Source organism: Zootoca vivipara, chromosome 15 (assembly GCF_963506605.1).
Source record: "Zootoca vivipara chromosome 15, rZooViv1.1, whole genome shotgun sequence".
NCBI lineage: Eukaryota > Metazoa > Chordata > Lepidosauria > Squamata > Lacertidae > Zootoca > Zootoca vivipara.
This window is the reverse complement of record NC_083290.1, coordinates 36,444,442-36,514,575: the sequence shown is the minus strand read 5'-3', so window position 1 is coordinate 36,514,575 and position 70,134 is coordinate 36,444,442. Positions and strand designations below refer to the sequence as shown.

The 70,134-nt window shown below is 46.1% G+C and overlaps 3 protein-coding genes and 1 non-coding gene across 7 annotated transcripts; 2 read left to right on the top strand and 2 right to left on the bottom strand.

Annotated features, from left to right (window-relative positions):
• The first annotated feature begins 13,273 nt into the window (after positions 1–13,273).
• On the top strand, positions 13,274–43,903 carry RNF122 (ring finger protein 122). Of its 2 annotated transcripts, none has more exons than XM_035139859.2 (6): positions 13,274–14,221; positions 31,069–31,225; positions 35,276–35,321; positions 37,112–37,153; positions 39,143–39,222; positions 42,860–43,903. In XM_035139859.2, the coding sequence occupies exons 1-6, from the start codon at positions 14,197–14,199 to the stop codon at positions 42,972–42,974; spliced, it is 465 nt and encodes a 154-aa protein (XP_034995750.2). In that variant the 5' UTR covers positions 13,274–14,196; the 3' UTR covers positions 42,975–43,903. The 2 variants fall into 2 exon arrangements, with proteins under 2 accessions (XP_034995750.2, XP_034995749.2); XM_035139858.2 differs by having other exon boundaries at positions 13,276–14,221; positions 39,140–39,222.
• Positions 43,904–46,364: 2,461 nt separating this feature from the next.
• On the bottom strand, positions 46,365–46,462 carry LOC118097445 (small nucleolar RNA U13). The gene has a single exon (XR_004694051.2). It is a non-coding gene; the product is annotated as a small nucleolar RNA U13 (small nucleolar RNA).
• Positions 46,463–47,007: 545 nt separating this feature from the next.
• Positions 47,008–56,665, top strand: TTI2 (TELO2 interacting protein 2). Of its 3 annotated transcripts, XM_060268531.1 has the most exons (8): positions 47,008–47,069; positions 47,147–48,156; positions 52,271–52,457; positions 53,718–53,810; positions 54,580–54,767; positions 54,852–54,995; positions 55,806–55,968; positions 56,528–56,665. In XM_060268531.1, exons 2-8 carry the CDS (start codon positions 47,495–47,497, stop codon positions 56,624–56,626), a joined length of 1,536 nt encoding a protein of 511 aa, XP_060124514.1. In that variant the 5' UTR covers positions 47,008–47,069; positions 47,147–47,494; the 3' UTR covers positions 56,627–56,665. The 3 variants fall into 3 exon arrangements, with proteins under 3 accessions (XP_060124514.1, XP_060124513.1, XP_060124515.1); XM_060268530.1 differs by having other exon boundaries at positions 47,008–48,156; XM_060268532.1 differs by lacking the exon at positions 54,852–54,995 and having other exon boundaries at positions 47,008–48,156.
• On the bottom strand, positions 53,223–67,554 carry MAK16 (MAK16 homolog). The gene is made up of 10 exons (XM_035139716.2): positions 67,436–67,554; positions 66,089–66,138; positions 64,480–64,589; positions 63,702–63,766; positions 62,096–62,247; positions 61,281–61,335; positions 60,560–60,634; positions 59,254–59,361; positions 58,309–58,365; positions 53,223–57,284 (listed from the first exon to the last, which is right to left on the bottom strand). The coding sequence occupies exons 1-10, from the start codon at positions 67,448–67,450 to the stop codon at positions 57,090–57,092; spliced, it is 882 nt and encodes a 293-aa protein (XP_034995607.1). The 5' UTR covers positions 67,451–67,554; the 3' UTR covers positions 53,223–57,089.
• Positions 67,555–70,134: the final 2,580 nt, after the last annotated feature.

The window sequence follows — 70,134 nt, the reverse complement described above, 5'->3', positions numbered from 1 at the left end:
CTATGCCCCATTGAATGCAATGGAACTTATTTCTGAATGGACTTGCATAGGGTTTAAGATGGTGAGATGAAAAGGGGAACAGGTCTGTTGCATTTTTAATGGATATGTAGTGGTGGCTTGACAAGCTACACCCGCTGAAATTCCTTCATCTAAGCATGTGGCCAACCTACGTAACAGGACTGTGCTGTCTACACCACACAGTAGGAACCAACAGATATTGGGACGATTCAGAGAGGTCATTCAAGAGGTAGTGAACAGATGGTAGCTCACTAACACTTGAATACACATGTATACATACAAGCAATATAAATATGCGCACACACAAGCCATGCTAAAGAGAAAGCAATGAATAGGTGCAACCAACGCATAGGAAGTGTTTAATTAAAGGAACAGAAGTCCCTCCAAGCCTTAATAGTGCTTTATGTATCTGCAATGGACAGAGGTGAGGTGCGACTGGGGTTCTCCTACCCTCAAATGGCCACAAATTAGGTTAAAAAATAGTTGTAATGGCAGGACAATGAAGAAGACACTGATTTGTAACAAACTGATGATGATGTCATCTGGGTGTTCCCTAAAAAGTGAACAAACAAAGGGAAGCCATTTGGGGGGAAAGCGTGAAAACAAGCAGTTCCGCGCTAAACGAGTATGTTTTGCTCAGTGGATCACAAGTGGTACAGGCCTGGTATTCTGCTGTTGGTATCCGTCTGTCTCAAGAGGCAATGGAGTGTGCCTCCAGGGGTGAAGTCAAACCAAAGCGACCACCCAAGGGCACAAGTCTGGTCAGTGTCCAGTTCACACGTAAAGTAATTTCTGTGAATTCCAATAGACACAAGAGGGCAGTGTAGTTCCTAGGTAGTGTGGCTGGGGGTGGGGATCACCAAGAGTTTACCCAAACCAGTAATGGCGCTGTGGTTAAACCACTGAGCCTAGGGCTTGCTGATCAGAAGGTCGGCGGTTCGAATCCCTGTGACGGGGTGAGCTCCCATTGCTTGGTCCCAGCTCCTGCCAACCTAGCAGTTCGAAAGCACGTCAAAATGCAAGTAGATAAATAGGAACCGCTACAGCGGGAAGGTAAACGGCGTTTCCATGCGCTGCTCTGGTTCGCCAGAAGCGGCTTTGTCATGCTGGCCACATGACCTGGAAGCTATACGCCGGCTCCCTCGGCCAATAATGCGAGATGAGCGCGCAACCCCAGAGTCGGTCACGACTGGACCTAATGGTCAGGGGTCCCTTTACCTTTTACCCCTTATATGCATGCAAGTAAAGGTCCAGAGGAGGTCCTTTCCCAACCTGGTTCTCTGTCCTGATGTTTTGGACTACAAAGCCCATCAGCCCAAGCCAGTATGGCCATTAGTTCAGCGACTTCTTTTCCTGCCAGTCTCTCCTCAATTGTTCTGAAGCTGCTACACCTATGTCCTCCAGGTGTTTCTGGACTCCACTTCCCATAATCCCAGACTTTTGGCCGGAGCTATAGTTTGTTAAAGGTGTTGGGAACCGTAGGTCTGTGAGGTCAGCAACCTTAACAAATGATTCTTTGGTGGAAGCCATGACTTCTGCTGGAGAAGACTCTTGAGAGTCCCATGGACTGCAAGAAGATCAAACCTATCCATTCTTAAGGAAATCAGCCCAGAGTGCTCACTGGAAGGACAGATCCTGAAGCTGAGGCTCCAATACTTTGGCCACCTCATGAGAAGAGAAGACTCCCTGGAAAAGACACTGGTGTTGGGAAAGATTGAGGGCACTAGGAGAAGGGGACGACAGAGGACGAGATGGTTGGACAGTGTTCTCAAAGCTACAAACATGAGTTTGACCAAACTGCGGGAGGCAGTGCAAGACAGGAGTGCCTGGCGTGCTCTGGTCCATGGGGTCACGAAGAGTTGGACACGACTAAACGACTAAACAACAACAACGTGACTTGTAAAGTGGAAGAAGAGGGCTTTAAATATATGGTGGGGGTGTGACTCTAGGAATGACCCTACAGTTCACTAAGTTCATCTGGGCAAAATATAGAGGTGCTGGGAGCCAGCAGGGCTGTAACAATCTCTTCTGGCTTTCTTTTCTTCTTTTTTGTCTGCCTCCTAAAGAAGGAGAAATTAACTGGCACCTCAAGACAGAAAAAGAGAGAGCGCAAACTCAAAATACATCCATTCAGTCCCATTAAAACCATACAGATGCTCTTTCATATGAGAGTCTTAAAACCCTGTACAATTTTCATAATCTAGGCAAAGGTCTTCCAACACATTGGGAGCAGAACAGTTAGGTCCTTTTAGACTTGATGGTCTTACCAAATGCAACCATGTGCCTTACTTCACTCGCTTCAAAATCTGGGAAGCTACTGCTTGGGGGGGGGGGGGGCTTCCTGCTTGCTCAACTGTGCGGTGGCCCTGGACCTCTGCCCCAAAGTCCAGCCCTGACAATACTGCTGTGCCCTGGGCCCACTTCAGAAAATACTTTGCTCTGTTTACAGATACACACCTTGCTCTGTTTGCTCACACATACGCACACATTCTTATCTTCTGGAGAGAGGAAAGCTCATGAGTAAATCCTGCCCCTCAACTTCCATCACTTCATGGAATCATAGAATTGTAGAGTTTGAAGAGATCCCAAGGGTCACCTCATCCAGCCCTCTGCAATGCAGGAATCCTGCCCATAGCTGTCCCTGGGTGGCTCGAACCACCAACCTTCTGGTTAACAGCCAAGCCAGGTGCACAGACCCATTGCAGCATTGGAAGTTTCCATCATTAGTTTTTGAGCCCAGCAGTTGAATAAAACCTCCAGGTTCGGAGAAAGCAAACCCTGGAATAGCAGTTCAGGGGGGAATATGCCACTGCATTTGTGGCCTCCTTGTAGGATTCTTGCAGCATCTGTGAGAAACAAATTCTAGACTACAACTGTTAATATCCTTGTCGTAGTACAGTAATACCTCGGGTTACAAACACGATCCGTTCCGGATCGCAGTTCGTAACCCGAATTGTTCGCAAACCGAGCGCTATGGGCGCCGCCATTTTGCACATGCGCAAAGCGCGTTTTTCGTGATTTTCGCGCTTTGCGCATGCGCAAATCGCGCGATTGCGCGCGCGCGGCCTATGCACGCGTGCGTGCGGCGAAAACACTTCCGGGTTTGCGCAGTTCGTAACCCGAACTGTTCGCAAACCGAGGTGGTCGTAACCCGAGGTACGACTGTACAAATCTATGATGTGACTGTTGGGATCCACAGAATGCTGTGTGAGATAGTAAGTCTGCAGGCCTGAGTGTACTAGTAAAGTGAAACTGGCTGATGCAATGCTTTCTGTAGAAGTGCTGGGTCAGAATGACTCAGCAGTAATGTGCTGTTAGTTGATTGGCTGTCAGTGGTTTAAAAGGGAAACCTATCCAGCAATGTTTGTGGTGGTGTTGTAGAAGGGTGTGGTCAGTGAGAGGTTTAGAGAGTGTATGAACTGCTTGTATACGAACTGCCTGTAGATATTTGTATATAGCTCACAGTAAATATACTGCACTAAAGAAACTGGAACTCTTAACATCTCTGCTAAAGCACTGTGAAGGAATTCGCGACAGTGACCACACTGGGAATACTGCATGTAGTCCTGGTCACCACACCTCTATAGGGATGTGTGTAGATGCTAGGAGATAATATATTTATTAGATATTATCCTTCCTTCCTCATGTTTGTAAATTCAGCAGAGTGGTATCCCTTTACATCTTAAAAAGAAACATAGATAGGCTAATTTAAGTTTTAGTTTAAGTAATCCAGGATGCTTTAAGGCAGACAGGATTCTTCTGTTATTCCCTCCTTTTCTTCCCCTTAAAACAATAATTACACAAACAGTCTTGTAAAAGGTAAAAACAACACTTACTCAGAATACTTGTTGAAGACTAACAGACACAACAGCTTTGTTCAGACAATCTTAAAATGGTTATTCAGTTACAAAGACATTCTGTACTTAAGTAGCTTAAAATGGTGTCTGAGCATTGGAGCTCAGACATGCAGAGGTTCTTCGCATTTTTTGGCTTGATAATGACGGTGATGAAAAAGAGCATGTGCCAGACAGACAGAGGCGGAGCAAAGCATGTATTGTTGGTTTTGACCGCGTTGTAAATATCCCACAATCTCAATAAGGGAGTTCTAGATCTGGAGAAGGTGCAGGAAATGGCAACCAAAATGATCCACTCCTCTATGGGAAAAGGCTGCAACATTTGAGGGTTCTTTTGTGGATCGCCCCACCACCACCACCTCTCTCTCTCACACACACACAACATTAGAACTTGTGATCATCCACTGAAGCTGAATATTGGAAGAGTTGGGACATGAAAAAAAGAAGTACTTCTTCACTCCAAACATATTTAGACTACTGTATAGAATTTGGTACCACAAGATGCAGTTGTGCCCACCAACTTGGACAGCTGCCAAGGGAAAGTATAGCAGAGAAAAGTATAAAATAGCTCTTACTGACAACAAACTCCAAAAGTACATTCCTTTTTTTTTCTAGCCATGCCTCTGTGTTGGTATGCAAAGTTTAGCAACACTCAGTCATGCAGTGTGAGGAGGAGTCAAGCATTTTCTGCTACTGAGTTTCACTGAAAACCATACATTAAGACAGTGTTTCCCAACCTTGTGCCTCCAGCTGTTTTCGGACTACAATTCCCATCATTCCTGACCACTGGTCTTGCTAGCTAGGGATGATGGGAGTTGTAGTCCCAAAACATCTGGAGGCACAAGGTTGGGAAACACTGCATTAAGATTCAAACCGTACCTACAAATGGGCATTTTCCCTTCACAGACGGCTTCCCAGCAAACTTACAAATCCAAGCTCGCTGCCCAAGTGAACCAGTGAATCGACAGTTGCAGAAAACTATGAAGCCTGGGGTTCTCTTGGATCCACTTTATCTCTGGAGGCCTCAGTGGCATGGAGAGCCTCTTACCAGTTTGGGCTGGTTTCTTGGCTGTGGCTTCTCCAGGAGAAGCTTGCTTGCTGTGGTTCTGCCTGGGGTTGCTTCTGAAGATCATTTGGAAACTCAGTTGGCACAGAATACAGCTTTTAGGGTTTGGACTGGCCCTGCCTATTTAGATCACGTCTCATTGGCATTAAAAGAGCTCCTCTGGCTGGCTGTATTCTTCCGAGCCAAATCTAGAGTGCTCGTATTGATTTTTATTGCTTTTTAATGGCTTGGGACGCAAGTACATAAAGGATCGCTTCCCATACGGTCCATCCTGCCCACGTTCTCAGATTATCAACTGAGTTCCTTCTCTCTGCTCCTTCCTTGTTAGAGGAGACGCAGGTGTCACCCAGAGAAAAGGCTTCTCTGTCTCTTGTCTATGGTGCCCAGAGCTAGGGATCACCCCCCCCCCTCCAGGGAGACTGGCTCACTTAGAGGCAAAATTGTACTCTCTTAAACCCCAGACAAAACCCTACTTACTCTCATAAGCTTTGAAAGTATATTTCAAGCATTTTATAATCTTGCCAATGGCTCTGCTCATCTGCTGGTTGACTAACAGGATGATGTGTAAATGCCTCACGAGTAAATCAGGATGCATGCTCATTGTCATGTAACTGCCCTGTAAACAAATCAGAAACAAATCAACAACCTCAGATATGCAGATGACACAACCTTGATGGCAGAAAGTGAGGAGGAATTAAATAACTTTTTAATGAGGGTGAAAGAGGAGAGCGCACAATATGGTCTGAAGCTCAACATTAAAAAAACTAAGATCATGTCCACTGGTCCCATCACCTCCTGGCAAATAGAAGGGGAAGAAATAGAGGCAGTGAGAGATTTTACTTTCTTGGGTTCCATGATCACTGCAGATGGTGACAGCAGTCATGAAATTAAAAGACGCCTGTTTCTTGGGAGAAAAGCAATGACAGACCTAGATGTCTCTTCTTTTTGAGACATCACCTTGCTGACAAAGGTCTGTATAGTTAAAGCTATGGTTTTCCCAGTAGTGATGTATGGAAGTGAGAGCTGGACCATAAAAAAAGGCTGATCTCCGAAGAATTGATGCTTTTGAATTATGGTGCTGGAGGAGACTCTTGAGAGTCCCATGGACTGCAAGAAGATCAAACCTATCCATTCTGAAGGAAATCAGCCCTGAGTGTTCACTGGAAGGACAGATCGTGAAGCTGAGGCTCCAATACTTTGGCCACCTCATGAGAAGAGAAGACTCCCTGGAAAAGACCCTGATGTTGGGAAAGATTGAGGGCACTAGGAGAAGGGGACGACAGAGGATGAGATGGTTGGACAGTGTTCTTGAAGCTATGAACATGAGTCTGACCAAACTGCGGGAGGCGGTGCAAGACAGGAGTGCCTGGTGTGCTATGGTCCATGGGGTCACGAAGAGTCGGACACAACTAAACAACTAAACAACAACAACAAACAAATCAGAAAGGATGCTCAATAAAAAACCTGGACATCATCTTACAACAGTAGATATTTTGTACAAGCAAATCAGTTTGATAAACTGGTTGCCCGTGGTGTGTGCATGGAAGATCCCTACTCAGGCATGAAGCTCATAGGATGACTTCAGACTAGTCACTGTCTCTCAGCCTAACCTAGTACATTGGGTTGTTGTGAGGGTAAAATGGGGAGGCAGAGAATAGTGTGCATCAGCTTGAGCTTCTTGGAGGACTCCTTGAAAGGGACGTGGGTGGTGCTGTGGTCTAAACCACTGAGCCTCTTGGACTTGCCAATCAGAAGGTCAGTGGTTTGAATACCTACGACAGGGTGAGCTCCCATTGCTCTGTCCTAGCTCCTGCCAACCTAGCAGTTTGAAAGCATACCAGCGCAAGTAGATCAATAGGTACCGCTGTGGTGGGAAGGTAAACGGCGTTTCCGTGTGCTCTGGTTTCTGTCACAAGGTCCCGTTGCACCAGAAGCAATTTGGTCATGCTGGCCACATGACCTGGAAAGCTGTCTGCGGACAAACGCCAGCTCCCTTGGCCTGAAAGTGAGATGAGCGCCACAACCCCATAATCGCCTTTGACTGGACTTACAGTAAACGTCCAGGGGTCCTTTAACTTTTTTTTACCTTGGAGGACAGGCAAGATATAGAATCAAAGGGTTCTGTATCATAGGAGGGGTCATCTACTCCACACACACCCCTGCAATGCAGGAATCTCAGCATGTGTTTTCTCCATCCAAATTGAAACCATACCTGACCCAGCTTAGCTTTGCATATGTGCTAGCAGTTTCATTGCTGCGCCACAAGGAGGTGTAATAAAAGTAAGAATGAATGCATGAAAAAAAACAATGTGTTGTTTGACATTTTATATTTGTAAACCAAATCGTGTGAAGGGTGATGTATGCGCATTTTAAATAAATAATGTTCTCAGCCGTGCTCTAAACAGATGCCAAACCAGGCTATTAGGAGGCCTGGTTATGCTTCTGTGTTCTGTGAGTACAGGCAAGCACACACACACACTTCTTGAAATTTAAGCAGACCCTTCATTACATGGTTGGGCAGCTGTCTGTCTGGATCCCACAAATATGCAAACAATAGAGGATCATCTGACAGCCACGAAGGGTGCCGTGTTCCGCCTGCAAGTCAGATGGGATGCTAACAAGCACCTGCCCTGTGTCTAGAATGGATTATAATCCCAGACAAGCTCTGTGGTTGGCTTGGTGCCTGCCAGACTACTAGAGAATCCTTGTAAGAAGCAGATCCGTTCCTTTGTCTTTCTGGATTGGTTTGGTTTTTACTATATGAAAGGGGTCTAGATAGCAGGTGGCACTTGAGGAGCAAAATACCTCATTCTAAGCCAGTAGCCCATGGCTCTAAGGTGAAAGAGGGAGATAGCAACTGTCCAATGGGCCTTAGGGTTGTGTCTCTTTTTTTAAAAAAAATATTTTTATTAATTTTCCAATTAAAACCAATTATATCACATTCAATATTTCAAATTATACACATATATATATCAATCAGACCGAATGTTATGCCAAATCATCTAAAGAATTTTTTATTTGGGTTCCCATGCTTCAAGAAATTGGGAATTCCTCGCAACTGTCCACTGCCGTCTTTTTTCTAAAGTTCAAATCGTCCTTCAAGTTCATAATAAACCAGATCTTCCCCTTACAGTCACATAGATGTTTTCCACTTTCACGATTGTTTCCCAGCTGCTGATATAAATATCAAACAAAGTCTCACAGATGTTCTTTCTCCTGTGTGAGTTAATCAGTCCAGCCTCCCCATAAATCTTCTTAATGGAGCTCCTGTTGCGTTGAAGCAATTCGAAGTAGCGCCATCTTAAAAAGCTCAAATCACTTTCGCTTTCCTCTCATGGCCATGAAAATTTACGATCATTATAGAATTTACAGCTTTTCCAGGCAGGAGACCCAAACATCAAACCATAGACTCTTGGTAAATTAATGGATCTCCTTGCCCTATAGCTGAACTTAGCTTCAGGTCGCTGCTCCAATTTAAAGTGCGTCACAGCTCATAAATCCTCCGAACGCATTCAGAACTCCTTCCGTCCGACTAGGGGGGGGCTTTTCTCATCGGCAACTCCACATCTTTAAAAAAAATATGCTCAGTAACAACAGTTATAAGGTTCAACTCACACAGTCTTTTGCTTCTCTTTCACTCCAAACAAGCCAGGACATCGCGTCCGGGAAGGTACGAGGCAACAATATGAAGAAAAAAAATAAAATAAAAACTCACTCCCCTTATCGCTCCGTCCCCATCAATCCTTCTTCCAGATGCAGTACAATCTTTGACTCCTCTCACTCGGCAGCATAAATTTCTCAGCAGTAAACAGCGCTTCTTTCCCTCCTTCTGAAGTATGTCCATAGATTTAAGCCTAATTATCTTCTTTAACCATGGAAATCCCCGCCATGCAGATTAGCGTCCGGGAGTCCTGGCCCTTGTAAGTGCTCAGCCCAAGCTCCCCCCACTCCAAAAACAGTCGGAGTGGGTCTGGGGGCATCGCGGGCCAGCGGCCCCTCTCCGTAACCCCCGGAGAGGGTAGGGGGTTGCCATTTACTCCCCTAGCAACCGCCAAATTCCTTACAAAGGTCAGAGAGATGGAAAACAGGTCCGCCATTCCTGCAGGCGGAAACCGGAACCGGGCCTTAGGGTTGTGTCTCAGTGATAGAGCACATGCTTTGCATGCAAACATCAGAGGCTCAGCTCTCTGTCTGAAACTCTGGAGAGCCACTGCCAGGCAGGGTAAACAAGAGTGAGCGAGCTGGGCCAACAGTCTGACTCCATGTTTCTAAGGCGTGCTGGGCAGGCAGCTGTAGAATAAATTAATGCAATGTTCAAGAGAAAGGGTAAGAAGTTTCAGGGGATCCTGTGTGCACCCTGAGTTGGTTTTCTTTGGAAAGTGGTCACAAGAGACCTATGGTATATTGTGATATATGATTTATGGACACAACTGTACAGGCTGCACATTAAAGCATCTGCCTTGCAGGGAAAAGGGCCTTGGTAAAAGAACCAGAACGTCCTGGTAAATGTCCTCCCTCTGAAACCCCAGAGAGCCACTGCCAGTAGGAATGGGGAGAAATCTGCCTCAGTTTGCATTTAAAGGCAAACCTACCTAATCCAACCGAAACTCAGTCATCCTATGAAATGTGCACTTCTCACTTCTCTGAATTTTGCAACCAATTCACACGTACAAAAATGTATGTGCCGGGGCAAAGTGTGCATAAAGATACATGAAAACAATACAAAATGCATTGCACTGGGGACAATTGCTTTGCAAAAATGTGTATACAGTATTAGGCAAGACTGCATCCAAGCATACGACTGCATCATACGAAAATGCTGATAACTTATCATGAGGAATATCTATATATCTATATCTATATATCTATACACTGCAAGCCAATATGGAAATGCAGAGAACAGAATTTAAGATTCGGAAAATGAGAAACAGCAAGAGCCTGAATCTGAAATATTCACCCAACTAGAGTCGAGTCCCCAAGATGCTTGGATGGCTCCTTGCATGTTTCCTTGCAGCAATTCCTTCAGCCCAGCTGGTGCCAAACGTATTGTCTGCTTTCTTCACCCCTGGAGGCATACTCCATTGTCTCTTGAGACAGACGGATGCCAACAACCACTGTCAGTCATACTCGACAAGTGCTGAGCTAGAGGGGCCGATGATTTCCCTGGTCTCCTTGCTTCCAACCCACAGTAGCAGGATAGCGAGAGTGAGTTATCTCTCAGTTAACAGCCACACTGGATAATGGGAATGCTGACTGATAGTAACCCACTGCATCATCTTTATAGGCAACTTTTTCATACATTTTTAATCTTATGTCCTGTTGCTAGCTCCAAGGCAGTTTCAGAATGCTGACTGGGGAAGTGGCGGGGAGGGGGAGAGATTGATCTGCCACAAAACAGTAAGGATTCCCTGCCACTTCAAACATGCATTTTCTTTTGCCTCTTCAAAAGGAACACTGTTTTAGAGGTAGTGCACATGGCTTGTCAATAAGAAAATGGGGTGGGGGGAGGTAGGAAACCATTGTGACAAGGAAAAAGTGCAATCTGTTTGTCCAGCTTTCGTCTGTGATGGGGATATTACTCATAAATGCAGAGTCCCTGGAGTAAGATAAACCAAGGAAGATGGGAGATGCAGTGTATTCTGCATATGGTTGTTCGTTACATTTCCATTTTTCCTCCAAGGAACTCAAGATGGCATCCACAGTCTTCCCCTCCCCATTTTATCCTGCCAACAACCCTGTGAGGTAATTTTGCCTGAGAGACTGTGACTGACAAGTAAGCAACTACAATGATATATCTCGAGGATATAATGACATCCACACTGAGCTTTCAAATGCCATACTTCTTAGAATACCGGTACTTGAAAACTTGAAAACTGTATTGTATACTACATTTAGCACCAAAGTTAGAAAGTTAGTAATAATTTTTAATTTAAATTTTTAGAGACCCAAACAATACTTTGCAACACATTATAAAAGAAGGCCACCATGCAACTTTGCAAAATAGTTATTTATTTATTTATTTATTTATTTATTTATTTATTTATTTATTTATTTAGAATTTGTATACTGCCCTATACCCGGAGGTCTCAGGACAGTTCACAGAACAAAATCAAAATAACAACAACAACCCAATAACACACACACCATTTATCAGTTATCCCCCGTTATCCATTCACACAGTAGTATTTTCCAAATTATAAATCACACCAGTTTATAATGTGATGTACAGTATACTGTAAACCACTAGCAATTGGAGATTTCACATACTGTAGACTGCAATATTGCACTTACATAATCCATTTTTTTATTGTTGGAATATTTTCACCTTTCCAAAGTTTAGCCAGGCAAACCTTTGCAATCAGCAGCATAATTTGAATTAATATCAAGATGCTCACAGATCAAAGTCTTTGGTATGTATTTCTCCTGATATAACTATGAAAGATATCTGAAACATTTTCTCAAAAGGGGGCAGCCCCAATACAGACAGAAATAAATTCATTCATTCCCACACCTCTTCATGCTTGTAATATCTACCCCTGCAACCTTTATTTATTGTCAATGGAGCTAGGTAGCATCTTGCTGTAGCTTGATCTATTTCCAAAACGTAGGCAAGGCTGTCAAAGGTCGTATTCTTCTGAACACCAATTGCTGAAAACATCACTAGGGGAGACTGCTGCTGTGCTTTGCTCAAGTCATGCTTCCCAGCTTCCCACGGGCATCTGGCTGGTCACTGGGAGAACAGGATGCTGGAGTAGTTGGGCCATTGGACTGATCCTGCAGATTTTGCTTATGTTCTTATGAGGATGTGGGATGTCAGTTTCTGTCTCCTGCCTTTACTCCCACCAGTTTTTCCTCAGCTTGGAGCTTTGGGAGGTGGCGGTGAGAGTGGCTGCCAGCCAGCCTGATCGGCACCTTCAAAGCCTGCTTTGAAGGTGAGGAAGCAGCCCAGAGTGGGGGAAAGCCTTTCCACCTGAAAAGGGGCAGCTGGGGATTTGCAAAAGAGCAGGTCAAGCACTGGCTTTGCTTGGCTTCTGTTCTTTAAGAACATAAGAGTCTTGCTGCATTGTCCATTTCTCACTGGCCTATGGGAAGCTCAAAAGCAGAACAACAGCACAAGAGCATCACACAAAGTGCTGTATGCACAGTTGTTTCCTTTTGAAGAAAGATGATGCACTTCTGCAAATGTTGAGCTTCCCCCAAATTTCTTTGATTATGACCTGCTTCCATGTGGGAGGTGCTGTTTTGGCTACAGAAGCATTGCTACTCACCCTTGAATTGGGGAAATAGAAAGGATTGTTTGAGACATAGCAACTGGCACTACCCAGTGTGACAAAACATGTGCTGCACAGTTAGAAGGTACGATGAAGAGTGGAAGGATTTGGTAACAACCGGAGAACGATGGATGAGGCTGGACAGGGTATCAGGTTATATCTCTGAGGGGCCTCGCCTTGTTTTATAACCTCTTTGCATGGCCTTCCAAGTGCGTTATTCTACTGCTTATCAGATGCAATTCCATTGTTTGCTAAAGCTGGGATCAAGAAGGTGCAGAGCACGAGGGTGAATTTATGTGACTAGGATTAGCCATTCAGTCCAGATGAAAGTGCAAGGCCAGAACAGTCCCGACATTTTCAGTGAGTGCTTGGTCACAAGTGGTCCCTGCAACAAAAAGGTTGCAGCGTGGAATGCTCCTGTTCAGAGGGCCGGCCAGCCATCTCCTTTTCCCAGGACAGTCCATTCCATGCCCTCCATTTGTTCAGTGTTCAAATACATTTTTCTTTTTAAATTGGATTGGTAGCCCACTTCATGACATTAAGGCCCAATTGTCATAAATCTGTACTCCTTCAGGCCATCTAAACTATTTGTACTAACTACAGTATGTGTTTCACCTGTTGAGTGAAAAGTTGCCCAGCTAGACAATGAAAGCCACATAGGGTAATGTGGCTAGGGTGCCAGATTAGTCCTGGAGAGATCTGGGTTCAAATCCTCACTCAGGCTTACAGCTGGTGGGATGGGTAGTCTTCTAAAAGCTGCGGCTCAGCCCCCTGAAATTTGAGCACTGAGCATCATCCACCTGTCCTGTATAATAAAGGATTGTCCTGTATTTTGATGTAAAATGCTATGTCCTGTATTGATGCATTTTTGTCCTGTATCTCTCTCTCTCTCTGTGTGTGTGTGTGTGTGTGCGCGCGCGCACATGTGTGCCAGGTTAAGGATCTTCTCCAAATGCATGTGTTTGAAAGGGTCTGTGAAAGGTCATGTATTTAAGCTCTGGGTAGCCAAGCACAGACAGATTTAGAAATTTATGTGTATGTGCATGTGTGACAAATTCCAGAGGGGCCATCCTGTTAGGCTGCAATAGATTGTAATGGGTTGCTTAAATTCACTTCGGATGGGGGCGAAAAAATGTCCACCAACCGCCCTGCCCCACCCTGTCCTGTATTTTTTTCAGATCAAAACTACCCAAAACCACCCAAAACTAAACACCACCCATCCCATAAAGCAGCAGTCAGGAGCCGGTGGCCCTCCAAATGAACTCCCAACTGCCATGAGACAAAGTTAGCATGGCTAGGGCTCAGGGATGGTGGGAGTTGTAGTCTAGCAACTCCATTGCTGCCCATCCCGTCCCATTTAAACTTCACGCTTGGAATCCTTCAGCGGAATAAGAGGATCGATCTCTCTCTCTCTCTCTCTCTCTCTCTTGAAGCCCGCAGCGCCATAGGTTGGAACCGCGTTCCAAAGCCAGCCCATCCGGCGCATCTTCCCGGTTCACATCAAAAGAAAGCATGCTAATAAGCTCCGCTCGCTGGCGGCGTCGATTTGCTGCTTCTTCGAGGGGGCGGAGTTTCAGGGGGCGGTGTCTCCGTGCCCGGGGGTCAGGTCCCAAAACCTCGTTGAACGGATCCGCGAGAAACAATCTTTCCCCCAGGAAACCGCTGCTGACGAGCTTCGCGAAGGGGCCCGCGGTTGCGTGCGCGCTGCACGTCGGAATCAGCCCAGTCCCTTGGCCCCTTTGTGCAGGTTTTTTCCCCCTCCCCTGCCCTCTTGGCTTGCAATTGATGCTGCTGATCCAGGAAGAGAAGACTGTCTCCTTGAACTGTTGAGCCCCAATCGAACTGAGCATTGGGGGCGGAGAGAGGGGGCTTCTTTTTTGGGGGGGTGGCGGCTTTGTTTTATCTATTTATTTATTTATTTATTTATGTATTTATTTTCCCTCCGCACCTCGGGTTTTTTTTGCAAGCAGCTGAGCTGGGGACTCTGATGCACCCGTTCCAGTGGTGTAACGGTAAGCTTGTCCGACCCAGGGTGGCGGTGGTGATGATGATGATGATGATGATGGAGGAGAAACGGACTGGCCAAAAACCAACCCCTCACCTCCCCGCTCCTTTAAAACGAACAAATCACAGGCATTGCGGGCGGCCAAGTTCATTATCCGGTCTTCGGGTGGAGATGCAGATCCTGTTTATTTTATTTTATTTTAAAAAAAAACTGCCTCTGTAAACAAAACTTCCCAGATTGTTTTAAAGAGATCAAAAGGAACCTGTCGGGATGATTCGCAGGGGAGGGAGGAGAAATTGAGGGTATTCTTTCGCTCCGAGGTAAGGCTCCCTTCTTTGTTGTTACTTTGGAAACAGCGTCTTCTTGAGGGCACCAAGTCAGCTCCAGCCCCTCCCTAAAGCATCGGGGACTCGAAAAACCCAAAGACCGTCTCTTTTCCCCACCGTACATTTATTTATTTATTTATTTTTATTTTTAAAAAAAACCCACACGAGAATACTGGGAGCTATAGCGTGTTAAGAGCTCCGTGAAGGGTAAACTACAGTTCCCATGATGCTTTGTGTGTGGAGGGTTGCTGCGCTTTAAATCCATGGTATGTGCTCAAGTCAGAAGAGCTGCCAGTATGGTTGGGTCCTTGCTTAACCCCTTTGTGACACTTTAGAATGATGGTCTTCATAAAGAGGTTCCCCTGCTGTTAATTTTTGGATATTTCTCCCCCTAATGGGACAACAGGGCTGCCTGTAATTTACTTTCAAATTCCTTTATAGCTATGCATTGCTTTGACATATACACAATTCTATATGTGCCTGCGCAGGAGTGAGCCCCATTGAATTGAGCGGAAATTGTGTAGAATCGGAGCCTAAGGCTCTAGTTCCTACCCCACACAGCCACAAACCATTGTCTTTTCCCCCAGTTCATAAAATCATAGAATTGTAGAGTCGGAAAGGACCCAAGGATCATCTAGTCCAAACCCCTTCATTCTTCTTGGCTATTGGTTGTTGTGTTGCTTTCCTGCAAATATCCATGCCCAAAGCAGCTTACACCATTTTAAAAAAGATAATCTAAAGCAACACAGCAAAGCAAACCCACAATATCAGGATGGCAATTGAAACACTAAAGCACTGAGTCAAGGGCATAATTAAAAACAGCTATATTCCAAGACTGCCAAGTGTACCTATTGCTAAACAGTTGCTAAGTTATCCCCTCTCCTACTGGCATCTGTTTAAGCTACCAAAGCGTTTGCCCTAAGAATGACTGGCTGGCATTGTTTTCCTTCTGCTAAAAACGGTTCCCAAAATAAACAGTGCATTTGCTCTGAGACTTTTGTTAGCCCCCTCCCCTCCACACACATGCCTTATGGAGAGGGCAGACATGAGATGAATGAATGAAGGAGGGAGGGAGGTAGATGGAGCCACCCTTGTCTGTCATGAAATTGCCCAGCTGGAGAGAGGGGCACCATTTGCACAGTGCTTTAAAACCTCATTACAGTGTTTTAGTTTTGGGGGTGTGGGGAGGGCTTCATTCAGAAGGCCTAGCAGATGGTGACTGCTTTTCTTAAAGGGCTGATGGTTAATTAAAAGGAGCAGAGCCCTGCTTGGGATGAGCCTGGATTAATTATTTCAAGTAGCTTTTGTTCTCTGACTTTCTTCTTCCTTCCTCCCCCCCCCCAATCTCCCTTTATAGTTCCATGAAATTTAACTAGCATGCAGCCTCTAGGCCATGTGCTTCAAAGACAATGGAAGGGAAGGGGAAGAGGAGGAGGAGAGAGCTGGCTGGTTTATTTAGAGTACACACAGACACTGAGGCATCAAAGTCCGAGGCTCAATTAACCTCTTATGTCTCACTTTGCTGCTGCTTTTCCTAGGCGGTCCACCCTCCCACCATTCTTTTTTAAAGTGTAATTGAAACAAATCTGTAAACTGAAAGGCAGACCGAGTCCCCAGACTCAGGACCCAGACTGCTAAATACAGAACAGGAACATGAGAGCCAATGTGGTGTACCGTAGTGGTTAGAGCGCTCGACTAGGACCTGGAAGATCAAGGTTCAAATCCCCACTCAGCCACAAAACTTGCTGGGCCAGCCACTTGCTTTCAGCCTGACCTGCTTCACAGGTTTGTTGTGAGGATAAGATGGGGGGGGGAGGACTCTGCATGTGCCACCTTCAGCTTGGAGGAAAAGGTGGTATATAAATGAAGTAAGTAAATAAATAGGAAGCTGTCTTAAGCCCTGTGGACAGCTCAGTCAGTAGCACATGAGACTCTTAATCTCTTGGTCATGGGTTCGAGCCCCAAGTTGGGCATTGCAGGGGGCTGGTCCCTTCCAATTCTACAGTTCTGTGATTACATGGAGTCAAACCACTGGCCTGTTGAGCTGTGTAATGTCTCCACTGACTGGCAGCCATTCTTCAGGTGGGGAGATGTTCTCAGCCCAATATCAGGGATTGAACCTGGGATCTTTGGTGTGCAAACAAAGCAGATGCTGTACCACTGGGCTATAGCCCTTCCCCTGTCAATTTTAAACCTCTCCCTAGGAGACTGGGAGATGCTCACGGCTAAGTAAACCACGGTCAGTTGCTTTTGGTTTCTAGAAGGCTTGCAGTGTTGATAGCCAAACCACATCGCAGCTGCCTGTGGCCTGTGTCGCAATCATAATCCTTGTCCAATGTTAACCATGAATGTACTTTAATAACATTTGATCTTTGCATGTCCTTCTCAATTGCTCAAAGCTTTTTGAATGCATCAGCTAGTTGTAATCCTCACAGCAAACTTTTAAGACGGGGGGGGGGGGGGTAGAACAACCTCAGGCCCAGGGAACGGATGCAGCCTCCCCACCACCCCCAAGCATTTTTTTTGTGACCCTCAGGACTCTTGCCAGGCCATGCCCTCCCCCTTCTTTGCACACTACTTAAGTATTTTTGCTTGGCTGGAATCTGCCCTTGAATTTGTTTGTTTGTTTGTTTGTTTGTTTGTCTCTTCAATTTATATCCCACCCTTCCTCCCAAAGAAGCCCAGGGCAGCAAACAAGACGTGATAAAGCATCTTTAAAATGTTTCCAGGTGCAAACTGGAAAAGATTTCAGTTCAAAAGGCTTGTTGGAAGAGGAAGGAATCCAGTGGGGGCCAACAAGGCAAGAGAGAGGGTGCCTGCCTAATATTCAGGTGGGGGGGGGGATTCCAAAGGATAGGTGCCACCACACAAAAGGTTCAATTCCTACTTTGTGTGGAACAGAACAGAAGATTCTGGAGTTAGCATTCTGATTCCCCATATTGCAGATGTTGGGGTGGACCGAGGCTGAGCTCGCATCCATGCATTTAAAATACTCTCATGCCACAGTCCTGGCTTCCCCCAAAGATCCTGTCAACCGGGCAGCCCCTGGTACCAACAACAAGGCCTCACCTGCTGATTGTTGGACCCATAAGTATGATGTAGTGGGCCCATGTTCAAATCTTCTCATTCTCCCAAGCACCTCAGGGGTAGCAAGCATAATTCCTTTCCTCGTTTTATCTTCACATCATCCTTGTGAGGCAGGTAAACCTGAGAGAATGTGACTAACCTGACATCAGACCTGTGAGCTTCATGCCTGAGTAGGGATTTGAACCCAGATCCCCCTAGTCTTAGAACAGCGCTCTGACCACTACACCACATAGCCTAACTAACTACTTGCTCAATGCTACTTGAGCAGAGCTTTGGCAACACTGGCAGGGGGTGTTTAACCCTATTCCCCCACCCCACCCATTTCCCTGATCTAAATCACACACACATCCACTGAAAGTGTTATTAGGTCAGCTGGGCTTGCAGTTATCTGGAGCACGTCTGTGTGTATCTTTTGTTTCTTTCAAGCAAAACAAACTGCATCTTTGGAGGAACTGTCCGAGTTAAGAAAATTGCACAGTGATGAAAGTTTAAAGCAGTGATTGGGGAGCCTGTGTTCCTCCAGATTTTGTTGCTGTTATTTTAATTTGTTACCTGCCCCTAACTCTAAGGCAGGCATCCCCAAACTTCAGCCCTCCAGATGTTTTGGACTACAATTCCCATCTTCCCCGACTACTGCTCCTGTTAGCTAGGGATCATGGGAGTTGTAGGCCAAAACATCTGGAGGGCCACAGTTTGGGGGTGCCTGCTCTAAGGTCTCGGGGTGGGTTACAGAAATTTAAAATACTGTTTAAAGCAGTTTTAAAACAGTGTCACCAAAACAAAAAGAAAAACAACAGTTTGGGGAGTGGTTGGAGTATAATCATCATTCCCTCCCCCTGTACTGATTTGGTCTGAACCAAATCAAAGTTTCCCCTGGCCGCTTTAAAGTTGTTTTAGTTTAGTTTTTAAAAGCAGATTTTATTAAGGATCACCCACATCACTTCTCATGTGGTTCTTGGGAACGGGGCAGTGCATTTTATAAGCACGCCCAACATGCGCTATTAATAATTAAGAATCCTAGTCTATAAATCCTAAACTCTAGGGAGCAAATGGACTCAGCCTAGTTGTAAATCATGTGTCTTGAACGCATAAGGCCCCAGGTTTTCTCCCACGCCTCTCCATTAGGAAGTGGTGGAGAGGCCTTCTCTCTGCCTGAGACCCTGGATGTCTGCAGCCTGTCAGAGGATATCAGTGCCTTCCCCGATCCAGTGCCTTCCAGATGCTTTTGGACCACAGCTCCCATCACCCGTGAGCTTTAGCCAAGCTGGCTGCAGCTGTTAGGGGTTGTAGTCCACAACACCTGGAGTGCCAGAGGTGATGCTGATAGGCTTTCAGTGTTCCTATTAAGATGGTTCTGGGACCATCCTCTAAGCCAGGGGTGGGGAACTGGTGGCCCTCCAGATGTTGCCAGACTCCAGCTCCCATCAGCAAGGCTAATTGCCAGACATGATGGAAGCTGCAGTCCAGAAACATCTGGAGGGCCAGAGGTCAGGTGTCTTCCAAGGCAATGGGAGGGAATTCTAGACCTGGGAACCAAATGTGGCCTTTCTCTGACTGGCCCTTGGGGCTCTCCCCAGGCCACACAACCTCTGCCAGCCATAGCCCCCTCCCCCAGCCCTGCCTCATGCTTTCCTTGAGTGTTTCTGCCTGGCTGGAATGTGCCTTTGAACTCAGATGATGCCTTTTCCTTGTCTGGCTGGAGCATATAGGAGAGGTGTGTGTAGAAAGGAGTCTGGCTGTACAAAGGTACCTTTTTTATCAGTTGCTCCACTCACTTTCGCCTCTGGCCCCTGGGCAGGTTCAGCCCCCTCTCTAAGCAGATGCAATCTACACAGCTAAAGAGTCCCTCTCTCTCCTCCCGCTGTTGCTTTTGTGTTCCTTTGCATGCAAGCTTTTCCCAGCCATATTTTTTCCAAAGGCAAACAAAATCTTGGGTTGGATTCAGTGCTGAGCTTTGACAGGGGCAGAGGTGCATGGGTTGGGGCCACCCAAAGCTTAATTTGCAGCACAATCCTGTGTGCATCTACTCTCAAGTAAGTCCATGGGGCTTAATCCCAAGCAAGGTTGGCAAAGCACTGTAACCTCAGGATGCAGGCATTTAAAAAATCCAGTGATTTATTCAGACTGCAATCTACAACTCCAGATTATTTATATATTTCATTCATTACATTTATGCCTCACCTTTTCCTCCAAGGAGCTCAAGAACATGGTCTCCTCACCATTTTTTAAATCCTCACAACAACCTTGTGAGGTAGGTTAGGCTGAGAGATGGTAACTGGCTCAAAGTCACCCAGTGGGCTTTATGCCTGAGTGGGAATTTGTACCCTGGTCTTCCAGCTCCTAGTCCAGTACTCTAACCATTATACCACACTGGCTCTCCCAAGATTAAATCGTGAACTAGAACCTGCAGGGGAAGGGATAGCTCATTCGTAGGGCAGGTGCTTTGCATGCAGAAGGTCCCAGCTTTGATCCTTAGCACCTTCATTTTGGGGGATGGGGGAAAGCAAGCCAGCAATTAATGGGAAAGATCTCTGCCTGAAACCCCAGAGAGCTGCTGCCAGTCAGAATAGGAACATAGGAGGCTGCCTTATACTGAGTCACACGCTTGATCCAGCGACCTCACTATTGTCTACACAGACGGACAGCAAATTTTTAGGGTTTCAAACAGGATTTTCTCCCAGCTCTACCTGGAGATGCCAGGGATCGAACCTCACCTGCCAGCCTCATTTGTCTGTAGAGAACAGGCCCCATCTTCTCCCTGCCAGGAAACCCAATTGCAGCTGCTGCTCGCCCCCACACAAAGGCCTTTACATAAACCCCTAGTTTCGTTCCAGTTTCTCGCTTTCTGTGTTGTGTGGGGTTGAGCCTCTTTAACTTCATCAATGAGCTGACTCTCCAGGTGAAGCCTTAGCCTCTGTGAAGCAGGTGACCCACAGGAAGAGGGAGAATACTGCAAATAGCTCAAGGACGCCATCAGAGTTTCTCACAAAGCCGATCCTCTCCCTCTTCTACACGCACCTGCTGTTAACCGTAGACTCTGGAGTAAATGGCCATATTTGGGAAATTTGGGGCTTTTTTGATGGTAATGTTAATTTGCTTCACTTTGAAATGTGGTAAGCCTGTCTATGAAGAATCATAGAATTATAGGATTGTAGAGTTGGAAGGGACCCCATGGGTCATCTAGTCCAACCCTCTGCAATGTAGGAATCCTGCCCTGAGTGGGATTGACCCATCAACCTTCTGGTGAGCAGTCAGACCCACAGTGCACCTGATTTGAGAGCTGGGAACTTATCCTGTCTGAAACTCTAGGGAGCCACTGCCAGTTAATGTAGATTGCACCCCTGATTTTGTTTATACTGAAAGTATGTTGGATTGTAGCAGCAGTCGCTAATTGAAACAAATAGCATTATTTTTCTGCTGGGGGTGCTGGAAGTGGTTTCACCCCTAAAAAAGCAAAGTTAGGGAACATCATTCTAGCCCAGGGGTCCCCAGACTACGACCCGGGGGCCGGATGCGGCCCAATTGGCCTGCCAATCCGGCCCGCGACGACCCCCGCCGCCTGCTCTTACGGCGCGCAGCGCGGCAGCGCTCTTCTGGGTCGGGAAAAAAGCGCCGAAAATCCTTTGTGCGCATGCGTATGGGCCTCTCCCGACCCGGAAGAGGTCATTTCTGGTGCACTTCCGGGTCGGGGGAGGCCCATACGCATGCGCACAACGGATTTTCGGCACTTTTTCCACCCTGGAAGCGCGCCGCTGCGCCAGTAATGCACTCCCCCACCCGCCGGCCCGCACAGGCGTGCGCTCCCCCATCCTCCGGCCCGGCGCGCGATTGGCGCGGTGGGAACCGGCCCAAACGCCGGTATGTCTGGGGACCCCTGTTCTAGCCCATGGGCCAATCTTGGGTTCCTGTCAGGGGTTCCAATTTGAAGCTGTTCACCTGAAATCACGCCCACCTGTCAATCAGGTGACATCACTCCAATGGGCAGCTGATGGGATGGAACAGGCTGGCGGATCCTACAGAAAGCTTGACTGGACCGCTTGCCCATCAGCTGATTGTAGGGGTGGGGGCATGCAGTCCTGCCCTATTCAGCTGTGCATGCAGCTGATCCCTGCACAAAGCAGGATCAACCCCCTTGCACATCATTTGATGTGTTGGGAAGTCAGTCTTGCCCTGTTTGGGTTCAAGAGATTCCCAATCACCTGACCTCCAGGGTTTTCTCCTGTGGCTGGCAGGTGTGTTGCCCTGCCCACTTGTCAAAGTTGGCCTGAAGGAGTGGGTCCAGATAAGGATCAGGCCTGTGGAGCCGGAAAGCTTCCCCACCCCATGTAAAAAAGAAGAATGCTCTGCTAGGGGCATAAAGCACCCGAGCACCTGAGGCTTTCTGAAGGCAGGAGAAAAGGAAGCAGGAGATAAGCTCTGACGAGTCTTTCATGAGCACAGGAGCTACGTCAAGAAAGCTTGATGTATTTCAGGATCTTAAGGATCCAACTCCTGCGCCAAGTGGCAATACTTTGTAGGTGAAGTGGCACCAGTCATGCGCAAGAGGGAGATAGCAGCAGACTTCTGGGGAACCCTATAAACAACGCTTGGGACCCCCCTCCCTAAAACAACCTACTTGGTAGCCACGGAATGCTAAATGCATGTTGGACGGATGAGAATGACAGAAAAATTGGGTGGGTGGAATGGAGTATTTAGGGAAAGCTAGCTGGAACCCTGAACAGGACAACTCCATGCTGCAACATCTTGTTGCAGGTCCCTTGCGTAGCATCTACCAGAAACTGGGAGGCAATCCAGCTTGCCTGCACAGGCAGTTTGTGAATTAGGTGGTTCTTAGAATTATGAAGAAGTTACTAGAATGGCTTTGCTTCAGCAGGTTCAACTTCAATATATACACCTTTTATCTTCTTTTAATCTTTCAGAGCAGCACTAAGCACGATAGTAATGCTGAGTGCCAAGTTTTCTTTGTCTACGGGAACTAATGATTGAAAATAATAATAATAAAACTACAGTCATCCAGAGTTTTGATCCACTGCCACTGGCTTACTCCACGTTTTGAAAGTTCTCCAGCAGGCAAATGAATTGCAATTCCTGACAGCTTCACGAAGCGCTCCCAGCACCCAGAGAATAGGACCAGGACTCCAGGATTCAAAAATAGTCATGTGCATTTGCCTCGAGCGGAGCTGTAGAATCAGATGGCACTTGTGTGGCAAGAGTCCTATTGGCCTGACCTTGACCTCCGGCAGCCGAGTGTGTCTGCCACTTGCCTGCTTAAGCCTCAAATGTTAGAGCTTTATAACTTTCTGCTAAATAAGCAAACTGAGCCTGGGAGCTGAATGGCTGTTGCAAGGGGAAATCAGGGGAAGCTTTCGCTGTGGAATGGCTTGGGTGGCCAGATACAGGGTTGCAGAGATAATTTATATTAGCATGCTGTTAAAAAAACAGATTTGATTTGATTGCTAAGTCCTGCAAACCAAAAGACTGTTAAAGGCAGAGCTGCAGGGGCTGGTTCAAACAATGACAGCTGTGCAGGGATTGATGGCAGTTAATGGATTGAAATTGAATCCTGACAAGACAGAAGTACTGTTTCTGAGGGGGGGGTAGGCAGGTGTGGGGGACTCTCTAGTCCTGAGTGGGGTAAATGTGCCCCTAAAGAATCAGGCGTTCATCCTGGGAGACATTTTGGACTCACAGCTGTTCAGGGAGGTGCAGGCCAACTCTATGTCCAGGATGGCTGTCTACCAGTTCCATCTGGTACTCAGGCTGAGACCCTGCCTGCCTGCACCCTGTATCGCAAGAGTGGTACATAACTCTGGTTATCTCCCGCTCTGACTGCTGCAATGCACTCTTATGTGGGGATACCTTTGAAGGTGACTCAAAAACTTCAACTAATTCAGAATGCAGCAACTAGACTGATGACTGGGAACGGCCACCGGGACCATATAACACTGGTGCTAAGACTCCTAGTACGTTGCCGAGCACATTTCAAAGTGTTGGTGCTGACCTTTAAAGCCCTAAACGGCCTCAGCCCAGTATACCTGAAGGAGCGTCTCCACCCCCATCACTCAACCCAGACACTGAGGTCCAGCTCCAAGGGCCTTCTGGAGGTTCCCTCACTGTGAGAAGTGAAGTTACAGGGAACCAGGTGGAGGGGCTTCTCGGTAGTCACACCACCCTGTAGAATGCCCTCCTGGCAGATGTCAAAGAATAAAACTTCATAAATTTTCATAGATATCTGAAGGCAGTCCTGTTTCAGGAAGCTTTTAATCTTTGATGGTGTTGTGTGTTTGTTTGTTTGTTTTGTTGCTTTGTTTTATTTGTATTGTTGGAAGCCGCCCTGAGTGACTGGGGCAACCCATTCAGATGGGTAGGGTATAAGAAATGTTGTTGTTGTTTGTTGTTGTTACCTGTGGCGTTCTATTTGTTGTTGGGACTCCAACTTCTGCCAGCCTCAGGAAGTATGGCCCAATGGTCAAGGCTAATGGGAGTTGTAGTCCAGCAACCTATTGAGGGGCTGGGGCACAGCTTAGCCATCTCTGCCAAGGCAGGATGATGCTGCAGTGTCTTAAATAACTGTATATAAGTCAAGAGGGACCTGCAACAAAATGTTGCAGTATGCAGCTTTGTTTAGGGGTCCAGCCAGTCAGTAAACCATGCCCTCACACATATACATGTTTTCCATCTAGAGATGGAATGGGCCTTTTCTACAGTGGCTCCCCATTCCATGCAGGGCTGGAAGAGGCCCTTGTCTGAAAGAGAGCCCATCAGTTTAGAATCAACAATGTTGAGCTAGACTAATAGTTTAATTTTTCCTAAGGCAGCTTCAGAATTTTGGGGGAGATGGCCATGTGGATTTCTTGCACACAGGAATCATGGTACGTTCGTCTTCCTTTATGTCACTACAACAGCCCACTTTGTTTTCTGCCTATGACTTTCCCTGCTGATTTTCATTGACCCCCCCCCCTTTAAAGACATTCAAACGATATCTAGGTCACTGCACTACGTAATGCTGCTAACTTTTCTAGTTGCCTCAAAATGGGTAGCTTCTAGCTGTGCATTTTTCCCATGTTAGCAGAGAAGGGTTTGCTGCGGAGAAACGATTGAGCAAACAACCCCAGCTTTGTAAACTGGTTCTTGCTGTTGCTTCTGTCTGGTGTCTTGAGTTCTAAATATAATTTTTTCATTGAGTGACGATGCTTGTTAGAATGAGAGCCAGTCTGGAGTAGTGGTTAGAGGGCTGGCCTAGGATCTGGACAGCCAAGGTTCAAATCTCACTCAGCCACTGGGTGACTTTGGGCCAGTCACAGTCTCTCAGCCTAACCCACCTCACAGGGTTGTTGTGAGATGAGGACAAATCAGGGAGGAAGAGAGCCATGTAAACCACCTTGGGGGAAAGGTGGGATAGAAATGTGATAAATCGAAAAGCCCAAAATGCCAGTTCTTGCCCTCTCAGTCAGTTGAGGATCAATGGTCAGTACTGTATTCAGCTAACCTGCCCCATCTATACAAGGATTTCTACTTGCCATAGCTGCCAAGTTTTCCCTTTTCTCGCGAGGAAGCCTATTCAGCATAAGGGAAAATCCCTTAAAATAAGGGATAACTTGGCAGCTATGCTACTTGCACAGCATAACCTTTCCACCTCTAGGGGTTCGTGGAACCCTTAGAACAGATTTGCAGGGTTTGGGGGAGGAGAGAGGGAGGACTTTCCATGAGCAGAAATCTTGGTGCCTGCTGAACGCTCTCTTAGCACTACAATGGCTTCTACCCAATGGCTTGAATTTTGCAGTCTTCAGCTGCAGGAAACACCTGGCAATTGCATATCACCGTATTGGCTATAAACATCCACATACACCATCAAGAGTTTAGTGACATTCTTTCTTTATATGATTATGTACATGCTTCCAAAGGGATAGATGGAGGGGGTTATAACTCTAAAGATTGGCTCGCAAATACAGATACTTGACTTCAGTTAATGGTTGACGGTTCCCAGCTGAATATGTGAATGTCACCTGTTGCAAACCATGGTGCTTCAGTTGATGTGTGATAATATGAAAGTCCTGCTTGTAGCATGGGATATAGACTGTAGACGTCAACCCTTTTCAAGAGTCTGAAACCTTCATGTGTTTTAAATTTCGCTAGGTGAGAGTAGGAATGGGCAAATATGCATAGCTGCCAAGTTTTCACTTTTCTCGCGAGGAAGCCTATTCAGCATAAGGGAAAATCCCTGTAAAAAAGGGATAACTTGGCAGCTATGGCAAATATGTTGATTTCATTTCATCTCAGTTTTGCATTTTTTCCAGTATTAAGTTCAGTTGCCAGATTTCCATACAGATGGTAGGTTGGGTTTTTTTTTAATGTTCTGAAAATTCACCAGTATTTCAAATTTTTGTATGCAATTTTCCTAATGGATGCATGTTTACAAAGCATTTCCCGCTAATATAATGCACTTTGGCTTGCTATTTTAGTTAATATACACATTTTTATGCACACTTTACTCTAGCACAGCACGTGCATTTTTGTACCTGTTACTTGGTTGGAGAACTGCATTGCAAAATTTGCAAAAGTGCAAATTTCAAAGAATTGCTATGTTTCGGTTCATGTAGAGTCTTGGAAAGTGTGAATTGGGGAGATTTGCCTCTAAATGTTATTTTTATTTAATTCTTTTAAAGCATTTTAAATGTAGCAAATTATTGTTTTTCAATTCAACAAAAGCATTCTGCTAGGACGGGGTAGTCCAAAAAGGGTAAAGGACCCCTGGACGGTTAAGTCCAGTTGAATTTGACTATGGGCTGTAGCACTCATCTCTGCTTTCAGATATCAAATCAGTTTGGTAGTCAACAAATAGATTTTATATATTATATAGTTTTAATTCTATCAAGGTTTACTTGTGGTTCCCCCCCCCCCACAAGTTATTAACAATTCTTGTTTTTATCCGTAAGCTTCCGCATTAGGGAAAAAGTTGGGGTATAAATAAATTGAGGATGATGTAGTGCCCTCGAGATGTTGTTGGACTACAATTCCCATCATCCCTGACCATCTCCCATGCCAACTGGGTCTGATTGGAGTTGTAGGCCAACAGCATTGGGAGGGGGCACCACATTGGCTACCCTTGCACTAGAGAATGAGCTTTCTGGCCCCATGTCCCCTGTCATATCCCTGTCACTCCCCCCCTTAGGCCTGGCTAGCAGGCGATGGCAACAACTTCTAGCCGAGACCCTGCAGAGTCCCGGCCAATCCAAATTGATAATGAATGCCCTAGATCAGGCATGTCAAACCTGCGGCCCTCCAGATGTTTTGGCCTACAACTCCCATGATCCCTAGCTAGCAGGACCAGTGGTTGGGGAAGATGGGAATTGTAGTCCAAAACATCTGGAGGGCCGCAGGTTTGACATGCCTGCCCTAGATGATCCAGTGGGGACAACAGCAAGACAAAGATGCAGTGGGACAAACTGGACACAGAGAAGTTAAATAGGCAGCAGTGACAGTGGTGCTTGGGAAGAGGAGCCCATTCAGGGTATGTATCCTGCAAAGGGTGCCTTATGCCAGGATCTGGAGCTGAACCACTTCTCCCTGTGTGAATAAGGACTCTTCTCCCCCCCCCCCTTCTGGGTTTGGCACTACTGGGGAAACTTCAGTTGCTGAGGAGGTGATGGCTGGAATAATTCACAGCAATATCTGTCTCAGTGGAATACGTGTATTTTTGGAATCCTAGGCTGGCTTTATATCTCCAGTGGCATGTTTGTTTTTCTCAGGCTGTGGTCCTGAAACAGGGGGTGCGGTCGTGCGTCTGGGCCCAAGTGGTGTCCCAAATTCAATTTTATCAAAGGGACTCCAGTGCCTCATCATTGAAGTGCTAATTCCCCCTTCCACTCCTCTGTTCTTCCCAGTGTCTTCTAGGCAGATCTCTCTAGAGACACTGATCTCTGCAAGCTTATCCTTTCAAACAGCAGACTCTGAGGCAATTACTCGGAAAGAAAGAGATCTGCCTGTAGATAATACACCAGCTTGCCGAGTCCTTTCTGTCCATCCTCAAATCAGTCTCTGCAGGGGAGAAGGAAATTGGGGTCGGGGACAACACACTCCTATAGCGCTCATCTTGGAAGCTCAATTCCCCCTTCCAGTCCCCACAGCCATTTGGGAACATAAGGACCACACAGAACACAAGGAAATTGCCTGATATCAGGTCAGACTATTTATGCATCTAGCCCTGGATTTTGACTAGCAGCCTCCATCCTTCTTTCCCCTACCAGCTGTGGGCCAAGTTTGACAGCTGTTGTGAGACCATAGGTCTCCCTGTATATCTATCTCCATCAGTACAGGAAATGCTGGTCTCCATTGGAACCTGGATACTACTTTTGAGTTGTGTAGCAAGGGTCAAGAGCTATGTGTACACACTCTTCTATTATTTGCCTAATTGAGGTAGCAAATTATTCCTGAAAAACCTTCTCACCCCCCACCCCCCACCCCCCGCTGCCATTCTCATGGAGATTGTTGCTTGGCTCTGAATAGCCAGTGCTCTGCTAACAGCTGATAGTGAGAGACTTCCTCGGAACTGGCCCCCTGCCTCAGCTGATTATTTCATTTTTAATGCATTGTTCATCATTTCTGCATTGCCTATTAGCATCCGCACCCCCGGAGGCTTTTCTTCTCTTATTTTGGCTTTCCAGCAGGCCTTCCTGTAACCAGCCACAGCTGTTCTGTGCTTCGTATAAAGTCAGCAAAACCTTCTTTTGTGCTCCGATTCCTTAAATAGTGGATGGGGTCATGTTTTGATCATTTCCTGTTGTGGGCCAGGAAAAAAGATGACTGTTCCAAGGAAGTCATCATTTTTTAAGAAAAAATTGCAGCATTATTTCCCTCCAAGTGGCTGAAGGTTTGGTGTGCCCCATTTTATCTTCATAACAACCCTGTGAAGTGGGTTAGATTTAGAGACCTTGACTGGTTCAAGGTCCCTGAGTGAGCTTCATGACTGAGTGCGGATTTGAACCCTGACCTCAGAGGCACCATTTCAAAACTTTAACCACTATGCTACACTGCACTGCCTTTGCTGTTTATCATTTCTTTGTGGTCAGTGAAATACTGGGCATTCCTAAGGCTGTGCTTCTACCATTCCTCTTTTACTCCTTTCGGACATTTGGTGAATGTAGGGGAAAGGGGATTGGGATTGTGCCTTTAAGGTGAATCTATCAAATTTGCACTTTCTGAAACCAAGTGAAGTGTCCTTCAAAATTCACACTTGTCCAAATTTTGCAGCCGAACAGTGTTTAGAAAAATGCATATATTGGGAGAATGTGTGCACACAAATGAATATGTTAGTGAAAATAGCATGCAAAAATGCATTATATTGGGGGGAAGAGTTTGCAGAAATGTGTACATTAAACATAGCTTCACACAGAAATGTGTTTATTATGAGAAATGCACACTTAAAATGCTAGTGAATATTCATGACCTTTTTAAAAAAGCAAATTGCTGCAGAAATACGGAGAACATAATTTAAGAGTGGAAAAATGAGAAACGGAGAGAACCATATTGACAGATCCTTGCATCCCGAGCCACTACTGAAAATACCCGATTGCCACCTCCAAAGGGTACAGGAAGAGGATCTCTGACGCAGACCTTAGGGTACCTCCAGATGTCAGTATTTTGCAGGAGAGGTTCAAGTGTATACTGTCCTTTCAAGTGGATTAGCGTGCCCTGTGCCCTAGCCCAACAAATCCATTTTTTTAAAAAACAAACCCTGACATTTTGCAGTTTGGAAAGCGATAGAAGACATCAAGAAGGGTGGGGTGAATGAATTACTAATGGGAAGATGTGCAAATGCCCCTTAAGCAGATTGGGATTAATGCTTATTGTCTTATAAGCTTCCCATAAAAAATGGAATAAATATGATAGTCTGTCCTCCCACTTCATCTTTCTGCAAGGAAATCAAGTTGAATGTGGAATAAATAGGTAATTTGGAGGAGCTCTTGGATTCTGCACAGGTTCATATGGGAGTAGGCAGCCTTTTGACTTAATACTTGTGTTCCCCTTTTCCACAATCCTGTTGAGCTCAAAGTGGCTTATAAGGATAACATAAAAAGCTCCCATCAATGCTTCCTATTTTTGTGATTGTGTGTTTGGATTTTGTTCTTTTGGATGAGGGGTTTTTCTTTCGTTTATCTAAGCAAGGGAATGGTATGTGCTGGGGAAGGTACCTATAATCATCAGGACTAGAAGTTATTCATTGCCTTATTCTCTAGGAGGGATGAGGGAGAAATTCAGTGCATTTTGCCTGGTTTGCGTTCCCCAAACATAGTGAACTGAAGGGCAAGTGTCCTTCAAAATTCACACCTCTTCACCATAGCTGTCAAGTTTTCCCTTTTCTCACGAGGAAGCCTATTCAGCATAAGGGAGTTTCCCTTTAAAAAAGGGAGAATTTGACAGCTATGCTCTTCACAAATTTCAATGCAGTTCTCCAGCCAACATGAACAAAAAGGCTTATGTTTGGGGGAAAGTATGCACAAGAATAATATGCATTTGTGCAAATAGCATTCAAAAAAAATTGCATTATATTAGGACTAGGGCTTGCTGATCAGAAGGTTGGCGGTTTGAATCCCCGCAACGGGGTGAGCTCCCATTGCTCAGTCCCTGCTCCTGCCAACCTAGCAGTTCGAAAGCACGTCAAAGTGCAAGTAGATAAATAGGTACCGCTCCGGCGGGAAGGCAAACAGTGTTTTCGTGCGCTGCTCTGGTTTGCCAGAAGCGGCTTAGTCATGCTGGCCACATGACCTGGAAGCTGTACGCTGGCTCCCTCGGCCAGTAAAGCGAGATGAGCGCCACAACCCCAGAGTCGTCCGTGACTTGACTTAATGGTCAGGGGTCCCTTTACCTTTTATTCTCCACTGTTTAGTTTCGGTCACAGGTTTGATCCCTGTATGGGCTAGCTGCGTAGTCCTGCCTTGCAGCGGGTTTGACTAGATCAGGCGTTGGCAATGTTTTCTGCCCATGGGCCGGATCATTGCTACTGACGCTGGTCCATGGGCTGGACACGCTCCAGACTTGCGCAGAAGCGATTTCCAGCTTCTGGGTATGGGCAGCGCGGTGCCGGAAATCACTTCTGTGCATGCCTGGGGACATGTGCAGAAGCGATTTCCGGCATCTGGGCATGCCCAGACGCTGTGTTCAGCACCACTCTGTGAGTCCCCCGCACCGCGCTCCGCTGGTTTAGCGCAGTGCGGTGCGGGGACTTGCCGAGCGGGTGGCTTGGTGACCGGGCGGCTCATGGGCTGAATAAACAGCTTCCGTGGGCCGCATCCTGGACTAGATGATCCTCAGGATCCCCTCCAGCTCTACAATTCTATGATTCTAAGGAGATCTGTACTGCTGCCTTCCTCTCCTCTCCTGTCTCTCTCCACCCCTGACTCGCATCTTCTTTTTCTCTCCTTTCTACCCTCCTGGCTTCCAGGATGCTTCTGTGGTTTGGGGCTGGTTTACACCAACAAATCTTGCGCGATGCCTCCCATCACATTCCAGGACTTGCCGCTGAATATCTACATGGTGATTTTTGGCACTGGGATCTTCGTCTTTGTGCTCAGCCTCATCTTCTGCTGCTACTTCATTAGGTGAGTCACAGCCCCGAGGGAGATGCTGGATGCAGATGGCGGAGGAGGGAGGAAACGCAAGCCATGCACCTGGGCCTGTGACTGCAGTTGCTTCTCCTTCGCTGCTTTCTAGATAATTTGGGGTCAAAGAGGAAGAGGAGGGGGAGGATTGAAACTTCAAATATTTTTAAACCAAATAGCTCAATCTTTTAAAGGGAAGGACTGCGGCTCGGTGGCAGAACATCTACTTGGCATGCAGAAAGCTCCCAGATGCAATGCCTGTCGTCTCCAGGCAGGGCTGTGTAGAGACCCCTGACCCATGAGAGCAGCTGCCTGTCAGTGTAGGCAACATTGAGCGAGATGGACCAGTGGCCTGGTTCTGTAGGAAGCAGCTTGCTAGTCCTTCCACAAGAACAGAGGTTTCTCAAAGAAAGTTCCCAGGAGCCTTGGAGGTCAGGTGGAAGCCTGTCAAGAATTAGACAAAGCTTGTTGAAACAGATAAGTCCTTAATTGTCCTTTGAATTGCTGTCCCTAACCCAGGGATAGGGAACCTCAATCAGACCCAGGGTCAAATGTGTCCCTATCTGTTTGTTCCTTGAGAGTCTTTCCAGGCCGCGCCACCTACTGGCCCTGCTTTGCACCCTCCTTGCATGTTTTTTCCTGGCAGGAATACTGTATGTCCTTGAACTCTGATAATGTCTGTTGTTTGTCTGGATGGAGAATAGAAGGGGGGTGTAGAAAGAAGCCGATAATAATAACAATAACTATTATTATTATTATTATTATTATTATTATTATTATTATTATTATTTATACCCCATCCATCTGGCTGGGTTTCCCCAGCCACTCTGGGTGTCTCCCAACAGAATATTAAAAATATGATAGGATAGCAAACATTAAAAGCTTCCCTAAACAGGGCTGCCTTCAGATGTCTTCTAAAAGTCAGATAGCTGTTTATTTCTTTGACATCTGACGGGAGGGTGTTCCACAGGGCGGGAGCCACTAGCGAGAAGGCCCTCTGTCTTCTGTGCAAAGGTAAGATTTGCATTCATTACCCTGCCCACTTTTGCCACTGACCCCTGGCAGGCTCCCACATGGCCCTTAGGCTGAACCCAGATGCCCCACCCTCAATCTATAGTCTGATTAACATCAGGTCTCTTTTAAGACCTCAGGCAGAGCTCTCTCTCCTGTCACTTGCCACCTGATCCTTTTAAGTGGAGGGGACACAGACGTGGAAGTTTTGCATGTAAACCACCTGCTCTGCCACCACTCGGGCCCCATCTGTACCACCATACCACTGTCACAGGCATGGCTTTCCCCAAAGAATCCTGGGGTGTATAGTTTGTTACGGGTGCCGAGAGCTGCTAAGAGTCCCCTTCACGGAGCTACAATTTGCAGAGTTCCCTGTGAAGAGAGATTGTTCAAGGCATGAGCAATTGTGCAAATTTCCTAAGGTTGGCCTGGGTTTATTTTTGCCATACTGGTTCTGAGTGTTGCTTCCATGCCCGTTATGAAAGTGCAAGGACGGGTGGGAGTCGGAATGCAATGTTGGATGCAGCTTTTGCCAGAGGAGACTTTGCCCTGTGCCACGTAGGATGTGCAGATTAGTTAGCGAAGGGATGAATTTTGCTCTGTGCCGCGAAGGCCCTGGGCCTCCTCCTGGCTTTAGCCTTGTGGACAATGAGGCTTTTATCTAGTCCCCTGAGCAAATACCAAAAAAAGAAAGAAAGAGAAGGGTTGAGTATGATTTAGAGCTACTTCTTTGCTAAGCCATGCATAGGTCATAACCTCTTAGGGCAGTTCAATCCCCAGGCTGACATGTCATTTCTGGGCAAACAAAGGATGCTCCTCATATTGAGCTTGCAGCCCCCGTTGTATATCCAGATTGGTTGTGGGTGCAAACAATACACAGATGGGTGCAAACAATATGCCAGTTGTGGGGCTTGCAAGATACTTTAAATTCAAGCTCTTTGGAAATCGCACATGGGGGCAAGGTTCCTAAGACATTGGGATAAAATAGAGGTTTGCCTCCCTTTCTCTCTCTTTAAGCACACGAGTCCAGCTGGATCAGGCCAGCAGCCTTCGTAGTTCGGCATCCTGATTCCCAGCCTCTGCTGTTGTGAGACCATAGGCACATAGGAAGCTGCCTTATACCGAGTCAGACCATCTTGGCTCAGTATTGTCTACAGGGACTAGCAGAGGCTCTCCAGAGCCTCTTCAGATGAGGGATTGAACCTGGAACCTTCCGCATTCAAAGCAGATGCTCTGCCACTGAGCTACAGCCTTTCCTCTAAGAATTACTGCCTCTTCCCTGCCATGAATCTACTGTCCATCCCTTTCATTGGGTGATCCCAATGAGAGAGAGGGGGGGGGGGGAGAGAGAGAGAGCTCTTCCCCACTGCAAATAATTTTGTGAAGCTCTCTTACAACACATGCACAGGCCATTAGACATTTCCCCACCTTAAAATGAAAAAGCTACCCATCCCCCCATTCCTTACTGGAATAACTGGTTTGCCTTGGCACCAGATGTTTATAGTTGTGTGACCACTCCCTTGAGAAACAACCAGCTGAGGAAATTCTGCCAAGCTAAGATGACCAGCTCTTGTCCTCACGAAGCAGGAAATGGCAGGAAGTTGCAGAGGGGAGGGCCTCATTCAGGTGGTAGACAGAGCCATTGTTTCTGGGGGAAAGAAGAGACATGTCTTGCTTCCATCAGCTATTTATAGAAAACTTATTTTTAAACTGTGCATTTGCCTGTAGCCGGGATGTCTAGGAATAGCCAAATGGATGACAAAGAGCCGATTTCTTTCAACTTTTCTTTGGAGCTTCTGTCTCCATCAGAATCCCTAAAGAAAAGACCTAGTCAGTGTTGACTTTTCCCAGGGCAAGCAGCGATGTCTACTTTGAGAGAAAGTTTTAAAGGAGATCTCTCAACCCCCTTCACTGGAAATTTGAATGCTCTTGTTCAGATCGAGTTAGCCACCACTGAAGTTTCGTCAATAATATTTACTGTAGACTTTTTGAGAGCTGAGCATGTTTGTTACATGAGTTTCCTGTATTTACTTTTGCAAGATTTATATAGCACTGAATTTTTAAAAAAAACAAAACAAGGAAGTAAAATTTGCTTTAGAAAATACCCATAAAATCGACAGACTAAAAACAAGTAAGCATAATACAGTGATCAAAATATAGATGGACTAATATGTGTAATAATATCACATGCCTGGGTAGGCCTGCCTAAACTACAATGTTTTCAGTAGGCTTTGGGGGAAAAAATGAAAGCAACTGTCTAATATTAATCGGCCCAATGGACTCTGCAAACTTTGCAAATCACCAGTGTTACATTCCTAAACTAAAAGGCTCAACTGATGCAATCCCAGTCAGAAGATGCGAGCTGCTTTAAAGCGAGCTGTGGAGGAGGGGAGGTTTCTCCTCCGGGCTGAGAGGCTGTGCCGCGTCTCTCTCCTTCTCCGAGGACTCCGCGCCGCGCCTCCTTCTCCTATCCCCAGCCCTGGGTTCCTCTCAGTCAAGCTTCGCCACCAGCGCACGCACCGTGGGACCAGCAAGAGCTGTGCGTGTGCTTGTGGGTGAAGCTCGACTGAGCGGAACCCAGCGCAGGGGAAAGGAGAAGGAGGTGCGGTGCAGAGTCCTCGGAGAAGGAGAGAGACACGGTGCCACTAGCCTATGGCTAAGAAGGGCCTGCGTGGAGGAGCAGCGGGAGGAGGAGTGGCCACAGGCAGCGTCCAGGAGGAGCCCGTGCCATGCTTCCCTTCCTTGGCGCTGCTGCTGCGCTCAGGACAGGCGCAGGCTCCTGGTGGCGAAGAAGAGGCGACGCAGGGGGGGGGGTAAAATGGCTCTCGCTGGGGAATTATTTTTTAAGTGCATAATGGCCATGCCGATCCCCAGACCTTTCGCGGGCCGGATTGGGAGGCCAATTGGGCCGCATCCGGCCCGCGGGCCGTAGTTTGGGGACGGCTGCCTTAGAAGTTGGTGGTCTCTCCTTTATTAGAAGTTTTAAAGCATGTTGGGTTTTTCTTGTTAACTTTAAAAACGTTCCCTTTCCTTCTGCAGTAAACTTCGACATCAGGCACAGAGTGAAAGATTTGGATACAAAGAGGTAACAGGGCTATGACCTGGTTTTAAGTAATTTTTTTTCCTTTTGCTTTCCAAACTATGATCAAGGGAATGGTTTTGTTCCTGAACAGGTATGGGAAGGAGCCGAGATGCCTCTTTCTGGACTTGCCTTAGTGCGCAACAGAAACTGAGAGCAGGAAATCTTTTGCCAATCTTGTATCCCTTGCATAACCATGTAAAGCTGAAATTCTATATACCTGAAGTGAGGAAGCTCTGGCCCACCAAGTGTTGCCATTTCCCTGCAAGGCCATTTTGTGCAAGCTGCAGCCTCCTGCCCTACAAGTGACGCCAGGTGTGGGGCACGTAAAAGCATAGCTTGGTGAAAAGTGGCTTTTCTGGCACCTGCTTCTATGCCCCCATTGCACAGCGCTTCCCAAGCACCTGACAACCAACCAACCAAGCAATCTGAAGGAACAGAGCAATGCAATCTCCCCTTTGGGCAGGGATAGAGGGCAGAGGTATCTCTCTGTCCTGCCAGCCTCTGCCTGCAGAATTACACCGGCCTCATTCAGGTAGTGTGGTAGTACCACTTTCCACCTACCAAACATGGGGAAGTGCCACTGGTAAAGACCCACCAGCAGCAGAAAGACCCAAAATGTCGTGTTCCAGAGGCAGGGAAGGAATATTGAGCCTGCTGTATTGCCAACACATGACAGCATGAGGCCTGGTTATTGTGCCAGTTCCAGGCTGGTGTAGCAACTTGCCTGCCCACCACTACCAACTTCCACTCTGGCTAGCATGCAGAGGCAGTGGTTGGTGTTAGGTGTGCAATATTAATCCTTCCACAACCCTACCTATCAGCATTATGGATGTAAGAAGACAGTTGTTTCCTGTAGTTTTTTTAATTGGAAAAAGGTGGCATTACTAACCATGAAATTGTTAAGTGCCACACTTTTAACATTTGGGTGGAAAGGATGCCAGTACTGCGTGTTCTTGAGGAGCCCCAGGGAAAAAGCACTGGCTGTTTCCATTGTGTCCTGTTTTCATGACAATCTGTGCTGCTTCCGTTCTGCTGCGGGTCAGTTTTCACCAAATGCAGAGTTACTCATCTCTCTGCCATTTGGCGGATTTTGCGTATTTATTCGCATAGATTGGCGAATTCAGTGTAATGAATGAGTAACTACAGTACAGTACTTCCACAACATTCCTTTCAGTGCAAAAGAAACACAATTCAAATCAATTGATGACAATTACGTATCACCAATTGCATATCATTTGTGGGCTGGGGTGGGGGCAAACCGTGAATACCAACAGACTGATATATGTTCCAGATGTGAGATGAATAAGCGAACATCGGCAGTTTCCATCACTTTTCGTCTGAATTCTCCGACATCCCTAATCAGTAGTTTGCAGTTGACCTTCTGCCCACAAACTGCTTCAATGTACACCTTCACTCACCAATGCCTACACATGTCAGACCTCGGTGTGGCTTTTGCAGGGCGCTGCTGTATTGCAGATATGCGCTTGCACAGCAGAAGTTTCCAACGAAGAGTCAAAGCTATGTGCTGATCAGAAAGGACGGAAAAGTTTGAGCAAAGAGAGAAACAATGGGGAAGTTTGCCAAAGCCCGAATTATCTGGGCCAGATCTCCCCACCCAGCAAGTCTGCCTATGTGATTTATGTGGTTTCTGTATAAACCAAGGTTTTCAGTGTTCAGCAGCAGTCACTGTCTGTCTGCACAGTAGTCAGCAGGATTAAAATACATGCCCTGCTCATTCATTTCTGGTGCCCCGATGCTAATCTGCCTCCTTCTCTTTCCTTTCTTCCTCTCAGGTGGTTTTAAAAGGTGATGCCAGAAAGCTAAACTTACATGGGGTGAGTATAGAATCCACTTTGATTGATGAAAGGGGCTGGCTTTTAACCAAAATTTAGAAAGCAAGGCTCCCTTGCAGTTTTTTTCTGGGGCACATTGGGGGAGGGGACATAATAAGAGCCCTGCTGGATCAGGCCAGAGATTTTATGGGAAGCTCAAAATCAGGATCAGAATGCAACAACACTCTCCCCACTTGTGATTCCCAGCAATCGGTGTTCAGAGTCAGTGGAGATAGAATCTCAGAATTGTAGAGTTGGAAGGTACCCCCAAGGGTCATCTAGTCCAACCCCCTGCGATGCAGCAATCTCAACTAAAGCATCCAAGACAGATTGCCATCCAACCTCTGCTTTAAAACATCCATCACCGCCTGAGGGAGCCCATTCACTGTTGAACAGCTCTGACTGTCAGAAAGTTGGAATCTCCTTTCTTGTAACTTGAAGGCATTGGTTCGAGTCCCAGCCTCCGGAGCAGGAGAAAACAAGCTTGCTCCCTCTTCCATGTGACAGCCCTTGAGATATTTGAAGATGGCTATCATATCTCCTCTTAGTCTCCTCTTTTCCAGGTGAAACATACCCAGCTCCTTCAACCGTTTCCTCAAAGCCTTATGAGGAACGGTTGAAGGAGCTGGGTATGTTTCACATGGAAAAGTGATCCTCTTAGTTGCCCTACTCTGCACACATTCCAGCTTGTCAACATCCTTCTTAAATTGTGGTGCCCAGAACTGGGCACAGTATGTAGCTATGATAACCAGTAGCCACTGATAGCTTTAGCCTTCATTAAGCTTTCCCTTAATTGTCTTTTCAAGGCACACTACCTCCAACATTAGAAGCTGTGCCCAGCCATCATGGCTTGTAGCCATTGCTAGGCTCCATGAATTTGTCTAAACCAGGCATCCCCAAACTGCGGCCCCCCAGATGTTTTGGCCTACAACTCCCATGATCCCTAGCTAACAGGACCAGTGGTCGGGGAAGATGGGAACTGTAGTCCAAAACATCTGAGGGCCAAAGTTTGGGGATGCCTGGTCTAAATGCCTTTTAACTCTATTTTGGAGGAGCAAGTGCCATTGCTTTCATTATGTGCTGTGTGAAGAAGCAGCTCCTTTTTCTGTCTTGCATCTTCCAATAGAAGACAAATAAAAACTTGCTGAACACTTACACAGATAAACTGTTATTCAGTGAATATCAGTGAGACTGAAGCAAAATCCCTGGCAGGAAGGAAAGAAGGAACCCTAAAAGAGTAGAGATCGTGTGTTTTTTTTCTTTGCATGCAGGAGGTCCCAGGTTGAATCTTGGGCACCTCATGAGTAGTAAGTGACATGAAAGACCTCTGCCAGAGACTATAAAGAGTTGTTGCCCTTCAGAGGGGGGAAACCAGTCGGGACAGCCACACAACTTTTCTTGGACCAGGGTAGACTCCTCCAGCTGCTGCAGCCCAAATGGAATTTGTCACAGATCCACACAACTCACAGCCCCAGGACAACATTTAGGTCTTGTGAAAGCACCTTGGACTGTGGTAGACACATTTTGTGAGCCAAAATCTGGAGTAGATAAAAGCCCAAACGGATGCCACCTTGGGCCAAGTAAACAAGGGAGCCTTCAAGATCAAGAAAACCTTTAGCAAAACAAGGGTCCCAGTAGGGCTGAATCCCGTTCATAAGATCACAAGAAGCTTGCGGTTTGCTGGGCCACCTGTTGTCTACACTGACTGGCAGCAGCTCTCCAGCATTTGGGAAAGGGGTTCGCCCCAGCCCTGCCCTGAAGATGCCAAGGATTGAACCTGGGACCTTTTGCATGCAAGGCAGATGCACAACCCCTGAGCTATGTCTCTTCCACGGCAACTGGGTCAAATGATTTGGCAGTGCCCCGTTCTAGCTCCTGTTTCTCACCCAGGCCCGTCTTTTGCACTGAGATCTGCTGTGGGTGGGCACACAGGAGACAGCTTTGTAATGTACGCCTCTTCTTCTCCTCCCCCCCCCCCTTTCTCCACAGCAGACTTGTGCCGTCTGCCTAGAAGACTTTAAAGTGAAAGATGAGCTGGGAGTGTTGCCATGCCAACATGCCTTCCACAGAAAGTGAGTAGCTGCCAAGGATGGGCCAAATAGCTGCTTTTGTGCCTCTCGGCTTGGCAAGCCGCCCGGTGTTCATTTAACGCCCTTTGGTGCATGCGGCTGGGGAGAGGAGATGGGCACCTTTGCCAAGAGAAAGAGGCGAGGGGAGGGAGCCTGGCTTTTGTTTCTGGAAACCTCTTGGGCTGCGGGGAGGGAGGGCAGCTTTGCGAGACAAGAGGTTGGCAGGAGTAGGCCGAGGCCTGGATCAAACCCGACCGTGACATGCCACAGTTCAGAGCCATTGTCGGCGGTCAGAAGGGAGCCAGGGTTGCACCTATTGTTTGCTTGATGGATTGTTTATTATCCGCTCTGCACTCTAAGGTGGGTTAAAACATCTTCCAAGCCAAGAGTGGGAACAAAAAACCCATCAAAATAAGGGCTACATTTGTTTCAATTGAGGGGGAAATAGTTGAATGTGGGGGGGGGGTGATTTTGGCTGAACCCCTGAACCAAAATAATGGTGTTAAAATGATCGGGGAAGAGGTAAAATGATTTGAAGGAAGGTAGCTTATACTTTTGGCACAAGGGGAATGCCTTCTTTTAAGCTTTCCATTTGTTTTCTTTCTTGTTAACTTTTTTTTTAAGCTGCCAGCTTTACTGTCTGGTTTGCAGCATATTGTCTGTTGCTCCCTCCCCCCCCATCCTTCCTTCTTGGAGGGCTTGTGGGACATTTACGTATTATTTATTTGTTTGTGGCATTTATACCACACCGTCTATTCCCCCCCCAAAAAAAATCTTCTAAGACGGTCCCTTGCCCTTGACCTCCCGATCTAAAACAAAAGACGTAGCATGAAAGGAAAAAGGGAATGGACGGGAGGAGGGGAAAGCAAGCTCAAGCACAAATTGGCAGTTCCGGCTATCTTGCCCTTAATAAAGATCATTCTTTGTCTGGAAACACCCCCCCCCAACTAGATTAGAGCTGGAAACAGAGTTGGTGATGATGTTCCAGACAGGGGGGTCAGGACAACTCCTGCCCTACAGGCCCCATACATACATTTCTTTTAAAGCACATTGCCCTAAAGAATCCCAGGAATTGTAGTTTATTAAGAGTGCTGGGAATTGTAGCTCTGTTGGGGGGGGGGGGGTAAACTACAGTTGCCATGAGTCTTTTGTGGGGGGGGCATGTGCTTCAAATGTGCTTTAAATATTTGTCTCTCCAACAGCTGCCTTGATGGCAGATTGAATCTTCACAGGAGGGGGGGGCTTCATGGAGTTACCCCCTCCCTTCCTCACTAATGTCAGTGTCAAGAGTCCTAGGAGCAAAAGCAGCAGGGCTTTAAAAGCTACATTAAAAACAGAACTGGAGCGAAATTAAAAGGGGAGAAAGTTTTTGGGGTTTTTAAAGGGCTTACCTGCCATGAACATGTTGAGATGGCAAGCTCCCTCCCCTGTCCCTGAAAGTGTTTGGCGGGTAATTTCAGGAGTTGAATTGTAACCTGCAATTGTGACCGCCTCCACTTGACCAGCCTGAAAGTGAGCTTGCAAATGGTGGGTGGGGCAGGCCCCCAACACTGCCGAGCCTCAGGCGAAGTCCCAGCTCAAACAAGAGACCCTCTATAGCAGGGGTAGCCAACAAGGCACGCTTCTTACGTTGATGGACTCCAGCTCTTATCGGCCCTTAGACAGCAAGGTCAATGGTGAGGGGTGAGGGAAGTTGGAGTCTAGCAACATCTGGGTGGCACCAAATTAGTCGCTGCTGCTTTAGAAATATCTTCCTGTCTTTTGGGGGGGGGAGGCATTGGCCAACTCAGGAGGAGACACTGCATCACAGCCCAGATGATGAACACAGGGCAGCTGCTCACAGAGCCCAGAGTCCCCAATTCTAATCCAGGTTGTTATTGATGAATGGTGGCTCCATTATTATCTGTCTGGGCCCATAAACTTGTGTTCAAACCATGCATTAACCCCCTGGCATCCTCTCCACGCAGCAGGTGCCAGAACCCTGGGAGTCAGGCCAAGTGCAGCACCTGCTGTCGCCTGGGGTTAAAATCCCAGCTGGCTTCTGCAGGCAAAGCCTGGCGTTTTCCGGAGAGAAATCGGGAGCCATGGCAAGGCAGTGGGGGTAACAGGGAGTGAGAGACTTGGAGAAGCCAGTGCTAGGATCACTTTGCAGCTCAGCCTGCATTTCCCTGCCTCCCTGCTGGCTGTGATGATGATGATGATGATGATAATAATAATTTTATAATTATTTTTATTTTACATACAGTGGTGCCTCGCTAGACGAATTTAATTCGTTCCACGGGTCTTTTCTTATAACGAAAAATTCGTCTAGCGAATCCCATAGGAATGCATTGAATTTTTTTGAATTTTTTTTTGACCATAGGAACGCATTAATTGAATTTCAATGCATTCCTATGGGAAACCGCGATTCACTAGACGAATTTTTCGTAAAACGAATTCGTCTAGCGAGGCAACCTCCACTAGAAAAAACCTTTCGTTAAGCGGAAATTTTGTTAAGCAGGGCATTCGTTAAGCGAGGCACCACTGTATTATATATTATAATATATTATAATATTATTTATACCCCGCCCATCTGGCTGGGTTTCCCCAGCCACTCTGGGCGGCTTCCAACCAAATATTAAAACAGTACAGCATCAAACATTAAAAACTTCCCCAAACAGGTTGTCTTCAGTTGTCTTCTAAAAGTAAAATAATTGCTTATTGTCTTGACATCTGCTGGGAGGACGTTCCACAGGGCGGGTGCCACTACCGAGAAGGCCCTCTGCCTGGTTCCCTGTAACTTTACTTCTCGCAATGAGGGAACCGCCAGAAGGCCCTCAGTGCTGGATCTCAGTGTCCGGGCTGAATGGTGGGGGTGGAGATGCTCCTTCAGGTATACAGGACCGAGGCCGTTTAGGGATTTAAAGGTCAGTACCAACACCGTGAGGCAGAAGAGGCAGGAAGAGGAGAATTGCAGCAGCTGGGCCACTGGAGGCTCTGACTGCACACTTCCGGGCTCCTGTGGAACCAGAAATGTTGGAAGTGCCATGTACATATGCCAGTTCCCGTGTTGCATGTGTGCTGAGAGCATGCACACGCATGCACAGATCCATAGCATTCTCTGTGCGCCAGGCTATACCTTACCTCATGGCTGGGGAACCCTTCTGATCCCAAGTGCTGCAATTCCTTTGGAGCAACCTCATAGGGGCTGTGTGCCAGTGGTGGGGCAGGGCCATAGGCAAAAATGGGCAGAGGGGTGAATGTGAATGTTGCCTTCAGATGCAACCCCATCAAAGCAAGGTTAGAGGCACTACTAGAGCTCAAGGTCACATTCTAGCCCGGCAAAAAGCAAAGCCAGCAAGGGGACAGAGAATGGGTGTGACTGGGAGGTTCCCAAGGGCCTGATATTTGTGAAGTCCCCCCCACACACACACACCTTTGAGCTAAAACATCATCCTAGAATCGTAGGGTTGGAAAGGACCACAAGGGTCATTCAGTCCAAGCCCCTGCAATGCCACAATCTTTGGCCCAACCCATGGCCTTGAGATTAAGAGTCTCATGCTCTTCTGACTAAGCTATAGCAGCCCAGCTTTTAATGCTGTCAAATTACACCTCTCCCCCCCCCCCGTCCTGTCCTCCCCCACTTCCATTTTGGCTGCAGGTGCCTCGTGAAATGGCTGGAAGTTCGCTGCGTCTGCCCCATGTGCAACAAGCCCATCGCAGGCCCTGCAGAGCCTCACCAGAGCATTAGCATCCTCTTGGACGAGCTGGTGTGACGTCCAGCCTCCCGCTTCCCTCTAAGCAGACCTTCTACTGACACAGAGGATTGCCTGGGTGCGGGGTCCGCACTAAAACTCGTGCCCCCAGCTGCAGAGACTTCCCACTAGGGACTGTCTCCTCCTTGAAGGAGGAGGCAAAAGGGGAATTGTATCTAGTGCCAACAAGCTGGCCTTGTTGTGCGTCCCCGGCCTGGGGGCAAATTTTGGGGGAAGGTCGGTCAAACCTGTGCCAGGACCTGCATTTGTCTTTGTCCTCCGGCACACAAAAGGGCTTGGGAGCAGAGGACATCTTAACAAGGACAACACAAGTCTCTCGCACTTGGTTTCTACAACAGGACGTTACGATGCCAAGTCTTGAGATCAGAGTCTTCCCTGAAATCAGAACCAATTCCTGGGTTCCCCACCCACCCACCCCTCGGCTCTTTTAGCAGGCCTGATGAACTCTTTCTAGGAAGCCAAATCCCCAACCCCACTTGGGCCCCTCCTTGGAGGGTCCGTTATACGATTAAAATCGGAAGCTTTAGCTTGGGCACCGCCTGATCTAGACCAATCGCAGGGTTCTTCTCCGCAAAACCTAGAGTCCATGTTTACAGTAAGACTTAAATGGAAACCTCCTGGCTGCTGCAGAAGACACTCCCCACCAAAATCCATGTCCACACCGTGAATTTTGAAGCACTCCTGCACTGCTACAAAAGCCAGGGCTTTCCTAAAGGAATCCTGGAACTGTGGTTTGAGGGTATGGAGAATTGTATAGGATACAGCTATAGTTCCCAGAAGCCTTAACAAATTTGAGTTTGCAGGATTCTTTGAGGGGAGCCATGACTGTTCAAAGTGGTGCAAGAGTGCTTTAAATGTAGGGTGTCGATGTGACCTGTGGCCTGCAGAGCACAAAGGTGTTTTTGCCTTTTCCATGTAGCTGCATTAGAAGTGGGGTGGGGGGGAGGTTGTGGGGTGGGGGAGGGGGGCCACACTTTGCCTCTCGTCATTCCTTATGCACAGGTCATGAGGGAGGAGCTAACAAAAGACAGACGTGATTCCCCTCTTTGATTTGAAAGAGGGGTGAGATGTATTTTCTTAAGTGGCCTTTGAACTTTTTCTTCCTGTTTTACCCTTGTACAGAAAAATAAATCTACTTTCTCTGAAACCTGTTGGCTGGTGTTTTGTTTTTGTTTTTTAAAAAAGACCACTGCATTTAGCATCCCTTTTGGATAGGGACCCAGGTGGCGCTGTGGGTAGGCTTGCTGATCAGAAGGTCGTCGGTTCGAATCCCTGCAATGGGTTGAGCTCCCGTTGTTCGGTCCCAGCTCCTGCCCACCTAGCAGTTCGAAAGCACACCAAAGTGCAAGTAGATAAATAGGGACCGCTCTGGTGGGAAGGTAAACGGCGTTTCTGTGCGCTGCTCTGGTTCGCCAGAAGCAGCTTTTATCATGCAGGCCACATGACCCAGAAGCTGTCTGCGGACAAATGCTGGCTCCCTCGGCCTATAGAGCGAGATGAGCGCCACAACCCCAGAGTCGGACACGACTGGACCTGATGGTCAGGGCCCCCTTTACCTATATATATATATATATATATATATATATATATATATATATATATATATATATATATATATATATACCTACATCCTTACACTTTCGAATAATTTAACATTGCAGTGCAATATTTTATATCGCCAAGTACTTTTCTTTGCAATAATAAAAATTAGAGATGTTTATCATGATCATTATTATATATACTCTGCCTTTTCTCTTGACAGGCAGATAAAAAACAAGAATCCCTAAAAACATAGAAAAATACAGTCATTAAAAAATTAATATTAATAGAATTTAAACTACGGTATATACAGGTGAAACTCGGAAAATTAGAATATCATCGAAAAGTGCATTTATTTCAGTAATACAACTTATTATTTTTTATTTTTATTTTAATTATTACAAATGCTTTCTTTTGGACATTCCACAGTAATAAAACAAATAGTTACAATAATATGAAAATAAACAAAAAATAAACATCGCTATTACATTTCATTAATTACATTCCATTTATAATTGACCCGCCTAACAACAAATAATTACAAGTACAACAAATAAAGGCTTGACGTATCTTGCTTTGCATGTCATGCATCTATCTCATATATTGGTTTCACCTTTTAAGTTGCGTACACCTGTACACATAACCTGTTTACAGATAATTACAATAAAAACAGCATGGCACCAGCCCTTTCATTAAAAAAAATAACAGTTAGTTCCCAAAGGCTGTTGGAACAAGAAGGTGGAAGAATAACCAGGAGGGAGCCGATCTGAGATTCAAAGTCTGAGAGCAGTCACTGAGAAGGCCATGTCCCCACCAAGGGCACCTGCCCTATAAGCCTGGACAGACCAAGAGAAGATCTCAAAACCTGGGCAAGATCATTGGGGGAGATGCAGTCTTTCCCAGTCATAAGCAGCACTTAGAATTGCTGGAGGAGCTGTTACAACAATGGGCTTGTATGTTGCTATAACCATCTGGCTGCAGCTCTCATTGTTCCAGCTGAAGTTTCTGACAATGTGCGAAAACCACCCACGCTTACCCAACAGATCAAAAGTTTAATTTTTCTCTTTAGACAAAAAAAAAAACAGAACCACTCAGTATTTACAATACACAATGACAGAAGCCAGCTTTTCCAACCATCAAAACAAAATTGAATTATTCCGCTGGCTTTGCAAGAACGAAACTAAAAATTGCTACCTTCTAAATGAACTACAGTGGTACCTTGGTTCTCAAACGCCTTGGTTCCCAAACACCGAAATCCCAGAAGTGTTCCGGTTTTCAAACATTTTTTGGAAGCCGAACGTCCGATGCAGCTGTCAGCTATTGTTTCCAGGGCACCTGCACCAATCAGAAGCCATGCCTTGGTTTCTAAACATTTCAGAAGTCAAACGGACTTCTGAAACGGATTAAGTTTTGAGAACCAAGGTATTTGGCGCTTTTGTTTTTGCTATTTATTTTCCAGTTTTGTTTTTGAGGCTTTTTCAGTTAATTTGTTTTTGTGACTGTGTGGAACCCAGTTCAGCTACTGATTGATTGTGTGACTGCGGAAATTGATAAAAAGCCCCCCATCCAAACAATGACTATCATCAGTGCAAGTAAGAAAAAAATAATTTTAATTTTTATCATAGTACAGTACATTGATTAGTGCTTTCATTTTATGGATCAATGGTCTTGTTAGAGAGTAAAATTCATGTTGTAGTGGTTTGTTATTAAAAGTCTGGAACAGGTTAGTCCATTTTGCATCACTTTCTATAGGAAATCACACCTTGGTTTTGGAATAGAATTCCAGATCGGATTAAATTTGAGAATGTACTGCTTCCCAAGAAAAGAAGGATATTTATTACAAAAGGTTCAGATCAGAAGGGTACTGTGCCCCGTCGTAACAATTCGGGACGGCACATCTCACGCAGGCGCATGATGACCCACTCATCACATTACAGAACCTGAAGGATCGCAGAAGTGGTTGCGAGCCTGCGTCACCATTAGGTACCGCAGGCTTTGACATTATGGTGACCTCGCACCTAACCCTCCATTTCTTGCCTCTCCTCGCCACTACATGTCTTTTCCTGACGAAAAAAAAACAAAGGCGATGCTTCTCTCCCTCTCCCTCCGTACGCAAGATTTGTTATTTTCCCTCAGCTACACCAGGACCGGGCACGCTCATTAGGCATGTTAATATATTCACCACCCGTTCCCGCCCCCTTTCCCTCTACGGGAAACCGGTTTGCGACCTGTGGGAAAGCATCGGTGCTTTCCGGCGACAGAAGGCTTCGATTTGTTGCCGAGGGCTACAGTTTCGCGGCCAAAGCAGCCTGAATAGAATAGAGTAGGCTGGATGGGCTTAAAACAGGGAGAAATTGGCGAAGCTACATGAGGAGGAGGAGATGTTCATAGAGATTAACTTCTAGAGCGGCACGTAGGCTGAACTTCCGGTTCAACTCGGAAGCCACCATTTTGTTCGTCGTCAGCCATGACATTCCGTGCAGACACCCTCTCTCTCTCTTGACTTCAGTGTAGTGGAAAGCATGACTACTTGGCACCGGGCGTTAGAGTGAGAAGGTAAAGGCCTTTGACAGTTTTGCGTCGGGAATGCTTCTGAGGCTTCCCCGACCGCGTGTTCTATTTCCTATCTCTAGGGTCTCCGCTTGAACTTCCGATTGAAAACGGAAATCCGCTGCTGGCCGAGTTCCGATTCACTGGGAGGCCTAGTGAGGCCGCTCTAGGCTGTGGCCTCTCTGTGGTGAGAGCCCTCTGGCCAATCCTTTGCTCTGGTTTAATAGCTCAGACTTGAGTATTAGCGCTCAGATATTCAGAGGTGCCAGTAAAGGCCTTATGAGAAGACTAAATACTCCCGGGGGGAGCTAGCATTCTCAGCAAGGGTTGGAATAAATGCAGGGAGGCCAGGAACCAGTTTGCTGGGAGGAGGGGTAAAAGTTTTGGGGGGGGAGGGGGGAGAAGATAGAGGTCCACCACGACCCAGAGCCATGGCGCAGCATCCCTTGCTAGATTCCCTACAGTGGGCCATCCCAGAGGGCCAGGGGTGCCTCGAGTACCCCCCAGCAGAGCAGGTTCTCTCCCAATTCTTGCAGCTTTTTGCAAGCAGGGGAGCCAGCAGTGATGCCAAGGCAGGCATGATCAAAGACCTCCTGGCCATCTTGGAGGCTGTAGACTGCCAGTGGCTCTTTGGGAGCTGCCACCAGAATGCCACCCCCACCCTGCTTCGTGACCTGGTGGTTGCGCTCACGCTCTATGCGGGACCACCCCAGCAGGAGCCAGAGGGAGGAGGTCTCCCCAGCAGTGACCCCTCCTATGCTGCGGTAGCCAGCCGAGCAGCAGACGTCAGCCTGGGCTTCATCAGCATCGTGGCCAAAGTGGAATCGGCTAAAGGCCTCGAGAGACTTGGTACTGCAGTGGTTGGTCCCGTCTTGCGCCAAGTGGCAGGGCCCTTGTATCTTTTTGCTGTGACACATGTTGCAGAGAGGTTGTGGACCACACAAAAAACTCGGCGCGTGGCTCAAGAGCTGCTGGATGGTCTCCTTCAGGCTTCAGACTGCCGGTCGGTACCTGAGTTCCTGAGAGGCGCACGTGAAGACGAAACAGGGTGGTTGGCGGTGGTGATGCAGTGCCTGAAACCAGAGTTGACCAAGTAAGTGAACTGAAAGCCCAGTGATGGTTGTCGGAGGCTAACTATATTTGTGGGGCCTTTAATAGGGACAAAACGGTTCATATGGACCACCCACCAGTGACAATGTTTCGAGATTTTCAGGATTGTTTGGAAGTCCCAAATTGAATGTAACTTCTATGGTTGCCAGACTCAATAGAGGACAGGACTTCTGTGCCTTTAATTGCCCTGCTCTCTTTTGAGGCTGGAAACCTTAAAGAGAAACCAGTAGACCCTTTGCTTGGAAATTAAACAAAGGGTCTGCTGGTTTCTCTTTAAGGTTTCCAGACTCAAAAGAGAGCAGGGCAATTAAAGGCACAGACAGGGTGGATTTGATTTAAATCAAACTGATTTAAATCACGATTTAAATCATGATTTAAATCACTAGTCAGTAAGGCTTGATTTAAATCATAGTTTTCTACATAAAGACTAATTCTTGCTGGTATAACTTTAATATGCAAGTAGATGAAGATTTTTAGAATAACAACTTTTCATATTAGTTTTTTATCCCCAGTTTAATAGGTTAATCATTCATATTTGGACAACTTTACTGTTGTACTTAGGAAGGAGAAAAATAATCATTACCTTAATAATAATTTAAATAGATTTATTCAACTGAAACAATAACATTACAGCATATGTTATTTGCTTAAACAAACATCCATGTTTGTTAACTAATTTGGCTAAACAAAAACAATATATATATTTTAAGAAACTTAGACTGTCAGCCCAGCCTACACATGAAAAACTTAAATACTGTCCACTCCAAACAATCAGAAAAATATTGTTTCTATTCTATTCACTGAACTTCTTGAAACTTAGCACTGAAGGGGTTGTTTCTGTATTCATAGGTTTGTAGAACAATAGGATTAAGGTCTTTTTCTCAACTCTGTTCATGTTATAACATTTTTGCTGGGAAGAAGAGGCATGTGATCTCTGTTGAGTCAAATTCAGTTTTGAGAACTGCAAAAGTTAACCAAGCATCTGTGATAATATCTTGTAGGCAGAGAAACTGCCCAATAATCTTACAAAAACCTCTGGAAGAGCATGACATTGTGAATGGATTAATGGAATTTATTTGCCAAAAAAAAATAAACATATACAACCTTATTCTACATAATTAAAAAAACTAATCTTTATTTCATGATGCAACAACCTTTGGATGGTAATATATTTTCCTCAAAAAGCATTTTATTTTAAAAAATCCGATTTAAATCAAAAAAATCGATTTAAATTAAAAAAAATCTGATTTTTATTTTATTTTATTTTTTTAAAAAATCATTGATTTTTATCCACCCTGGGCACAGAAGTCTTGTCCACTATTGAGTCTGGCAACCCTAGTAACTTCTGCGAGGTATTGTGGGTGTGGTGTTTTAGGCAGAAAGACGGCTGTGGCGTGTGAGAACTGTGGAATGTTCTTCAGTTATTTCATCCCACTGGGGACTTGAATATGGGGATTCTGTGGAAGGGCCATAGGATAGAGCAGCTGCTTTGCATGCACAAGATCCCAAGTTCAATCCCTGACTTCTCCAGGTAGGGCTGGGAGAGAACCCTGCCTGAAATTCTGGAGAGTTGCTGTCAGTCAGGGTAGCTAACATCAGCATAGACAATGTTGAGCAGAGGGACCAATGGTATAAGGCAGCTTCCTATGTTTCCTTGCAGCTAGTTCTCTAGCCTTGATCATTGCTTGCTGCAAGTGAAGAGTCTGGCGCTGATCTTGCAAGGAACCTAGGAAGCAAGCATATACCATCACTTGCTTGTACCTAACCCTTTTAATTATTATTATTATTATTATTATTATTATTATTATTATTATTATTATTATTTATACCCTGCCCATCTGGCTGGGTTTCCCCCGCCACTCTGTTTTTTTTTTTTTTTATTAGAAAAACCTTTATTGATTTACATGAATAAAAACCATAACAGATAACAATCATCATTGCATTTATATAAGCTTAACCACAAATCATCACAAGAATTCATAGAGTTTGCAAAAAAAAAGGGAAAAGAAAAAAGAAAAGGGGAGAAAAAAACAAAAATTAAAAAAAAAAAAGGAAAAATAAAAAAGGGAAGAGAAAAGGGAAAGGAAAAGAAAAAAGGAGAAAGGAAAATGGATATATAGATAAGGTAGAATAAAAAGAAATAGAAAAGGGTTAACAAGAACGTTGAGACTCAAAAAGAAAAAGAGAGGAGTCCCAAGAAATACAAGAAGAAAAAAGGTAAGTCCAAACAGGTAAGTCACTACTTCCACCGCTTCTTCGTACAGTTACAATCGTAGTGCGTAGTCTGTCTTTTTGTAAATATCGTAGTTATATCAGTAGTCAGTTTACATGTCTTCTAATTCCAGTTCTCGCGTCCGACAAGATCATTCGAGGCACAACCGAATTTTTGTCCCCTTGCCATATTTCCCCAAGTATTCATTTAAACATTCCCATTGTTTTCTAACTTTGTTTTTGGGTTTTTGATGGATTATATCCGTTAGTTTTGCTAGCTCTAAGTACTCGCACACTTTGTCAACCCATTGTCCTTTAGATGGGATGTTAGTACTCTTCCAATTGCTGGCTATTAGCAATCTTGCAGCCGTTGAGGCGTACAAAAAAATACTTTTTTTTTCACTCGGTATGTTATTATTCAAAATGCCTAATAAATACATTTCTGCTTTTTTTGCAAATGAGGTTTTTAGTAGTTTTTTGATTTCCTCATGAATTGCTTCCCAAAATTTTTTAATCATCGGGCATGTCCACCATATGTGAAACAAACTGCCGGAGGCTGCATTGCATCTCCAGCATTTGTTACTTAGAGATTTGTTTATCTTAGCCAATTTTTCCGGGACCATATACCACCTATAGTGCATCTTTATATAATTCTCTCTCAACGTATAGCAAGCAGTAAAATTTATATCTTTTGACCAAAATTTTTTCCAGTTTTTTTCCATCGCTTCTCGGCCTTTTGGCTAAGATCAAGTGTAGTTTCCCCCGCCACTCTGGGCGGCTTCCAACAAATACAAAAGTACATTAAAATCACAGATTAAAAACTTCCCTAAACAGGGCTGCCTTTAGGCATTTTCTCTGATGGAAGGGCGTTCCACAGGGCGGACGCCACTACCGAGAAGGCCCTCTGCCTGGTTCCCTGTAGCTTTCCTTCTCGCAGTGAGGGAACCGCCAGAAGGCCCTCGGCGCTGGATCTCAGTGTCCGGGCTGAACAGTGGGGGTGAAGACGCTCCTTCAGGTATATAGGACCGAGGCCGTTTAGGAGATGCCAAAAATTGAACCTAGGACCTCTGGCTTGCAAGGCTTATTCATTCCATTCACCATGGTAAGGGGCTGCTTCTCTGAAAATCAAGCCTGTTACCACTAAAGTCACTTTGTGGTGGCTGGTATTGCAGGCTTGCCACTCTTGTTTCTCACTCTTGGCTTGAATAAGGTGGGTAAATTGCCTGCTTTTTGGCTGCCCCACTGTGGCTGACATTGGGGGGGGGAGCATTTCTGAACTGCCTCCAGTTATGGGAGAAATATTTAGATGTGCCCAACAGAACTCCGGCTTGAAACAAGCATCTTCCAAGGCCCTGGCTTCCACCCCCAAATCACTGTTACCTTCACCACCTTTTGAATTAGTGCTGTGTGACTGAAATTAGCACACATCTATGAATTGGAGCCACCATACCTCAGTGAGAGCACAGGCACTGCATGCAGAAATGCTGTATTGAATCCCAGGGTCCTTGTTAAAAGGGCTGGGTCACAGGTGACAGGGAAAGCCCCCTCTTGGCCTGAGAGCTCTAGCCAGAGTATAGTCCTAGGGCTAGCAGGGCAGAAAGATGGATCTGGTATAATAATAATAATTTATTATTTATACCCCGCCCATCTGGCTGGGTTTCCCCAGCCACTCTGGGCGGCTTCCAACAGAAATATTAAAATACCCTAATTTCTTAAAGATTAAAAGCTTCCCTAAACAGGGCTGCCTTCAGATGTATAAGTTTATGGTATAAGTTTAATGTATAAGTTTATGTTGTTAATGCACCACCAGCAGCCCATCTATAATTTGATCCTAGCTCCATTTCACCTCCCAAGATGTGCAATGATTCCCTTTTCCTCTGCTCCAGAGATACATGGCAGCGCAGCCCAGCTACAAAGCATGTCTTCTCCTACACGCTCCAACATGTCACAAGGCCCTGGCTTGGCCCTCACTTGGAGAAAGTCCTGCCGCCGTCGCTGCTGCTGTCGGACGACTACCGAGAGGAAAATAAAATCTTGGGAGTGCAGTGCCTACACCATATCATTCGGAATGTGGTAAGGACAGACGTACATTGGCATTTGGGGGGCCATGAACTGGGTCATCAGAGTCCTCTGGTCTTCAGCCAATTGTTGGGGATGGCTTTATGACTTTGTCTGACTTCAGAGTAAAGAATCATCTCAGAGCCACAGGAGAAAGTGTTAGCAGGGGCTGAATACACACACCTACCTCCATTTTACTAATTATTTTCCCCACAACTGAAACAGCGTTCATGAGAATTGGCAGCCATTAGATCATTGCTGTTAACATAGGTACCCTTGGATCAAAGACTGATACTTGGCCTAGTGTCCAGTTGCATTCTCACTACCTTTGTAGTGGGAGTTGTGGGGGAAGGAAAGGTGGATTTGGGTGATGCTGCTGTATTGGGTTTTAAATGAGAGCAGACACCATGCGGACATAAGAAGACACCTACTGGATCATGCCGAAGGCTCATCTAGTCCATCATTCTGTTCTCACATGGAGGACCTGAGTGCATCTTCTGGATATAGAATGTTGTCCAATTATCCAATTGGGAAACAACAATAAACACAACCTTGTGAGACAGAAGGATAGCAGAGAATTGATCTGCCTACGACAACTATTAGCTGTGTTGTTGAAGCGTTGCTTAAACTCAGCCCAGTACGCTTCCAAATATCAAGCCTTGTTTCTAAACGCCTAGAAACTTTTCCTCCTGAGTTCAGATAACAGTCTGTAGCAGCGGAAACTTTTATCTAGCTTTCTGTGCCTCTTCGTGCCTGTGAAAAATAACTCGCGTTGACTCCTTGTTCATTAAAACAAAGAAGATTTATTAAGGCTAACTCCAGCCGGGGGAGTTCAGGTCCATCTCAGCTGGAAACTGCGACACGAATGGGCAGAAACAGAAACAGACAATGTCATATATTACAGATACACAACAGCAACAGGTACTACTTCCTGTTCCCTGTTTACATGACACGTCACAGGGCCCCTCGTGATACAGGACGACTGCTGAGCTATTAACCCTTTCAGCTCACACTGGACAACCCAAGAAGTTTCCAAGTACAGCATGGTCTTACTTACTGTTTTGCTTACTTCAAGCATCTCATTGTCCAAACTGCAGTGCCACTAACTGGCATCTTCTCATTTGCTGTCCTGTTGGGTGGGGTTTGTAAAGGTCCCGTCAAAGCTTGTGTCATGCCACCACCCCTTTTAACAGTATGGGTGAACATTGCCCCTTCTACGGAATTCCTTGTGCCTAATGCTGATCAGATGATAACAATCATTTCCTTTCCTCGCAGCCAGCGGCTGACCTCTGCCAGTATAACAGGGTGCAGGTTGTTTACCATGCCCTTTTCAACCACCTTTATAGCAAGGACGCCCGGCTCATACAGGTAATATAAAGACTGGTGTTTCCTCTTTAACTCTACTAAATTTATTCAGGTGGTGGACTAAATACAAGATTACAGATGCTTTACACTCTACAGTAAGGATGGCAACCTTTTTGGTCCTGAAAGCCACATCCAGCAATGGGTGGGCTATTGCAGGGCGACACGCCACTGGATGTGAGTGGTGATGGGCAGGGCCCGGGCTGACATACTCATGCACACAGTCATATTCCTATGTAGTTGTGCTTCCCCAGCCTCCCCAAAAGTTGTTTGGCAGGCCGGGGGAAGGAAATTTTACATTGGTAGGATGGCATGTGTGGATGACTTTCTGATTTGCTACCCTGTGCTTCCTTTAGCCCTTCCAAACAGCAAGGGCAGATATTAAAGGTTAAAGCCAATGTAACACTGAGTGGGACGCGGGTGGCGCAGTGGGTTAAACCCACAGAGCCTAGGGCTTGCCAATCAGGTCGGCAGTTTGAATCCCCGCGCCGGGGTGAGCTCCCGTTGCTTGGTCCCAGCTCCTGCCCACCTAGCAGTTTAAAAGCACATCAAAGTGCAAGTAGATAAATAGGTATCTGGCAGGAAGGTAAACGGCGTTTCTGTGCGCTGCTCTGGTTCGCCAGAAGTGGCTTAGTCATGCTGGCCACATGACCCGGAAGCTGTAGTTTAAGCACTGTGCGAAGAAGTACTTTAGTTTGCCTGTCCTCAATCTTCCAGAATTCCGCTTCAGATGTTACTTGCTTTTTCTCTAAACCCATCCTGTTACTCTTTACAGGTTGTGTTGCTGTGCTTGCTGGACTTGCTTCCCATCCTGGAGAAGGCCCTGCAGCGGCTGCCCCACAACCCCCAGCTTGGCGCGCCTTCTGATGAGGTGCTCCAGCTGGTCCTGACCCACATGGAGCCGGAGCACCGGCTCCCCTTACGGAGGGTGTATGCCAGGAACCTGCCCGCCTTTGTGGAGAGGTGAGTATTTTAATGGCGAACCCTGTAAGCAGATAAGCCTCCCTTTGTGCAGAGGTTTATAATCCTTGATTTGTCTTTTGAGAGGCTCGGCATTCAGATAGCTCGTCATCTGAAGAGGTTGCAGCGGGTGATTGTGGGATACCTGGAGGTCTCTGATGGTCCCGACGAAACGGCTAGATTGGCGACATTAGAAACCTTGAAACACACCATACAGCATGCCTGGCCCAGGTACTTTGATGAGCCCTAAGCACTGGGCAGTAGCTGTGTATTTGTAGAGGTGCATTTTTCTCTTCAGTTGATCTTGCTTTAAAAAAACAAACCCGTCGCCGCTGTTACGGTCAAGAAGCATACTTCTCAGAGGTGGGTTGGCAGCATGGAAACTACTCCCACTACTTTGGAGGTGCTGCTTCTGACCTCAGTGTGAAGCCAAAAACTTGAGTGAAAGCAGTAAACACTTTTGCCTGCCTAAATACAAATATCTAGCTAGTAGGAAATGAGAACTTCTGATTCCTGAACCCGCCACAGGCTTTTGAAATGGATATGGGGGCCTAAACCCAGTGAGCCTTAGCTGAAATTCATCAGGCTGTTATGGTGTTTGGACTGTCCTGGTTGTACAAGAGCTTTGGCTCAACAGGCTCAGTTCAAGGCAATCAGACAGGTTTGCCTCTTGTCCAAGGTCACAAGGCAGGACTAGCAAACTTGCTATCGCTTTCAACAGGAGTCTGGACCTTCTCTTCTGAGAGCAGGGTCAACATAAGGCTCCTGCACTTCCTCATCCCATTTTTCTTTCCCTTTCCTAAATCCACTAGATACAGGGGCTTAGAGGAGCAGAGTTCTGGCAGCAATTTGCCCATCTTTCCCCTTCCCCTGCTGCTCCATCGCCTGTCAAAAGTCTGCTCCAGAAGGTTCCCATTGTTCCCTACTCTGGGAGGGGTCATAGCTGGATAAATTGTAGTGGCACCTCCTCCTGGGATGCAGCTGGCTCCAGAAGTAGCTTTCAAGTCAGGCTGACATGAGTTTGCCATCTCCTTGCTATAGAATGTCCTGCCGCCTTGCTGTCCTTCTCAAGGCTTTGCTGAGAATGATGTTGGATGTGGCTACAGACAGGAGCTTAACACCAGAACCAGTGAAAGCAGAGTTACTCCAGAAAGCCACTGAGTGCCTTATCTTACTGGATCACGCTTCTCACGGACAGGTGAAGGTAAGCAAGATCAAGGGAGAGCCCAAGGTTCAGCATGCCTGCGATTTAGGGAAAAGCAGGCCCTCTACTTAACAAGAGACAACTGCGGAGCCTCTGGGTGTGTTGCATATGTCTGGCAGTCACCACAGATCAGCAGCTGATGAACACGCATGTGTCCATAAGAAATAAATTAAGTGCAGTCCTTTTTCTCAAATGGACATGCTAATTAATACTCTTGTCATACTCCCGATTGATGGGACCACTCCTCCTGGATTTTAATACTAAAATTAGCTCCGTCAAGGAAGTACACCTTGCAGTGCACAGACAACAGCCTCAGCACCTGGCTCATAGGTGCTTTGCATTCAGAACATCCTAAAATCAGTCACTGGCATCTCCAGGTAGGACTGGGAAAGGCACCCGAAATGCTGGAGAGCAGCTGCCCACCTGTCTGGACAATAGTGAGCAATGGTCTGACTTGGAATAAGGGAGATTCTTGTGTCAGAAATAGAGCAGATAAGAGGATGTTGCTGCCCACTTCTAACATGATTAAATTTGGTTTCTTCCCATCACTAATATCCAGGTCCTACTACAAGGAGTCCGACGCAGCTGTCAAGATGAGTCCCTCAAGGAATGCCTAAGAAAAGTAGAGGAGGAGCCTGTAAAAAGTATCACTCCCTGATCTCAAGTGGGGAGGATTATATTCACTGTGTTCAAAGTTGGAAGGAAGAACATTCCTAGCTTTTAAGACTCATGCTATATATAAACTGTCTAATATTGGAGAAAGGAGGGCATTACGTAATAAAAAGGCAATTACAGGTTTGTTCTGATTCATATTTATATGCCACTTTTATACCTCCCAACCCAACCCCCCCAAAATCCCTTCAATGCAGCTCACAAATTAATAGACATATACAAGTATTTAACAATCTTAGTTGGGTAGCCTTAAAAATAGATGAAGTTTTAAATTGTCAATATGCAAAAATATACCCTGCAGCATCTGGGAATGCCAGCTCACTAGGTCTTCAAGCAGCTGGAACTTTTCCTGTATGATCTTGAGTCTTGGAGCTAGTTCATTCAGTCCACCAGCTAGTTCATTGAGTCCATTTTTCAGATATGCCCCCAGACACAAAAACTGGGAGGAATCACGTTGCTTTCGATTTAGACAACGGTTCTGTCTCCTGCTCGTACTCTATTTCAACATAAGCTCGTTTTTTCCTGACTGCTGGCCCTTTCAAGGGAGTTTTGCCCTTAGACTTGGGCTGCTTGCCTTTCTCTTCTTCCTCACTAGATGTAGCCTCCTCGTCCTCCTCACTGCTCGTTGCCAGTTTATCCATATCCTTGGCAGAGAAAACAGGTGCATTAGGCATAACAGTGCAAGTATTTGGAGGCTATTGGTTTTAAGGGAAAATGCGAGTAAAATGAAACATGATAGAAGTATATATAATTAGGCCTTGTGTAGAATTTGTGTGAAACTGCTTGGTACGTTCTGAACATCGCTGCCCTCCCTGTCCACTTAAGTCAACGGCAGAGCCTGTATTACATACAACTTTTATTTGTTTTATTATCTATGCATTTCATTTATAGCCCACCTTTTCCTCCAAGGAGCTCAAGGTGGCACGAAGTTCTCCCCTTCTGCAATCCACACAAACAACCCTGTGAGCTTCACAGCCACGTGGGGATTTGAACCCTGGTCTCCCAGCTCCTAGCCTGACATTCTAACCCAGGCACCCCCAAACTGCGTCCCTCCAGATGTTTTGGCCTACAACTCCCATGATCCCTAGCTAACAGGACCAGTGGTCAGGGATGATGGGGATTGTAGTTCAAAACATCTGGAGGGCCAAAGTTTGGGGATGCCTGTTCTAACCATTACACCCCACTGGCATTTTGTTCCTCCCAATGTGTGGTTATTCTCGTCATACTTTCCATATTGATTCCCAGCCCTGCTTTGAGGGAGGTGTGTGCATTGTGTGTAGCAAGTACACAAGTTAAGTAGAGCAGAAAATATTGGGAGGAACCAGCAAAGGGTTACAGGACAGGTTCTACTGAAACAAATGCTGGTCAGGAGCAGCACAGGACTCTGGTGGGGCTTAAACCCAAAGACCCAGTTTCTCTCCATTATGTTCAGGGAGGATCCCTTGGTGGGAATGGAATAATCTCATCACACGCCTTCTCCTCTCCCACCTCCAGATTCCAGCATGATCTTACAGCACCATCAGTCTGCACAGCACTTAAATTTGACACAAAGGAAGGGGAGGCAGGCCAGAGTAAATAGCAAAAAGCGTGTTCCAGTGTTCCAGTAGAACAAATGAAACGTAAGAAGCTCTAAATTTTCATAAACAGTTTTTGACAGGCGGCACTTACCTCAAAGTCACTGAGGTCACTTTCATCTACCTCCACAAATTCTCTCTTGTTTGAGTCCTACAGGCAAAACATAGCAGAATATGAGTTGGAAGGGGCCTTATTCTAGGTCAAATACCCCCACCCCCATGCAGGATTTGCAATGCAGAATGCAATTACAGCATTCCTGACAGATCAAGGGGAAGGACGGGTGTTCCTTCTCACGTGGCTACACTTTTCTTTTTTCCTAATTTCAGTCTACATGATAAGATCCTTCACCCGGTTCCAAGTCCTTGATCAATGAAATCCAAGGTTTTTGGAAACCCAGTTCTTGGAAGGAGAAAAAGCACAAATTGAAACATAGTGCGTAACAGCCAAGTGAACAGCTGTGGTTTCTTTGGCAATGCCAGTCTGTATCTGAGGTTTCTTGGCAAGTGATGAGGCTCTGGCTATGATTGTGATGTCCCATATGCAGAGCCTTGGGCTAGTCTAAGTACACAAACATTTAATGCACAGGCAAATAATATTTAGCCACCCCTGTAAATCCCATCCAAGACATTATTTCTGGATGAGGAAAGCTTAGGGAAGGGAACAGAGAACTCTGCGAAAGTTGTAAGTGCTGTTTGGCAAGAATACAAGCCATTTGACAAAAATAACTTGCAGATCTAATTCTCTCCTTAGTATAAATGTGCAAAGCATAGAGAGTTGCACAGATCCTGCCCTCCAGCCCTAGAGAGTGTTGTGATGTTTGGCAAAGACCTAATGAGCTAATCAATCACTCATTAGGAAGAAACCTTGACAGGTTATGGGCCCAGTTCAAATGGCTGTGTGCTCTTTCTCTCAGACCTAGGATAAGAACATGTTTCCAATCCTCACTACCAAACCAGACACTGACTTCCTGTCTTCCTGATTGGCCCAATCCGCATCTGCAAAACACACAAGCTGGGAAAAGAGTTTCAAAAGCATTACTTCTTCCTCGTCCTTCTTCTCTGTATCCGAGTCACTCTCACTCTCCACTTCCTGATGTTCTAGAGCTTTGTCGAAGGCATGGATGGGGAAGTTATAGATATCGCCATACTGAAGATGGAGCACATTAAGGAGGAAGGATGATTAGATAGATGATCCCCAAAAGCACACAAAAAAGCCACAGATTCAAAGACATAGACAACTCTGTATACAATAGGATACAAAATAGGAATGAACACTCTGCCAACCTTTCAAAGTCTGCAGCATTAGCCAGCACATTCCATAACTTTGTGGCTTCTGCCAAGGATAATCTTAACCCAACCAAGGGTAAGGAACCGCCATCCCACAAGTGAATTCTGGCTCGCAAGGCTACTTCCCCCACGCTGCTCCCACCAGCCCATCAGTTGAAGTCAGTGGATGATGTCAACGAGTGGCCGGATTCACTCCTGCTTGGGTGGTCCCACCCCCACCCCCACCCCATCTACGTTTCAGCCATTTTCCAGCTGCAATTAGTCTAGCTGCAGTTAGGAAATTTTAAGACATGGGACTTAACAGTCATACAGTTAAGATGGTACTAGTTACAGGTAGGTAGCCGTGTTGGTCTGATGTAGTCAAAACAAAACAACAGGTTTACCACTCCTATCAGCCAATCACCCATTCCCACCACCCTTCTGAGCAATACCCCTCCCCACCTTCTGACTATTCATAAGGGTCTGGTGACTTCCATTTCAGTGTATCTGAAGAAGTGTGCATGCACACAAAAGCTCATACCTATGACAAACTTAGTTGGTCTCTAAGGTGCTACTGGAAGGATTTATTATTATTATTATTATTATTATTATTATTATTAGTTAAGATGGTAACATGCATACTTATTTGGAAATCCGATAAGCCAGCTGTGCTGAGTTGGGGGGGGGGCTCTCTGCTCATTCTGGCCCTGGACTCTCCCCCCTCCCCCCGAAATTCTGCCATGAGCTGCAGAGCTCAAAGAAAATGATCTGAGCGCTGAACACTAGATTTGGGATCAGCAATACAGTGCTCTAATGTCGGCTATCTGCTGAGCATCATGCAGAATCAGGCCATTCCGTTGGCCCCAGGATCCTCTTCTGTCCCTCCAGATGTTTCGGACAACAACTCTCAACAGCCAAAGTTGTCATCCAAAACATCGGGGGGGGGGGAGGCAACCAGGCTGGCAAAGGTCAGCTTGCGGATTCGGATCAGGTAGGTGTTTCTTTCACTGGCTCCTGGGGAAGCAACCTGGTTAATTGACCCCTGCACAAACACCATGCACCGCATCACAGCATCTTACCGTTTCCTGCTTGAGTCTCTCCAGCAATTCTTTCTCAATTGCGTTGTCCAGCTGAGCAGCAACCAGAGCTTTTTCCTGGGCAACAAAAATGAAGGGATGAGTTGATTTGGAGGAAGGAAACAGTGGATTTATCATGAATGTTTTTCATGATGGATGGAGGTGAGTGGGGGAGAGAGGAGAGGAGGGTGCCTTTTGGAAATAGGTTAGTTCCTCCCATCTTCATCAGGAGCCAGGACTCTGCAGGGGCTTCCCCCCCTCCTATTCCACCTGGGATTGTAGACAAGCAGTTATAAATGCCTTGCTTAAAAAAATGCCCATTGATACAGCATCTACCTTCCATGCAGAAGGTCCCAGGTTCAATTTCTGGCATCTCCAGGTAGGGCTGGGAATGTCTCCTGCCTAAAGCCCCACAAGAGCTGCTACCAGTCCGTGCAGATAATACTAAGCTAGACAGGCCAATGGCCTGACTCTATATTTGGCAGCTTCTTAAGTTTCCATGTAAGGCAACAAGATCTGGGAGATGTAGCTGGTGAGCAAAGCTCTACTGGGGGCATTGTGGGAAGTTGAAATGGTGGCTCCAAAACATAGGTGCCTGGTGCTAATTGGAGTATTAGGGGAGGCAGAAACAGCAGCCCTTACAGGAGCTGCATGCTTCCTCTGGACTGAATGAGAGATAAACTGACGAACAATAAGGAACCATGGCAACAGACAGGTGCGTTACCTCTCGCCTCTTCTCGCGCCTTTCGATCTTTTTACTCAACGGGACAAGCTTCCTCCTACAAAGGCAAAGATGAAGTTAGTGAAGTGATTTTGCAAAAGCAGGTGTCAACAAGCAACTAGGAAAGAAAGACTCCAGTATCTAGGGCTTTTTAAATGTTCTTCTAGCCGAGTTTCTATTACAGTAAAGGTAAAGGGATCCCTGACCATTAGGTCCAGTCGTGACCGACTCTGGGGTTGTGGCGCTCATCTCGCGTTATTGGCCGAGGGAACCGACGTACAGCTTCCAGGTCATGTGACCAGCATGACAAAGCCGCTTCTGGCGAACCAGAGCAGCACACGGAAATATCGTTTACCTTCCCGCTGTAGTGGTACCTATTTATCTACTTGCACTTTGACGTGCTTTTGAACTGCTAGGTTGGCAGGAGCTGGGACCAAGCAACAGGAGCTCACCCCGTTGCGGGGATTTGAACCGCCGACCTTCTGATCGGCAAGCCCTAGGCTCTGTGGTTTAACCCACAGCGCCACCCGCACTATTACAGTACCTTTGAACAACTCCTCAGCATTCTGGGGGCATCTGAATCTCCCAATTATCCCTTTCAACTTCTTTTTTTTAATAGCAGCTCCTTCATTTTAGGGAAGTTGCCTCTTTTTTGAAGTCAAGTGTGACTGTTGTGGACTTTTGCGATGGGCAAACTGCCCAATGACAGATATGCTGGATTTGATATCACTGTGGCCACTGTTCCCAGCTGGTTGGCACGAGTCTGCATGGGACAACAAAACTCAGGAAAAGGCCCCAGGCCGAGCCTCTTAACTTACTGCCTCTTGAGAGTCAGCTTGCGGATTCGGATCAGGTACTGGGTGATCTTGGTGAAGCGCTGCTTGCACTTGTGCCGGATGAAGCGGGGCCAATAGATCAGGTTCTCGTCAATCTCCTCTAGCGCTTTTTCGTAGTTCTTACTCAGCCGGACCTGCCAAAAATTAGGAAGGGGATAAGTCTGTGGTGGGTCCTCATTTGCCATTGTTTTTCCATTCACCTTGTTCAGAGATCCTTTTGGAGCTCTGTGAAGACCTTTCGGGTTTTTGCCACCCTAAATTAGGGAAAGTCCTCCACTGAATTGTCTGCTTCTAGTCAAGAGTAGACAATGCTGAGATTGATGGACAAATAGTCTGATCTGGTATAAGGCAGCTTCCTATATTCTCAGAGGCCCATCATGGCAAAGTAGAGAGAAACAGACTTTGCCCTGAAAAAAACTTCAGTTTCCATTCTGGCTTAAGATGTCATTTCTTGACTAGGGCCTCGCAGATTAGAGACTGGTTCTTATTTCAAATTGCTTGCTTAAGTTCTGCAGAAAGACTGTAATAGGTATGAAGGTGAGAGTTAATCCACTAGTCCTCTGAACCATAAGACCAAAAGCCCAGCTAGTCAAGAATCCTTTTTTCACAGTGGCCAATCAGATGCCTTTGTGTCTTCCATTTCAACTTTTAAACACCTGCTGTAAACTTTTTCCATCAGGCTTGTGCAGGCATTTAATCATTCCACAAGTGTTTCCTGATTTTAACTTCTTTATATGGTTTTTATTCTATGGTTTTATGTAGTTTCTGTAAACCACTTTGATTTTTTAAAGTACAGTAACTTAAAATGGTAAAGGTAAAAGACCTCTGACCATTAAGTCCAGTCACGGATGACTCTGGGGCTATGTGCTCGCTTTATAGGCCGAGGGAGCTAGCGTATGTCCGCAGAGAGTTTTTCCAGGTCATGTGGCCAGCATGACTAAGCTGCTTCTGGCGAAAACAGAGCAGCGCATGGAAACACCGTTTACCTTCCCGCTGGAGTGGAACCTATTTATCTACTTGCACTTTGACATGCTTTCGAACTGGTAGGTGGGCAGGAGCTGGGACCGAACAACGGGAGCTCACCCCGTCGTGGGGATTCGAACCGCCGACCTTCTAATCAGCAAGCCCTAGGCTCAGTAGTTTAGACCACATATTTGTATAAATAAACAAATAAGTCAACAAGCAAGGCCTGAGTGAAACAGCACACTCCCCAGTTGTGACTATCAGGAAACAGTGTCCAGAGGCACAGCGCCCTTGAAGGTACAGGCCGAACACAGATGTTGTAGCTAGTAGACACCAATAGCCTTATTCTCCATTAAAATTCATCTTGATCCTCTTTCAAAGTCATTAAATTCACAGCTATTTCTAAGAAATGAGGGCTATCTGTGCAATCAAACTCAGAAAGTGTAGGTAGCAACGCCAGAGAGGAATCGCAGCCTCTCCTTCAATTTTTAACACATCCATTGTTTTAAGTCTGATCACTCTTTGAGCAAAAAAAACCCCTGCACCACCACGAACCCAAGACATGAAGCTAAAAACAAACAGATCAGACCCACGCCATCCTAGGAGGACTGGAAAGAGGACTTACCCTTTCCCACAGCCGATTGGGGAAGGCAGCACGTTCGATGGTCTTCATGTATAGGTAACACTGTCCTAAAAAGGGAACAAAAGCAGCTTATTCATAGTCACCACGAGGTCTGCTGCAGCCTTGGTTTACAAGATGCAGGGTGCCGACCACAATACAAACACAGCTCACACCATGGAAGATCAATGCTCAGAAGTTACTGGAGCACCAGGCTTGTGGCTGAAGAGCAGGTGCTCCTAAATCTACTAAGAGCTCCAGAGCAGGCACAAGGTGGTCTGATGCAAGGCTTTGGATAAACGGGGACCAGGCAAGCATGGATATGGTACTGCCATTGCAAACCCTTCATCTTTGATTTTAAGCTAGAGCGCTTTCATCTTTTCTTTTAACCGCCCCGATATTGTGTGGCACATCAGATGCATTAAGATTTGTCACAGATAACTCCTACCAGTGCATAATATTCACAGCATTTAACCTATGGGTGGTGCTTATAACTCTTAATGGCTTCTGCACGTTGTTTGAAAGGCACTTCCATAAATTTAAGCCAAGTAGCGCAGTTGCATTCCCCCGAGGGGCCTTAATGAGGTCAAAGACCTATGAGACCACTAGAATCACAGAGTTGGAAATGGCCCTCAGGATCCTCTAATCCAACCCCTGCAAGGCAGGAATATGCCGCTGCTCCTTCCGGGGATCGAACCTGCAATCTTGGCATTATCAGCACCACACTCTAGCCAACTGAGCTATCTAGGTATAACACTGAGGAGAACAAAGCAAAGACCCTCACCTTTCTCTTCCTTAATGGTAGCATACTGGCTGTTTGCCAAGGGGCAGGAGGAGCGGTTGCACAGGCCTGTTATATTAAATTCATTCCGGCAAAAGCTCTGTGTTTTCGTCCTACAAGGAAGAGACTTGGAATGAAACATTCGTTTCCATACCTTGTATTACCTAGAACATTAATTCTAATCCAGACTACGGAATGTCCCTACAGAACCGGAAGAATTAAGCTGACCTTCATGGGCACAGGGTGGTTTAAAGTCACATGTCTTAGGGCAGCCTTCCCCAACCTGGCGCCCCCCCCCCCGATATGTTTTGGACTGCCAACTCTCACCAGCCTCAGCAAGCACAGCATCTGAAGGACACCAGGCTGAAGAAGGTTGCCGGACGATATGTTCTGGTAAACATTCAAACCACAGGCAAAATAATATTAATAAAATAAAATTAATAAAAATATTATAAAATAATAATAATAATATTTTGGATTTTGGATACGCCCTGTTTATTCCCTTAATTCCCATATCCAATGCAAGCTGGCACATGCCATTTCTTATTTATTTATTTATTTATTTATAAATATAAACATATTTATATACCACAATGTCATAAAAAAATATCAAAGCAGTCTACAACAAAAATATCTATATACAATCGAACCTACATTAAAAAATAAAATAAAACAGAGGCCCTCTATTAACAGAAATATGTCTTCTCCACTGCCAGCACAGAATAATTTTCAGCAGGCAGTTAAACAGAAGGAACCTGCTGAATCTCCACTGGCAGAGTATTCCACCGGACCAAGCCAATGACACTAAAGGCTCCATTTATTGTTGTTGTCAGATGCGCCTCAACAACTTGGGGGATGGCTAATGGTGCTTCTGCAGACGATTGCAGTGACTGAACCAGGATACAAGGTCTCAGGCCTTCCCTAAGGTACCCTGGACCTAAGTTGTTCAGGGCTTTGAAAAACTAATGCAAGGACCATGAACCTGGCTCAGTAGTAGATGGGCAGCCAGTGCAGATGTTTTAACAATGGCATTGTGCGTTGTTTTCCGGGGGTCCTCAGCAGCAACCTGGCCATGCCCCAAGGGGGCTGGGGGGGGCATGGCAAAGGCAAGCAAAAGGTTGGTTTGAACATCTAGTAATTTATGTGGCGCAGTCCTCTTAAATCATGGGTAGGGAGCCTGCAGCCCCCCAGATGTTGCTGGATTACAACTCCTATCTTCCTTGACCACTGGCCAGGAGGTCACCAGATAACATAGCGCTCTTCAGATGGGGTGGGCTCCAACTCCCATAAGCCCCATCCAACAGGCCCAATTATCAGGAATGATAAAAGCTGTAGCCCACAACTTCTGGAAATCACCATTATTGCCTTCCTAGGACCTAAATCTTATCCAACATTTTTTTTAAGCACACCTACATATTCTGATGTTATGTGTGCTTGTTCAGGAAAGATACAAATTAGGCAGGGGGGAGTGAGCTCAATTTAAATCACTATTTATGTTGGTTCTTTTTCCTGAGATCCAAATCTACCCACCCCAGGCAGTACTAGAATAGCCAACACATCCTGTAGCCCTTAAATTTGACAAGAGGTAGAGGAAAGGGAGTGGAATACTTACTTGATCTTAAATGAGCAGAACTGTCTATTGCCGAGAGTGTCCCAGACAACCTGACAAAGAGAGAAAGCTTTGTTAGTAATTCTCCCAATGCCATCCTGCTCCAAAACATCAATCCTCTTTGTCCGATATGCTGTAGCTGCAACCCAAATTGAAGGTCCTGCATTGAGCACTAGTTTTGGACGGCTAGGCAGCCTCCAAAGTCCCTTCTAAAATGTCTATAATTCTGGACACATGGCAAACACTTTGCTCTAATTTCACCTCTTTTGTCATTTTATCAAATTATTGCGGATTCCTCACTAATAGGACGGAAGCCTTTGGGAAGCTTGAAAGCTGGACGTCGACCCTGGTCCTATTAAAGGGATCACAACAGGAGGGTTGGGAAAGGCACAGTCGACAACATCAGCTGAAATAGATGGATGATCCTAGCTGCCTTGCAGCAACTCTCGAGAGTCTCAAGCAGAGGTCCTTCCCAGCAGCAACTGAGCCTTCAATGCATGGATGGGGGCCTCCAGATGTTGGCGTGCTACAACTCCCACCAATCCTGACCACTGGCCATGCTAGCTGAGCGGAGGGAAGTTGGGAATACCAACCACATCTTTGGGGGGCCACAGGTTCCCCAGCCCTGCCTGTAATGTGATGCATGTGAGCACACCCAGTACGGGAAAGTACATACTGTATCTCTGTGACAGGGGTCATTCAGTTGGACTCTGGTTCAGTCCTGACATCTACAGGAAAGGTCAGCTAAGATCAGGTGCTGTTTTTCAAACTTGGGACCACAACTCCTATCATCCCGGACCACTGGCCCTGCTAGCTAGGGAAGATGGGAGTTGTAGGCCCAACAACATCCGGAAACACGGCGAGCTTCCCACTTGAGGTAAGGGAGCTTTCTATACTGTAACCGACTCACATGCAAACAAACAAACAAACACAGTGACACACTTTTGGAATCGGCAATGAATGAATGGCGCTCTGTGCATGCTCAAGGGTAACCTTCCACGTGCAAAGTTCTACACGGGAAAGGATCCCCAGACGACGACTGGGGAGACACAGAATCATAGAACTGGGGGTGGGGTGGAAATTGCGTGGCTGCTTTTCATTTTGATGATGTATTTTGTGGTTTTGTAATTTGATTTTATTCTGTGAACCGCCCTGAGACCTCCGGGTATAGGGCGGTATAAAAATTCAATCACTCAATCAATCGAACAGAACTGTGTGGAGTTGGAGGGATCCCTAAGGGTCATCCAGTCCACACACCCCCATGCGGCTCCCCGTTCCACACGGTTCTTCCCCCTCAAAGAATGAGGAGGCTCCTTAGTCCCTCCCCACTCGCTTTGCCCCCCGACTCACGTCGTCCGCGTGCATCTTGCGGCCACGAGGGAGACGCGACTCAGCAACCCGCTACGGCTTCCAGGCGGAGCTCAGGGGGAGGAGCCGCGCGGAGACCTCGCGAGAGTTCGGCGGTGGGCGTTTCCAGGAGGAGGAGGCTACAGCTGCGCATGCTTGGCCGTAGACTCCTAACAAATAGATCTGTGCGCGGTTTCTCCTTACGGTTCAGTATAACTTTTGCTTCTCTTTCTCTTTTTTTGTTTTCTCTCTCTCTCTCTCAAAAAAAAATCAATACAGGGTTATAGCGCAGCCTGGGTGTTTTTTTCCAGGTACACACTCACACAAAGTGGCATTCAAGGCAGAAGTGCCTAACACGGGTCTAATTTAGCATGGTTTTCTTTCCTGCTTTCAGGACGTTTTGAAAGTGTAACGTATCTGCATACAAGTCGACGGGAGCGCGAAGATTCTGCATGCACTAGATTTGGGCTAGTTCTGGAAGTTTGGCAGTGGCTTTTCTTATTTGAACCCGGAAACGACCTGCTCAGATAAAGAGACGCGTCACTCTTTATTGATTTCGTATCTCTAGGCTGTAAAAGTGTGGACGTATGGAGAGGTGGGTTTGAATCTGATGAAGGGACACAGGATTGGCTGAATTGCAGCGAGGGGAGGAGCCTTTCCGTGCGTGGCGACCAATCAGAAAGCTCAGCGGTTTGTTCCTCCTTTATCAGTCTGGTTAGGGTTTAGCCTCGCTATTCCTCCCGCAGGGACAGTTTCTGTAACGTTTTTGTTCTTCAGTGTATCCATTTTTTAGAAATCAGTAAATGGGGCGGTCTGCGTAGTAGGAAAGTCTAGCAGTGGGGTGGGATCCTGGCCCGGGCCCCATCCAAATAGCTTGTAGCAATTACTTTGGCAAACGTTCTGCAGCTACGTAATTTGAAAGTACAGTATATCAGTTGCTATTCCTTTTTTATGTTTAGTTGTTTAGTCGTGTCCTTTTTATACTGTACAAAATGTAAAGGTAGCTTTCCCGTGCAAAGGAGATTTTCTACCATTGAACCTCAGTTCTTCCCTTAAATCGCTGCACTGAGTACCAGATCACCAAACCAGGAGATCGACATCTGTGCTTGCTTAGAACAAAATGATGCAGTGTAGTTTGTGTCATTTAAATGTCCTGATAAAAGTGTTTAGTGGTTTTTTTTAAAAAAAACAAACAATTGCAGAGAAAGAAAGCCATCTGTATGCAGGTCCTCTCTCAGAGGTTTCATCTCCATTTCCCTGTGGAAACCTGGCAGCGTGAACAAGGATGCCCTTCCCAGTCTCGTGCCTGGGCTGTTTCAAATAGAAATTGTGGTTGCTTCAATGGTACAGATAGGCAGGTGTAGTCAGCCCATGACACACACTGATGTGTGATTTTTAGATCCTCCAGGGACAGTTGAGATGAGAAGATTCAGAACAGGAATTTGCATGGAATGTGGGGAGAGATGGGGAGTGTGCAATGCATTAAAAAGGCAACAAAGCCTTCTAGTTTCTCAACATAACAGTCCTGCTGGATCAGAGCAGAGACCTATCCTTTTGGGTATCTTGCTTCCCACAGAGACAAATGAGATGCCTTCAGGAAGCTCACAAGCAGCACATGAAGGCAACGGGCTCTCCTCTTATAGCACACATAAACAAACTGGTATTTGGCTATACTGCTTCTGATCATGGAAGTCCCACTTTATAATCTTTCCCTCTATTGGAAAAAGTCCGTAGCTCAATGGTAGAGCATCTTCCTTGCATGCAAGAAGTCCCAAATTCAATGCCTGCCATCTCCAGGTTGGGCTGGGAGAGATACCTGCCTGAAACCTTGGAATGCTGCTGCTAGTCAATGTAAACAGTACTGAGCTGGATGTAGCAATCATGGTCTGATTTAGTATAAGGCAGCTTATATGTGCCAGTGTGAGTGCTGTTATTTAGGTACCCAAAAGGGCACCACTCTCACAAGAAGGAAATATCAGCATTGTCCATATGAGTTTTCTTGATATTTTCAAGTGTTCATTGACTTTTAGAGTATACTGTACAGTGGTACCTCTACTTACTAATTTAATGCGTTCCAAACACACATTCGCAAGTCGAAAAAAATTGTAAGTCGAATCCCATAGGAATGCATTGGGAGAAAAAATTCGTAAGTTGAAGCAACCCTATCTAAAAATTCGTAAGTAGAAAAATCCTATCTAAACAGCATCCAAGATGGCGGACGGAGCTCCATTCGTAAGTAGAAACATTCGTAAGTCGAGTCATTCGTAAGTAGAGGTACCACTGTATTCCTGTAGTATGGAGATGAAAGGCACGACAAGAAAAGTGGATTGTGTGAATCCTGAACTAAAAGTGTAAGAGACTTATTCCTTGAGCCTGGAAGAATAAATACCTGCTGTCTGAAGACAACATCACATTCCTTGCTATATTTGAAGTTAGTTTCATGAGGATACATATTTGGATATGTAGATGACTTACATAAATTTATATAAAGTAGGCTTGTAACTTATGCCTTTGCATATGTGATTGCAATCTTACGTGGGCGAGAGGGAAATAAATAAATAGCTGGAGAGCAGGGAAAAACTACTGTTCCCCACACTCCATTTATTTCCCCCCCCCCCCCACACACACACCAGTACACTCAGTGGGGTTTTCTTGTTTACTAGCGAATGTCATGGGAATACCTGGGAAGCTCTCAGAGTCCT

What these genes read in the sequence shown, in the direction of transcription:
- MAK16 (XM_035139716.2), bottom strand. An exon ending in TACCATTAAGGAAGAGAAAG is followed by an intron (nt 63,767 to 64,479) that starts GTGAGGGTCTTT and finishes TTCCCTTTTTAG; the next exon opens with GACAGTGTTACCTATACATG. An exon ending in GTGACCTCAGTGACTTTGAG is followed by an intron (nt 57,285 to 58,308) that starts GTAAGTGCCGCC and finishes TTCTCTGCCAAG; the next exon opens with GATATGGATAAACTGGCAAC.
- RNF122 (XM_035139858.2), top strand. Translation starts at nt 14,197, where the DNA reads ATGCACCCGTTCCAGTGGTGTAACG. An exon ending in CCCGTTCCAGTGGTGTAACG is followed by an intron (nt 14,222 to 31,068) that starts GTAAGCTTGTCC and finishes CCTGGCTTCCAG; the next exon opens with GATGCTTCTGTGGTTTGGGG. An exon ending in AAAGATTTGGATACAAAGAG is followed by an intron (nt 35,322 to 37,111) that starts GTAACAGGGCTA and finishes TCTTCCTCTCAG; the next exon opens with GTGGTTTTAAAAGGTGATGC.
- TTI2 (XM_060268531.1), top strand. Translation starts at nt 47,495, where the DNA reads ATGGCGCAGCATCCCTTGCTAGATTCCCTACAGTGGGCCATCCCAGAG. An exon ending in ATACAGCATGCCTGGCCCAG is followed by an intron (nt 54,996 to 55,805) that starts GTACTTTGATGA and finishes TCCTTGCTATAG; the next exon opens with AATGTCCTGCCGCCTTGCTG. An exon ending in CTTCTCACGGACAGGTGAAG is followed by an intron (nt 55,969 to 56,527) that starts GTAAGCAAGATC and finishes ACTAATATCCAG; the next exon opens with GTCCTACTACAAGGAGTCCG.